The sequence below is a fragment of the Salvia splendens genome, chromosome 1 (assembly GCF_004379255.2).
Source record: "Salvia splendens isolate huo1 chromosome 1, SspV2, whole genome shotgun sequence".
Classification (NCBI taxonomy): Eukaryota; Viridiplantae; Streptophyta; class Magnoliopsida; order Lamiales; family Lamiaceae; genus Salvia; species Salvia splendens.
In genome coordinates this window covers 27,051,008-27,122,743 of record NC_056032.1, presented here as the reverse complement: position 1 = coordinate 27,122,743, position 71,736 = coordinate 27,051,008, and the positions used below count along the sequence as shown (strand labels likewise).

At 39.8% G+C, this 71,736-nt stretch overlaps 5 protein-coding genes and 1 long non-coding RNA gene across 12 annotated transcripts in view; 3 read left to right on the top strand and 3 right to left on the bottom strand.

Moving 5' to 3' along the window:
* LOC121762215 overlaps positions 1-2,146 on the bottom strand; it is a 5,102-nt gene extending 2,956 nt beyond the window's left edge. The window contains exon 1 of the mRNA XM_042158055.1: positions 2,085-2,146. Within this exon, the coding sequence (XP_042013989.1) occupies positions 2,085-2,146 (62 nt within the window). The remainder of the gene's footprint in view (positions 1-2,084) is intronic.
* A 24,078-nt stretch (positions 2,147-26,224) lies between these two features.
* On the bottom strand, positions 26,225-27,691 carry LOC121746021. 2 transcript variants are annotated; one of them, XM_042139963.1, is made up of 4 exons: positions 27,357-27,689; positions 27,067-27,126; positions 26,644-26,973; positions 26,225-26,531 (listed from the first exon to the last, which is right to left on the bottom strand). In XM_042139963.1, exons 3-4 carry the CDS (start codon positions 26,905-26,907, stop codon positions 26,313-26,315), a joined length of 483 nt encoding a protein of 160 aa, XP_041995897.1. In that variant the 5' UTR covers positions 26,908-26,973; positions 27,067-27,126; positions 27,357-27,689; the 3' UTR covers positions 26,225-26,312. The 2 variants fall into 2 exon arrangements, with proteins under 2 accessions (XP_041995897.1, XP_041995893.1); XM_042139959.1 differs by having other exon boundaries at positions 26,644-27,126; positions 27,357-27,691.
* A 145-nt stretch (positions 27,692-27,836) lies between these two features.
* LOC121745998 (putative zinc transporter At3g08650) lies at positions 27,837-33,309 on the top strand. 4 transcript variants are annotated; one of them, XM_042139945.1, is made up of 6 exons: positions 27,837-28,058; positions 28,739-29,386; positions 30,521-30,805; positions 31,416-31,544; positions 32,030-32,127; positions 32,277-33,309. In XM_042139945.1, exons 2-6 carry the CDS (start codon positions 28,940-28,942, stop codon positions 33,088-33,090), a joined length of 1,773 nt encoding a protein of 590 aa, XP_041995879.1. In that variant the 5' UTR covers positions 27,837-28,058; positions 28,739-28,939; the 3' UTR covers positions 33,091-33,309. The 4 variants fall into 4 exon arrangements, with proteins under 4 accessions (XP_041995879.1, XP_041995876.1, XP_041995884.1 ...); XM_042139942.1 differs by having other exon boundaries at positions 28,730-29,386; XM_042139950.1 differs by having other exon boundaries at positions 27,837-28,131; positions 28,730-29,386.
* A 557-nt stretch (positions 33,310-33,866) lies between these two features.
* LOC121797673 lies at positions 33,867-35,222 on the top strand. The gene is made up of 3 exons (XM_042196322.1): positions 33,867-33,982; positions 34,060-34,497; positions 34,572-35,222. The coding sequence occupies exons 1-3, from the start codon at positions 33,898-33,900 to the stop codon at positions 35,096-35,098; spliced, it is 1,050 nt and encodes a 349-aa protein (XP_042052256.1). The 5' UTR covers positions 33,867-33,897; the 3' UTR covers positions 35,099-35,222.
* A 1,448-nt stretch (positions 35,223-36,670) lies between these two features.
* On the top strand, positions 36,671-43,948 carry LOC121745993. The gene is made up of 3 exons (XR_006038901.1): positions 36,671-36,912; positions 37,313-37,395; positions 43,297-43,948. It is a non-coding gene; the product is annotated as an uncharacterized LOC121745993 (long non-coding RNA).
* A 21,161-nt stretch (positions 43,949-65,109) lies between these two features.
* Positions 65,110-71,736, bottom strand: part of LOC121804034 — a 7,137-nt gene continuing 510 nt past the window's right edge. Inside the window, exons 1-3 of one of the 3 annotated variants that reach the window (XM_042203592.1) lie at positions 70,379-71,736; positions 67,459-67,520; positions 65,110-65,287 (exon numbers count right to left, since the gene is read on the bottom strand). The exon at positions 70,379-71,736 is cut by the window's right edge and continues 510 nt beyond it. In XM_042203592.1, coding sequence (XP_042059526.1) covers positions 67,501-67,520; positions 70,379-71,513 — 1,155 coding nt within the window. In that variant the 5' untranslated portion in view covers positions 71,514-71,736 and the 3' untranslated portion in view covers positions 65,110-65,287; positions 67,459-67,500. Of the gene's footprint in view, positions 65,288-66,926; positions 66,965-67,458; positions 67,521-70,378 lie in introns of those variants that run through there. The other 2 variants (XM_042203587.1, XM_042203594.1) reach the window with 2 other exon arrangements.

Sequence of the window (71,736 nt, the reverse complement as noted above, 5' to 3'; positions counted from 1 at the left end):
GTTTTGTAAATAAGAGTGAAGTAAAATCATACTAAGAGTGATGTGTTTTGTAAATAAGAGTGAAGTAAAATCATGCTAAGAGTGATGTGTTTTGTATACTAGAGTGAAGTAAAATCATGCTAAGGGTGATGTGTTTTGTATACAAGAGTGAAGTAAAATCATGCTAATAGTGATGTGTTTTGTAAACAAGAGTGAAGTAAAATCATGCTAAGAGTGTTGTGTTTTGTAAACAAGAGTGAAGTAAAATCATGCTAAGAGTGATGTGTTTTGTAAACAAGAGTAAAGTAAAATAATGCTAAGAGTGATGTGTTTTGTAAATAAGAGTGAAGTAAGATCATAATAAGAGTGATGTGTTTTGTAAACAAGAGTGAAGTAAAATCATAATAAGAGTGATGTGTTTTGTGAACAAGAGTGAAGTAAAATCATAATAAGAGTGATGTGTTTTGTGAACAAGAGTGAAGTAAAATCATAATAAGAGTGATGTGGTTTGTAAACACGAGTGAAGTAAAATCATAATAAGAGTGATGTGGTTTGTAAACAAGAGTAAAGTAAAATCATAATAAGAGTGATGTGGTTTGTAAACAAGAGTGAAGTAAAATCATGTTAATAGTGATGTGTTTTGTTAACAAGAGTGAAGTAAAATCATAATAAGAGTGATGTGTTTTGTAAAAAGAGTGAAGTAAAATCATAATAAGAGTGATGTGGTTTGTAAACCAGAGTCAAGTAAAATCATAATAAGAGTGATGTGCTTTACAAACAAGAGTGAAGTAAAATCATAATAAGAGTGATGTGCTTTGTAAACAAGAGTGAAGTAAAATTATGCTAATAGTTATGTATTTTGTTAACAATAGTGAAGTAAAATCAAAATTAATACTTTAAGAAATTCCACTAAAATCCAAAGTCCGTTAAAAATGTCTGCTATTTTTCAATACTTTTGTAGTATAAATCTTGTCTTTAAAGTCATTGTTACTTTCAAGAGTTGAACTTTATTAAAAATAATGGTATATTTATTGGCTATTTAAATCATTTGACACTATATATTTCATATTCCACCTCCACAATCTTAGCCAAAATCACATATATTTTCTTCTTAAAAAAATGAATCTGCAGATTCCATCACATTCATCATCACAATGTGTACATAACGTAATTTGAAGCTGCAATCTTCCTTCCAAACTGCATTTCTCCCCAATTTCATATCAACAAATAGGACTCTCCTTCTTCCTTTCTGCTTGCGATCGAGAAATACTAATTGTTAGCTAGAGAGAGAAAGAAATAGAGAGAAGAGAAGTAATTAATTGCCAGCTTAAGCGTCTGATCTTCACCATGTCTGTGGCGGCGGCGGCGAGCGGGAGCGGAGGGATGGACGACGACGATGACAAGAAGAGGAAGCGAGCTCTGCCCGTAGATGCTCCAGATCCATTAAGTGAGAGCAGCGATGATACTGATGATGAATCTGCTCCAATTAACAGCGTTTAAGCTCGGCGGCGGAGGCTGGGAAGAGGAGGAAGAGAGGGTAGAGGAAAAAGAGCGTAAATAGAAGCCCCATTTTTGAAATTGGAGTTGGAAATTTAAAGGAGCCGGATGAAGTTGAATTTAGTTTCCAAATATACCCTTATTAATTACTTTTTGTTTAAAACATGTAAAAATAGCTAAGCTATCGGATTAATTTGGAGTATTAAGATGTGTGGCTGAGATTTGTTCTCTAGTTATACACTTAAAATTAGTTATATCTTAATCACTAACCTATATATATATATATATAAATATATAATTAAATTCTTATTAATAATTTTTTCGACATACGCACTTGATAAATAATTATCAAAGCGAACAAAATTATGCCTCAAATATTGAGTAACAATAATTATCAACCAATGTGCCATATGTATTTTGCACTAAACACAAGTTAGTGGTAGAAAGTGGAGTGCCGTACAAATATAGTGAATTTTGTAATAGGAAGATTAGATTTTGTGATGGTGGATTTTATTTATTTACCTTATTTTTATTTTTAAAAAATCGAAAAGTATCATTTTCATAATTATATCACCAAAGTAAAATTCTCTTGAAACAAGTTAGTTTGCCTTAGGAGTCGTTCACTTGAGGAGAATTGACCAGATAAGGCACCAATTCTTGCAATTACCATTGTTCAGTTAACATGATATATTTGTTCAAGGCCCTATAATTACCCTAGGTCTCGCACTGTTCACCATAAATGCACCAGAATGAAAAACCGAAAAAAGAGTGGTATACATTTCTGCGTTGATATACGGACCAAGATATGGAGGTTTGAAAGACTACTTTACCCCTTCTAGAAACATTTTCTCCCATTATTTCCCCAAAAAATTCATTTGAACCCTAGCACGACCTCTCAACATCTACATCGACGGAGCAACGATTAGAGCCAAATTCGCCTTCGCTGGCTGGATTTCGCTTCCCTCTTTTTGCCGAAATCGTTTGGTATGCCAGCCATCTCTACTGGAGTTCGGTATTTCATCTTACTTCGATCTGATTTGTAATTACCCATCTGAATGCATTGTTAGTGTTTGAGCTCATCAAGATCAGATTAAGCTCATGAAAGTACTAATTTGAAAATAGCCGTTGGAAGCTGAAACCGGAACTAGCCGTTGGGGACAGTTATAACTGATTTTTGGAAGAAGCTTGTTGGCGGTTCTTCGAGCTCAATTGATTGAGCTCGACGATACAAATAGAGCTGCGATGACTTCACAACAACACATCATCAGAAATCAAGAGCGATTAGAAGAGAATTCGAGAGAGAGAGTGATATATCTCAGCTGTGCGTTGTTCGCTCTCGAAGCAAGAAGTTTTCGGGCGAGTTGAGAGTTTTTCATCTTGTAATTCTTGAGAGCATTGAGTGTTCTTGTAATTGTAAGTTCTTGAGTGATCAATAAAGAAGCACACCAGATTCTGCCCGTGGATGTAGGCTTACGCCGAACCACGTAATTGCTTGCGTTCTTCTTCTTTGCTTGTTGCTATTTGTTTGTTCTTTTCGATCAACACAACTGTGGAATTGTTTTTCACAACGTGGCGCCGTCTGTGGGAACTACTTCTGGAAATTGATCGAGAAAGCGTGAGGTTTGGGAAAATTCTTTTCTTGGTGCTTCGCGATTCAAGAAAGAGTTCAATCAGTTTGAATGATGGCTGCAGCAAGGTTCGATGTGGAGAAGTTCACATGCCGAAATGATTTTGGCCTATGGAGGCTAAAGATGAAAGCAATCTTGATGCAACAGGGTTTGTGGGAAATCCTAAATGGTGGAGGTAGTACTGAGGAGAAGAAGCCTGAACCTGATGAGAAAGAAAAGGCGAAGGCTCAAGACAGAGAGTACAAGGCATATAGCACCTTGATACTCAACCTCAATGACAGAGTCCTCAGAGAAGTTTCGAAGGAAGAGACAGCGGCTGGAGTTTGGTCCAAGTTGGAGTCATTGTACATGGCCAAGTCCTTGGCAAATCGGCTGCATCTGAAACAGAAACTTCTCACATTCAAGATTGGTGATGGAAAGGGTGTGTTGGAACAACTTGAAGAATTTGGGAAGTGCATCGATGATCTTGAGAACATTGATGAAGAAATTAAAGATGAAGATAAGGCGCTGATGTTGCTAAATTCTCTGCCTCCCAGCTATGAACACTTCAAGGATGCTATACTTCTTGGTAGGGAGTCAAGATTGGATATGAAGAGGTATATTCTGCTTTGAGACTCAAGGAGATCCAGAAAACCAATCTTAAATCCACTGAAATGGTGTCTGAGAGTCTGAATGTCACTGATCATAAGAAGAATGTAAAGAAGAGATCACAAAAGAAGCCATGGAAGAACAAGACAGGTGAATGGAAGGAGAGCAGGTCATGCCACTACTGCAAGAAACCGGGGCACATAAAGAAAAATTGTTGGTCCTGGAAGAAGAAGCAGACCGAGGAAGAGAATGGCAAGAATAATGTTGATATTGCAGAAGAGTTGGCAGTCCCAGAGGCTTTGTGTGTGGCTGAGAATGTGGAGGAGCTTCCATGGATCATGGATTCAGGGTGCAGCTTCCACATGTGCCCAACCAAAGGCCATTTTGATGAGATCAGAGAGGCTACTGGATCAGTTTTGTTAGGAAATGATCAGATATGTAGAATCAGAGGGATAGGGACCATAAGACTCAAGCTTCATGATGGATCTGTCAGACTACTTACTGGTGTGAGGTTCATTCCAGAGATCAAGAGGAATCTAATCTCTATTGGAGTCTTGGATGCTGTTGGATACAGCTGCATATTATCTGGTGGAGTGATGAATATTGTCAAGAATGGTGATGTTGTCATGATAGCTGAGAGAAGAAGAAGCCTATATTACCTAAAGGCTAGTGTGGTTGCTGGATCAATAAACTTGGTACAAGTGCTGAATCTGAGAACATGGCATCTCAGGCTTGGACACCTAGGAGAGGTGGGAGTCAAAGAATTGGCCAAGAGAGGGCTGATTAAACTGGAAAATCCCAATGAGCAGTTGGGGTTGTGTGAACAGTGTGTGCTCGGCAAGAGTAAGAAGCTCCCCTATGGAAGAGGAATCCACAGCTCAACTTCACCACTAGACTATGCCCACAGTGACTTGTGGGGGCCAGCTATACCAACTACATTGGGTGGGGGAAGGTATTTCCTATCCATTATTGATGATTTTTCTAGGAAGTTGTGGGTGTTTATCTTGAAAGAAAAATCTGAGACGTTCATGAAATTCAAGGAATGGTGTAGAGAAGTGGAAGTGGAGAAAGGGTGTTCTTTGAAATGTTTAAGAACAGATAACGGGCTGGAATTCTTGAGTGCTGAGTTTGATTCTTTTTGCAAGCAGAGAGGTGTGAAGAGGCATAGAACAGCTCCATGTAATCCCCAACAAAATGGGGTTGCTGAACGTATGAATAGGACCATCCTAGAGCGTGTTAGATGCATGCTTTTCAGCTCTGGAATGCCTAAAAGATTCTGGGGTGAGGCTGTGAGTATGGCAGCAGTTCTCATCAATAGAAGTCCTTCTTCAGCTATAGGTTTTGATACTCCTGATCAGAGATGGCATGGGAGAGTGATGGATTATTCGAATATGAGGATATTTGGCTGCATGTCATATGCACACATCAGGCAAAGTAAATTAGAGCCAAGAGCCTTGAGATGTGTGATGATTGGGTACCAAAAGGGAGTGAAGGGCTACAGGCTGTGGTGCATAGAGCCAGGCAATCAAAAGGTCATGATTTCTAGAGATGTGCAATTTGAAGAAAGTAGAATGCCATTTCTGGAGAAGGCTCAAGATAGGTCATCTCAGTCTGGAAAGGAGCCAGAATCTGAGAGATTCATGGAAGTAGAAATTTCAGAGCCTGAAGAGACTGAGGGATCAGTTCGGGTGGAGGTTTCTGGGGCCAGTAGAGCGACTGAATCAGATCAGCAGGTGGAAAATCTTGATGAACCAGAAGGAGCAGATGCCGGTGGTTTGGATACTGAGGGAGATCAGCAGGACTTAAGTGAGTATATGTTGGCTAGAGACAGAGTCAGAAGAGCCCCTAAGCCATCAACTAGATACAGTGAAGAAGAGTACTTGTTATATGCATTATGTGTTGCAGAAAACATAGAATATGCAGAGCCTGCAACCTTCAAGGAAGCCATGAGATCTAAGGAAAGCAAGCAATGGATGGAAGCTATGATAGAGGAGATACAATCTCTACTCAAGAACAAAACCTGGGTGCTTGTGAATGGATATACAAGAAAAAGGTGGAGGTTGGGAACAAGATTAGGTTCAAGGCTAGGCTTGTGGCTCGGGGCTTCACACAAGAGGAGGGAATAGACTATAATGAAGTGTTTTCTCCAGTGGTAGAGCATGCCTCAATCAGAATTTTGCTAGCTATAGTTGCTCAAAGAAATTGGTTTTTGGACCAACTTGATGTGAAGACTGCCTTTCTTCATGGAGATCTTGAGGAGACCATATACATGAATCAACCAGAGGGATTTGTGATGCATGGAAGTGAGGATAAGGTTTGTTTACTAAAAAGGAGCCTATACGGTTTGAAGCAAGCAAGTAGACAATGGCACATTAAGTTTGATGAGCATGTGCAGAATATGGGATTCATAAGTTCCAGGTATGACAGTTGTGTCTACTTCAAATCAAACTCTGAGGGACCAGCTGTGTATTTGCTATTGTATGTAGATGACATACTACTTGCTGGGCCAGATAGACAAGAGTTGGACAGAGTAAAGAGCTTATTGAAAGAAGGATTTGAGATCAAAGATCTGGGAAGTGCTAGCAGAATTTTGGGAATGGATATATGCAGAAATGATGATAAGAGGGTGTTATGGCTGTCACAAGGAGGGTATATTCAGAAAATATTACAAAAATATCAGATTGATAAAAGCAGAACAACATCAACTCCATTATCACAGCAGACAAAGCTATCCAAATCACAATGTCCCAGAAATCAGCAAGAAGAGAAAGAGATGAGCCAGATACCTTACTCCAACATAGTTGGCAGTGTGATGTATATGATGATATGCACAAGGCCTGATATCTCTCATGCGGTGAGTGTAGTCAGCAGGTACATGTCTTGTCCAAGAAGAGAGCATTGGTTGGCTTTGAAAGGGATTCTCAAGTATCTCAAGGGAAGTAGTGATCTGGGAATAATGTTCAAGTCAGAAAACGAAGGAAATAAGGATAGCATTGTTGGGTTTTGTGATTCAGATTATGCAGCTAATCTTGATAATAGACGCTCACAATCTGGATACATATTTACCTTGTTCGGCTCTGCGGTGAGCTGGAAATCCAATCTCCAATCCGTGGTGGCTCTGTCGACGACGGAAGCAGAGTATATAGCACTCGCTGAAGCGGTGAAGGAAAGCTTCTGGCTTAAGGGTATGGTTGGTGATTTTGGAGTAGAGCAAGAAAGTGTTGTGATTAAGTGTGACAGTAATAGCGCAATTTGTCTCTCGAAGCATCAAACTTATCACGAACGCAGCAAACATATCGACGTGAGGTTGCATTTTATTCGAGATGAAGTTGAAAAGGGGGCAGTCAGAATTGAAAAGGTGAGCACTGAGCACAATGCAGCTGATGCACTTACTAAAGCCTTACCAAGATCCAAGTTTCGACATTGCTTGGATTTGGTTGGGGTTGTTCGAAATTTGTGAGTACGGGAGAAAAGTGGAACTGGATGTGGTCGATCTTGAATCGCTCAAGGTGGAGGATTTGTTAGTGTTTGAGCTCATCAAGATCAGATTAAGCTCATGAAAGTACTAATTTGAAAATAGCCGTTGGAAGCTGAAACCGGAACTAGCCGTTGGGGACAGTTATAACTGATTTTTGGAAGAAGCTTGCTGGCGGTTCTTCGAGCTCAATTGATTGAGCTCGACGATACAAATAGAGCTGCGATGACTTCACAACAACACATCATCAGAAATCAAGAGCGATTAGAAGAGAATTCGAGAGAGAGAGAGTGATATATCTCAGCTGTGCGTTGTTCGCTCTCGAAGCAAGAAGTTTTCGGGCGAGTTGAGAGTTTTTCATCTTGTAATTCTTGAGAGAATTGAGTGTTCTTGTAATTGTAAGTTCTTGAGTGATCAATAAAGAAACACACCAGATTCTGCCCGTGGATGTAGGCTTACGCCGAACCACGTAATTGCTTGCGTTCTTCTTCTTTGCTTGTTGCTATTTGTTTGTTCTTTTCGATCAACACAACTGTGGAATTGTTTTTCACATGCATAATATGAATTTTGGGTGTCAATCGTCGTCACACTCCAACTGGTCTAGTTATGATATGTTTATGTATATTTGTCGCAGTAGCTTGCCCAATCTTCGCACATCTCCAGCAATACAACTGTCACCGCATCTCAAATCCGGAAGGTACCCACCTAAAATTTCAGATATTATTCATTTTGAATATACTTTTGGTATACTACTACGTGTTGTACGCTTCAGTTGTAATGTAAAATGTTATTGTGGGGAACAATACTCATCTTATGGAACGAAGGTTGAACGCACCTCTCCCCATTGATATGCTACCCTGGTTGGTTATTATTCATTACGAAAATTGGCATGAGTTGTCTTAACTGATAATGTATGATGCAGTAGTTATTGTGGTATAACAAATTACCGTAATGATGCGAACACCTACTAGTAATTACGCACAGCTGCGCATGCTTCTTGAAGATATACGTCTTATATATCAGATTGAGGCAACTGTCTTTGTACGCCGATATATGAGCGCCCGACGCGGTAGGAGAAAACGTATAATTCTTGAGCAAGCAAGACATTACATCATTCTGAATAAAATCCCTCGACTATTAGAACACCTAGATCGACTTGACCCCCTAACCGACGCAAATTGTATTGCTAACCTCAGAATGGACTATAATACATTTGGGAGGTTATGTCGTGTTCTAGGTGAACGGGGCGGACTTCGTTGTGGTAATCATATTGGGGTGGAAGAGCAAGTTGCCATTATGGTCGGAGTACTTGCACTTCACAATAAGAATCGGGTGGTCAGGTTCACCTTTATGAGGTCTGGGTCAACAATTTCACACTATGTTACCAAAGTACTTGGGGCAGTTCTAAGTATGTCTTCAGTTCTCCTCCCTAAACCAAAACCAGTTGGCCGCGTGCCGGCCAACTGTGATGACCCCCGTTGGAAGTGGTTCAAGGTATATTCATTGTTGTGCATTTCACATATAGAATGACAAAGCACAGTATTGCTAATTCAAATTGGTGTAACTTTGCTTCAGGGATGTCTTGGGGCTTTAGATGGTACACACGTCAATGTGTTGGTTAGTAATGCAGACAAACCACGATTCAGATCGCGAAAGGGCCAAATTTCAACTAACACGCTCGCTGTATGCGACCGTAACTTGCAGTTTGTTTACTTCTTGATTGGTGGAGGGGTCAGCTGGCGACTCCAGTGTACTCAGGGATGCAGTTGCTCGTCCTAGAGGGTTGAAGGTTCCACAAGGTTCGTCTGGTTTCATAATACTTCAATAAGTAGGTTGCACCTGTTATATATCAGTCGCGTACTTAAATCTAACACTATCTAATATGTTGTTTCAGGATGTTATTATTTGTGTGATAATAGTTACGCCAATAGTAATGGATTCCTAACCTCGTACAAGGGTGTGTGATATCACCTTCGAGAATGGGGTCATGGAAATGCAACGCCCGAGAACCCTAGAGAAATGTTCAACATGCGCCACACCAAAGCCCGAAATATAATTGAGTGCGCATTTGCAGTTTTAAAAATGCGGTGGGGTATCCTTAGGTATGCTTCATTTTACCCTATAAAAACCGAAATTCGTTTGATAATGGCTTGCTTTCTACTGCACAACTTCATCCGTCTTGAGATGCCAATTGATCCTTTCGAAGCTGAACTTGACGGTGATAGCATGGTGATGGCTGAGGAAGAACAAAACATAGGCCAAGAATATGTTGACTGTGTTGAACCATCTGCCGAGTGGACCCAGACGCTTGATGACATAACCATGCATATGTGGAACAACAGATAGAGCTTTTTATTTTTTCCCCCTCTAAACTATTGTGGAGCTTTGTTACCTATCTAAATACTATGCATATTGTGATGAATTACCTACGCGTTTATTTTGTCAACATAGTGTCTTGCTTTATTGCAGCTGTATGTATACCGGATTTCCGATGTCTGCTACTCCAGAATGTTCTTGCGGCAAGGGAAAAATGGAGTTGCGTTGTGCCGGGCCGACCGTTAAACATGATGGAAGGTACTACGACAAGTGTCCCGTGAATGGACAACACTCGGGTTCCTTCAAGTGGTCTGACGAATATCATGCAGACAAACCACGAAAAGGGTCGGATGTGGACCTTCACAAACCTAAGTGGGGAGCGTCGGGGATTCCAATGCTGATGCATGATGTTGTGGGCTGCAAAGGCGATGCTGGCCATTGTTGTGGAAGCAAGTCGTCAAATCCCATTGTTGCGCAGGTGTTAATCGGTTTCATGTGCATGGTGTTGGTACTCCTTGGTATTTTAATTAGCAAGGTCATTTAGCAAGCTGCAGGTTTATGAGTTAGGAAATATGTAAATTATAAGAACTCCATGCTTGAGGACCGCGTGTGCCTCTTTTTGTTGTCTCTTTTGGTGGTATGGTATGTACTTAAAACCAGAATATTTCTTCAAGTATGTATTTTGTAACATATTGGATTCATAGACTCTATTATTTGGAACTACCCGTGTATGGATTCATCTGCACTTGACAACCCGACATTGCTACTGAGATGATTAATCATTGCATACACAAAAGTTACTGAGATTACACACCAAGTCATACAAGTTACTACACACATACATACGAGTCTTTCACTACATACATTATGAACTCCAAAATAAATACTAGTACCCAAATTAGATGTAACAGACATTGGTGTTGGCATATCACAAAATCAGTCTGTGTTTACCACCTAGAAGTGTACCTTTTTCATCTTCCGGATCACACTAACACGGAAGTGGAGACTGTCTGCCTGAACAAGGTTAAATGTGCAACGGTCACCGGTTCCTATGTCGTTATCCCGAACAAAAGTCTTCCAACCACCATGGACGACATATCCCCTGTTCTTTTTTTGCTATAAGCACGTCCCATGTCCGGTAATGCACGGTGAGGCATGCATTTATCCTGTGTTCATCCATTGCTATGTGTGCATTCCAAAAATCGGTTGGTATATTCTGTGAACATGAACATGGACTATGTTAGCAAATGGAACAAACCAAAAACAATCATTTGATAACCATATACTATGTAACATGCATGGGATGTTGTTCTACCGCTGACCCAAAGAAAGCGATGGTAAACGATGGTTCTGTGTGACTACCTTTTGCCGTAAAAATAAGGCATGAAAATTTGAAGCAGATCAGTAACCTACCTTTTGTCATTCATTGTTGGATCGCCTGCCATGCCAATTTCCTCCACTCAGATGCGAATGTGGATAGTGAATGTTGGATCCCCTGCACCGTAGGTTGGTGCCGTTCGCCGCTGCTTTACGGAGTTCGCACGGTGGCCTCTGAGCCGTCGGTCAGTTTCTCGCATTTTAAGCTAAGTTCTCATTCTTTATAAAGTTTAGACCTTGAATTCTTTTCTAAGGCAGTAGCTTAATTGAGGAGTTTCAAAGATGAAGTCTTGGTGTGTAGCTTACAGTGTGATTATGTTATTCTATGCTACTGCATATGTTCTCTACATTCCATCTCTGTATTCTGTTGCGGTGTTGGATCTAAGGCTTGCTCCTAATGATGCAAAGAGTAATGGGGTGTTGAGGGGATTACCTCACTTGGTGAATCCTTGGTTTCTTGGCTGCCCTCCTTACTCCCTGCAACTGCCTCTCCTTTGATACTCCTTGGTAATACTCGAGCTACCATGCTCTATTCTGGCAGCATGTTACGAGTCATGTTTAACCAAGTAAAAGACTTCATTTTCTTACCAAATTTCATCTGAACATACTTTTATGTGTCTTCTGTCATGTGACCAAAATTCAGCTTCATCCGAGTTCAAATGAATTTATAGTGATTTTTGTAATGAGACTACCCCTGTTCTGCCAGGTTTGAATAAAACAGACATAAACCCTAAACAAATTAGAATTTGAAGTCCAAAGTTAATCCCCATAAAATAGACAGTCATAGCTTTTATTTTCATTTGGTTACGTTGAATTTCAACTTCGTTGTTGACCAGAATGATTTTTCAAAGTCGGTGCATTTTCTGTAAAATCTTGGGACATGATAAAAGTTGAAATGCTTATGCTTTAACCTTATTTTTTTTTGGACAAGTGTATGAAGATATGATTTCTAATGTGTAATCTTGAAGGAGAAATAGTTGTTTTTGACTAATCTAATGTCTTGTAGGATATATGCATAAAAATAGACAAGAATTATGAAATTAAGTTAGAAAATAATGGTTAACTGTATGAATTTGATACTTTATGTGTGAAAGTGAAATATATATTGAAGGGTAATCCTACCCCAGGAAATAACAAGGACAAGGACTAGGAGCAGGAATAAAGGGATTCGTGTGTCAAGGGCGCTTTGGATTTCGAGGTAGGGTATTCACAACCTATGAACTTATTGCTCTTAATAGAGATGATATTATACTCTGCATATGGTTTTTATTCAATGTAATTTTTATATATGGGAAAATGTTCGATAATGAGTGAAAGTTGTTAATGTACTATGGTTGAAATTGTTAGAAATAAGTGTTGATATATGTGTACTCTGAATAAACCAATTATGATATGGTGATAAAAGAAGTTGCTGATCTGTTATGTTATAGATTGTTGGAAATAACGTATACTTGTCTGTGCTTATGCCCCGAGCTTGAATGTGTTCTGTGAGAGCATCTCTAATGCACGGATGTCCCATTCGGACATCCACTGGGAATTCCTAAAAACACCTCCTGCCACGTCACTAGGACATCCCCTTGACACTACCCATCCCCTTCACACTGCCCATCCCCATCATATTTGGGGTGCGAATGAAATGAAGTTCAACGAGCCGTATATATAGAGTTTAAAAAAAAAATTAAATACCGGACGTCCGACCCACGCCACAACGGCGGACGTCCGCCAGCCTGTCGCCCGAATGTCCGAGGACATCCGACGTCCTTACGGGACGTCCGTATCCGACTTGCCACGCCACAATGACGGACGTCCCGGTCGCCCGTCTCGAATGTCCGACCGGACGTCCGCCATTGGAGATGCTCTGAGTACAATTGTCATGTCAGGACGGCAGTGCTGCATCATCTGAGATCGCTAGTGTTCTGGAAAATCGAAGCGGGGTCATTCTGTTATCTGAATATCTGTCTGCACCCTAAATGGGTGATCTGATCTTCTGTCTGCACCCTAAATGGGTGATCTGAATATCTGTCTGAAATACTTGTCTGCACCCTAAATGGGTGATCTGATCTTCTGTCTGCACCATAAATGGGTGATCTGAATATCTGTCTGCACCCTAAATGGGTGATTTGAATATTTGTTTGCATCCTAAATGGGTGATCCGATCTTCTGTCTGCACCCTAATGGGTGGTCTGTGCGGCGTCGTCTCGAGGACCATGGCCGCATCTGTATCTGATTCTATTTTTGATCTGGTCCGCGTACCGTAGTTTGTCACTAAGCACTTTAGTAAGTCCCAGGAAATCAAGGGAGGACGATATAAAGGTAAGACTTTTATTGTTGGTTATTTTCGATATGTATGGTTATGAGAATGTTGGTTCTGGAGAATATTCAATGGTTAATATTGTAAACACGTAGGTTGTATATTGTTTACTTAACTCTGAAAATTAGGCTCTAATGGTGAGTATACTACTGGGCTTGTTGAAGCTCACCCCTTTCTTTTCCCCCCTGCAGATTAGCTCTTTCGATGTACAGCTGCTCAAGTCGGGTCACTAGCCAACCTTTGTGTGTTCAGAAAATTCTTTCGGATATACTAGATGTGGCATGTATAGAGAGTGTAATAGGGTTTGGACGTTTCATTTACTTCGTTGTCCAGGTTGTATAAATATATATATATATATATATATATATATATATATATAGACTTTTGGAAACAGGTTTATGGTCTAATTTCAGACGTTATATAGTAGTTTTTCCGTTTGCCAAGTAAAGGAAAATGATATATCTTTGTATAAAAAAAAAGAATCAAGGATTTTCTGTTAAGTCGGGATTTGTACCAAAGGTGACATCACTTAATCGATTATTAAATTAATCGGGTAAGGGGTGTTACATGTTTTGGTATCAGAGCCTAAGTTTAGGCGGTCCTAGGCTTGAGACGTGTTTAAATGAGTCTAGAAACATGCCACATAGGATTTTGATTCGAGTCATTGCTAGTGACCTGATGTGTATATGTTTTCCTGATGTGTACTTGTTTGCCTGGCTTCAAGACTCGACAGCTTTTAGTTTCTGAGTGATACGAAAAACCCTTCTGTATATTATATACGATGCCAGTCGTTGTCGTGTTCTTGCTTTCTGTCTTCCTCAAGTTTGGCTTGCCCTCGCTTATTGAGTAGAACTTTCTCAACAACCCCACGAAAAAGTCCGCTTTGGTTGCCCACTGATCTGATCATCCATCATAACTGGGCTTTAAAGCTCCTTTAGCTGATACGGCGTAGTGATATGAATATGCCAAATGAGAGTTATCATTCGTGATTTCTTCCTTTGAGAATTGTTGTCAGTCCTCCTCTTGTTGACATTGTGTTGGCTAAATACCCTTTCACCCTCATCTGAAAATTTTTGGACAGTCTGTATATTCTCTGGGTTAATTTTCCGCTTGTCATCTTATTATATTGTCAGATTTTGACAATTCCACAATTCATAAAACTCTTTGATCCAAAATTATTCTATGACGAACATTTGTTTCATATGGTTTGACTTGTGGGATTCATGGACTACAATATTGTTAACCAGATTGATGAGATGTCCATGATTCTAAATTTCCTTTCTCACTTCATTAGCTCATTGAGAGTGTGGTGATAACTCTTTTTTTTTTGTTTTGAACATGCGATCATTGAGTTAATACATTCTTGAATTATTACTATTATTTCACATTTGTTGTTTCGGACCCTCCAACGTGCTTGCCTATTGCTGAGCCTATAAGATAATTGAAGAAAGAGATTTTCCCTGTTAGTACTGTTGCCTTGGAGAAATTATCTTCTTTGATTAATTCCTAATAATCGTATCCTTTTGGGTCACCTAAACATTGATTGTTTACCTATCTACCACCAGTGTCATTATTTCCTATACCGAGTTTGGAGCCACTTGTAGTTTTACGTGAAACCTGATTCTGACCCTTGAAACTTTGGAGGATTTTGGTTGAACCTTCTTTCCTTTGTGATTTATTGTCTCTAATGACAATAATCCTTTACTTGTGTGCTTTTTCCACTAAATTTTGTTGTTGAAGTTGTTCGAGCTTATGTCTGTTATACTGACAAAGCCTCTTTGATAGTTGTTTTTAAGAGATGACACATTAACCAAAATATCTTTGGTTGACCCCTACGATATAAATTATTGGCGTTCTTTCCTGCCGAAATTACACTGATTCCTTTGCCTAACCCTATTGTTTAAATTGTCTTCTATCTCGAGACCTTTCTGCAACTTGAGATTTGAGTTGATGTTTTACCTTTGTCTCCAATAACTCTGCTTCAATCATCATCTTTATGAGTTGTTTTCTTTGAATTATCTTCGAAACATATGGACCCAGCCAATGATATGATTCGTATGTTCCTACTGTTAACTTAAGACCAGATGTGGCTCAGAGAATATGCTAACCAATCTCTGTGTCAATCTTTGTCTCCTGTCATCTAATATTTCTCGTACATCTGCACTAGAAAGTCATGCCTTGATGGATTTCTTTGTATGTGAGTTTGGATCACCTTGTCCAGGATCTTCTGTTTTGGCTTACTAGGAGGTAATATGTGTCTCCATACCTATTTCTTCCGTAATGTGTAACCTTCTATAATTCGATACTGTTCTGTACCCTTGCCTATTGGAGTTGGTGATATTTTTGACCATCTGATGTTAGTTTCTGCTACCAGAACTTCTATCAAAGATAAATTGATTGTCTTGTCGATAAGTTTCTTATGATCCTTTCTGAATAATCCACTCGAGATATCGAGGTATTTTCTAAACTCTCTCTGGTGAATAGTGTCTCTATGTCTGCATTTGAACTGGATGTCTTATGGCTCTTATATTACAAACATTGCTTTTGGTGAAGTACGGTTTGCATTTCTCTGTCCTTGAACAATCCAATCTCATTGACAATCTTTGTAATTCCTCTCCCCAAATTTATATCACGTGCTATCTTCGAATCAATCATTTACTTTATATAAAGTTCTCATTTCTTTCTTGAGAGCGAGTTGTTCGATCGGAAATGGAACATACAAGATTTTTCTACATTTGTTATGTTATGAAAGTTCTTGAGGTTCATTCGAATCTGAGTTGTGATAAACCTATAATTTGTGCTTACTGAGGCTAATCCTTGAGCTTACGATGATCGGATCTGAAATTATCTTGCAAAACTAATTATTGGTGAAAGATTGCGACTTGTGACAAACTGGAGATTCAAAACTCTATGAATTCATGTTGGTTTGGTTACTATGATTTAAAATCTTTGAAGTATTGTGATAGTGATTGGCTTACAGAAACCTCACTACATGCTTATGTGATCATTTGGGATTCTGCTATCTGATGTTGATGAGATTTGAGGGAAAAAAAATAAAAAATTTCATATCAATTCCAATTGTTCTGTTGTCTTTAGTGTGGTGGGCTTGGCTAGGACTAACTTTTGCATGAATTGGATATAAAATTACCTTGAGAGAATATGATATGAAAACAATATTCTGTCTCTTCGATTCAGGTATCAATTTCGAGGACGCAATTTCCTAAGGGGGAGAGTTGTAACTACCCAAAAAATTTCATAACTTGAAATTACTTTTAATTCGATAGAAGTCGATAATTAAAATTAATTTAGAAGTCTTATTTAGACTTGGTGTGTTGGATTAGTAGGAAAATAAAAGTAATTTAAAGAAGAAAGGGAAATAAGAAAAGGAAAATGGAGAAAATATCTCCCCTCTAGAACCTACGTGAATTACCATTCCCACTCTACACCTCTCTCTCTCCCTATCTCTCCCTCCCTCTCGGCGGCAATTCAGCCACCTCCGCCTCTTCCTCATGGCCTCTCCGGCGAATCGCCGCTCCTCTGCGTCACCGGCATCACCTCCTCTCTCAATCTCTCACATCTTTTCCCCTTTTTCCCAAATCCGGAAATCCCCAAATTCAGAAACCCTTAATTGAGGAGATGCAGCGCCTCCACTGCCTCTCTCACTCTTTCTCCTTTCCGACGAATCGCCGATCGCTGGATAAGCGTCGGGCGTTTATCGGTTCTGCTTTGATGATGCAGTCTCCGTCGCTGGTTCGCCGACCAAGGGGGCGTCGCCTACTACAATTCACGGCTGCATCCACCGCGCCACGCAGCTGCTCAGGTCGATGTTTCCTCGCGTCACCGGAGGCCTGGCAGCTCCTCCCCTCGACGCTCCCCTGCACCGTCGACTGGTGCCGTTCGCCGCTGCTTTACGGAATTCGCACGGTGGCCTCTGAGCCGTCGGTCAGTTTCTCGCATTCTAAGCTAAGTTCTCATTCTTTATAAAGTTTAGACCTTGAATTCTTTTCTAAGGTAGTAGCTTAATTGAGGAGTTTCAAAGATGAAGTCTTGGTGTGTAGCTTACAGTGTGATTATGTTACTCTATGCTACTGCATATGTTCTCTACATTCAATCTCTGTATTCTATTGCGGTGTTGGATCTAAGGCTTGCTCCTAATGATGCAAAGAGTAATGGGGTGTTGAGGGGATTACCTCACTTGGTGAATCCTTGGTTTCTTGGCTGCCCTCTTTACTCCCTGCCACTGCCTCTCCTTTGATACTCCTTGGTAATACTCGAGCTACCATGCTCTATTCTGGCATCATGTTATGAGTCATGTTTAACCAAGTAAACGATCTCATTATCTTACCAAATTTCAACTGAACATACTTTTATGTGTCTTCTGTCATGTGACCAAAATTCAGCTTCATCCGAGTTCAAATGAATTTATAGTGATTTTTGTAATGAGACTGCCCCTGTTCTGCCAGGTTTGAATAAAACAGACATAAACCCTAAACAAATTAGAATTTGAAGTCCAAAGTTAATCCCCATAAAATAGACAGTCATAGCTTTTATTTTCATTTGGTTACGTTGAATTTCAACTTCGTTGTTGACCAGAATGATTTTTCAAAGTCGGTGCATTTTCTGTAAAATCTTGGGACATGATAAAAGTTGAAATGCTTATGCTTTAACCTTATTTTTTTTGGACAAGTGTATGAAGATATGATTTCTATTGTGTAATCTTGAAGGAGAAATAGTTGTTTTTGACTAATCTAATGTCTTGTAGGATATATGCATAAAAATAGACAAGAATTATGAAATTAAGTTAGAAAATAATGGTTAACTGTATGAATTTGATACTTTATGTGTGAAAGTGAAATATATATTGAAGGGTAATCCTACCCCAGGAAATAACAAGGACAAGGACTAGGAGCAGGAATAAAGGGATTCGTGTGTCAAGGGCGCTTTGGATTTCGAGGTAGGGTATTCACAACCTATGAACTTATTGCTCTTAATAGAGATGATATTATACTCTGCATATGGTTTTTATTCAATGTAATTTTTATATATGGGAAAATGTTCGATAATGAGTGAAAGTTGTTAATGTACTATGGTTGAAATTGTTAGAAATAAGTGTTGATATATGTGTACTCTGAATAAACCAATTATGATATGGTGATAAAAGAAGTTGCTGATCTGTTATGTTATAGATTGTTGGAAATAACGTATACTTGTCTGTGCTTATGCCCCGAGCTTGAATGTGTTCTGTGAGAGCATCTCCAATGCACGGATGTCTCATTCGGACATCCACTGGGAATTCCCAAAAACACCTCCTGCCACGTCACTAGGACATCCCCTTGACACTACCCATCCCCTTCACACTGCCCATCCCCATCATATTTGGGGTGCGAATGAAATGAAGTTCAACGAGCCGTATATATAGAGTTTAAAAAAAAAATTAAATACCGGACGTCCGACCCACGCCACAACGGCGGACGTCCGCCAGCCTGTCGCCCGCATGTCCGAGGACATCCGACGTCCTTACGGGACGTCCGTATCCGACTTGCCACGCCACAATGACGGACGTCCCGGTCGCCCGTCTCGAATGTCCGACCGGACGTCCACCATTGGAGATGCTCTGAGTACAATTGTCATGTCAGGACGGCAGTGCTGCATCATCTGAGATCGCTAGTGTTCTGGAAAATCGAAGCGGGGTCATTCTGTTATCTGAATATCTGTCTGCACCCTAAATGGGTGATCTGATCTTCTGTCTGCACCCTAAATGGGTGATCTGAATATCTGTCTGAAATACTTGTCTGCACCCTAAATGGGTGATCTGATCTTCTGTCTGCACCATAAATGGGTGATCTGAATATCTGTCTGCACCCTAAATGGGTGATTTGAATATTTGTTTGCATCCTAAATGGGTGATCCGATCTTCTGTCTGCACCCTAATGGGTGGTCTGTGCGGCGTCGTCTCGAGGACCATGGCCGCATCTGTATCTGATTCTATTTTTGATCTGGTCCGCGTACCGTAGTTTGTCACTAAGCACTTAAGTAAGTCCCAGGAAATCAAGGGAGGACGATATAAAGGTAAGACTTTTATTGTTGGTTATTTTCGATATGTATGGTTATGAGAATGTTGGTTCTGGAGAATATTCAATGGTTAATATTGTAAACACGTAGGTTGTATATTGTTTACTTAACTCTGAAAATTAGGCTCTAATGGTGAGTATACTACTGGGCTTGTTGAAGCTCACCCCTTTCTTTTCCCCCCTGCAGATTAGCTCTTTCGATGTACAGCTGCTCAAGTCGGGTCACTAGCCAACCTTTGTGTGTTCAGAAAATTCTTTCGGATATACTAGATGTGGCATGTATAGAGAGTGTAATAGGGTTTGGACGTTTCATTTACTTCGTTGTCCAGGTTGTATAAATATATATATATATATATATATATAGACTTTTGGAAACAGGTTTATGGTCTAATTTCAGACGTTATATAGTAGTTTTTCCGTTTGCCAAGTAAAGGAAAATGATATATCTTTGTATAAAAAAAAAGAATCAAGGATTTTCTGTTAAGTCGGGATTTGTACCAAAAGGTGACATCACTTAATCGATTATTAAATTAATCGGGTAAGGGGTGTTACATGTTTTGGTATCAGAGCCTAAGTTTAGGCGGTCCTAGGCTTGAGACGTGTTTAAATGAGTCTAGAAACATGCCACATAGGATTTTGATTCGAGTCATTGCTAGTGACCTGATGTGTATATGTTTTCCTGATGTGTACTTGTTTGCCTGGCTTCAAGACTCGACAGCTTTTAGTTTCTGAGTGATACGAAAAACCCTTCTGTATATTATATACGATGCCAGTCGTTGTCGTGTTCTTGCTTTCTGTCTTCCTCAAGTTTGGCTTGCCCTCGCTTATTGAGTAGAACTTTCTCAACAACCCCACGAAAAAGTCCGCTTTGGTTGCCCACTGATCTGATCATCCATCATAACTGGGCTTTAAAGCTCCTTTAGCTGATACGGCGTAGTGATATGAATATGCCAAATGAGAGTTATCATTCGTGATTTCTTCCTTTGAGAATTGTTGCCGGTCCTCCTCTTGTTGACATTGTGTTGGCTAAATAACCTTTCACCCTCATCTGAAAATTTTTGGACAGTCTGTATATTCTCTGGGTTAATTTTCCGCTTGTCATCTTATTATATTGTCAGATTTTGACCATTCCACAATTCATAAAACTCTTTGATCCAAAATTATTCTATGACGAACATTTGTTTCATATGGTTTGACTTGTGGGATTCATGGACTACAATATTGTTAACCAGATCGATGAGATGTCCATGATTCTAAATTTCCTTTCTCACTTCATTAGCTCATTGAGAGTGTGGTGATAACTCCTTTTTTTTTGTTTTGAACATGCGATCATTGAGTTAATACATTCTTGAATTATTACTATTATTTCACATTTGTTGTTTCGGACCCTCCAACGTGCTTGCCTATTGCTGAGCCCTATAAGATAATTGAAGAAAGAGATTTTCCCTGTTAGTACTGTTGCCTTGGAGAAATTATCTTCTTTGATTAATTCCTAATAATCGTATCCCTTTGGGTCACCTAAACATTGATTGTTTACCTATCTACCACCAGTGTCATTATTTCCTATACCGAGTTTGGAGCCACTTGTAGTTTTACGTGAAACTTGATTCTGACCCTTGAAACTTTGGAGGCTTTTGGTTGAACCTTCTTTCCTTTGTGATTTATTGTCTCTAATGACAATAATCCTTTACTTGTGTGCTTTTGCCACTAAATTTTGTTGTTGAAGTTGTTCGAGCTTATGTCTGTTATACTGACAAAGCCTCTTTGATAGTTGTTTTTAAGAGATGACACATTAACCATAATATCTTTGGTTGACCCCTACGATATTAATTATTGGCGTTCTTTCCTGCCGAAATTACACTGATTCCTTTGCCTAACCCTATTGTTTAAATTGTCTTCTATCTCGAGACCTTTCTGCAACTTGAGATTTGAGTTGATGTTTTACCTTTGTCTCCAATAACTCTGCTTCAATCATCATCTTTATGAGTTGTTTTCTTTGAATTATCTTCGAAACATATGGACCCAGCCAATTATATGATTCGTATGTTCCTACTGTTAACTTAAGACCAGATGTGGCTCAGAGAATATGCTAACCAATCTCTGTGTCAATCTTTGTCTCCTGTCATCTAATATTTCTCGTACATCTGCACTAGAAAGTCATGCCTTGATGGATTTCTTTGTATGTGAGTTTGGATCACCTTGTCCAGGATCTTCTGTTTTGGCTTACTAGGAGGTAATATGTGTCTCCATACCTATTTCTTCCGTAATGTGTAACCTTCTATAATTCGATACTGTTCTGTACCCTTGCCTATTGGAGTTGGTGATATTTTTGACCATCTGATGTTAGTTTCTGCTACCAGAACTTCTATCAAAGATAAATTGATTGTCTTGTCGATAAGTTTCTTATGATCCTTTCTGAATAATCCACTCGAGATATCGAGGTATTTTCTAAACTCTCTCTGGTGAATAGTGTCTCTATGTCTGCATTTGAACTGGATGTCTTATGGCTCTTATATTACAAACATTGCTTTTGGTGAAGTACGGTTTGCATTTCTCTGTCCTTGAACAATCCAATCTCATTGACAATCTTTGTAATTCCTCTCCCCAAATTTATATCACGTGCTATCTTCGAATCAATCATTTACTTTATATAAAGTTCTCATTTCTTTCTTGAGAGCGAGTTGTTCGATCGGAAATGGAACATACAAGATTTTTCTACATTTGTTATGTTATGAAAGTTCTTGAGGTTCATTCGAATCTGAGTTGTGATAAACCTATAATTTGTGCTTACTGAGGCTAATCCTTGAGCTTACGATGATCGGATCTGAAATTATCTTGCAAAACTAATTATTGGTGAAAGATTGCGACTTGTGACAAACTGGAGATTCAAAACTCTATGAATTCATGTTGGTTTGGTTACTATGATTTAAAATCTTTGAAGTATTGTGATAGTGATTGGCTTACAGAAACCTCACTACATGCTTATGTGATCATTTGGGATTCTGCTATCTGATGTTGATGAGATTTGAGGGAAAAAAAATAAAAAATTTCATATCAATTCCAATTGTTCTGTTGTCTTTAGTGTGGTGGGCTTGGCTAGGACTAACTTTTGCATGAATTGGATATAAAATTACCTTGAGAGAATATGATATGAAAACAATATTCTGTCTCTTCGATTCATCTTCGATTCAGGTATCAATTTCGAGGACGCAATTTCCTAAGGGGGAGAGTTGTAACGACCCAAAAAATTTCATAACTTGAAATTACTTTTAATTCGATAAAATCGATAATTAAAATTAATTTAGAAGTCTTATTTAGACTTGGTGTGTTGGATTAGTAGGAAAATAAAAGTAATTTAAAGAAGAAAGGGAAATAAGAAAAGGAAAATGGAGAAAATATCTCCCCTCTAGAACCTACGTGAATTACCATTCCCACTCCACACCTCTCTCTCTCCCTATCTCTCCCTCCCTCTCGGCGGCAATTCAGCCACCTCCGCCTCTTCCTCATGGCCTCTCCGGCGAATCGCCGCTCCTCTGCGTCACCGGCATCACCTCCTCTCTCAATCTCTCACATTTTTTCCCCTTTTTCCCAAATCCGGAAATCCCCAAATTCAGAAACCCTTAATTGAGGAGATGCAGCGCCTCCACTACCTCTCTCACTCTTTCTCCTTTCCGACGAATCGCCGATCGCCGGATAAGCGTCGGGCGTTTATCGGTTCTGCTTTGATGATGCAGTCTCCGTCGCTGGTTCGCCGACCAAGGGGGCGTCGCCTACTACAATTCACGGCTGCATCCACCGCGCCACGCAGCTGCTCAGGTCGATGTTTCCTCGCGTCACCGGAGGCCTGGCAGCTCCTCCCCACGACGCGCCCCTGCACCGTAGGTTGGTGCCGTTCGCCGCTGCTTTACGGAGTTCGCACGGTGGCCTCTGAGCCGTCGGTCAGTTTCTCGCATTTTAAGCTAAGTTCTCATTCTTTATAAAGTTTAGACCTTGAATTCTTTTCTAAGGCAGTAGCTTAATTGAGGAGTTTCAAAGATGAAGTCTTGGTGTGTAGCTTACAGTGTGATTATGTTATTCTATGCTACTGCATATGTTCTCTACATTCCATCTCTGTATTCTGTTGCGGTGTTGGATCTAAGGCTTGCTCCTAATGATGCAAAGAGTAATGGGGTGTTGAGGGGATTACCTCACTTGGTGAATCCTTGGTTTCTTGGCTGCCCTCCTTACTCCCTGCAACTGCCTCTCCTTTGATACTTCTTGGTAATACTCGAGCTACCATGCTCTATTCTGGCAGCATGTTACGAGTCCTGTTTAACCAAGTAAAAGACCTCATTTTCTTACCAAATTTCATCTGAACATACTTTTATGTGTCTTCTGTCATGTGACCAAAATTCAGCTTCATCCGAGTTCAAATGAATTTATAGTAATTTTTGTAATGAGACTGCCCCTGTTCTGCCAGGTTTGAATAAAACAGACATAAACCCTAAACAAATTAGAATTTGAAGTCCAAAGTTAATCCCCATAAAATAGACAGTCATAGCTTTTATTTTCATTTGGTTACGTTGAATTTCAACTTCGTTGTTGACCAGAATGATTTTTCAAAGTCGGTGCATTTTCTGTAAAATCTTGGGACATGATAAAAGTTGAAATGCTTATGCTTTAACCTTATTTTTTTTGGACAAGTGTATGAAGATATGATTTCTAATGTGTAATCTTGAAGGAGAAATAGTTGTTTTTGACTAATCTAATGTCTTGTAGGATATATGCATAAAAATAGACAAGAATTATGAAATTAAGTTATTAAGTTAGAAAATAATGGTTAACTGTATGAATTTGATACTTTATGTGTGAAAGTGAAATATATATTGAAGGGTAATCCTACCCCAGGAAATAACAAGGACAAGGACAAGGAGCAGGAATAAAGGGATTCGTGTGTCAAGGGCGCTTTGGATTTCGAGGTAGGGTATTCACAACCTATGAACTTATTGCTCTTAATAGAGATGATATTATACTCTGCATATGGTTTTTATTCAATGTAATTTTTATATATGGGAAAATGTTCGATAATGAGTGAAAGTTGTTAATGTACTATGGTTGAAATTGTTAGAAATAAGTGTTGATATATGTGTACTCTGAATAAACCAATTATGATATGGTGATAAAAGAAGTTGCTGATCTGTTATGTTATAGATTGTTGGAAATAAAGTATACTTGTCTGTGCTTATGCCCCGAGCTTGAATGTGTTCTGTGAGAGCATCTCCAATGCACGGATGTACCATTCGGACATCCACTGGGAATTCCCAAAAACATCCCACTGCCACGTCACTAAGACTTCCCATCCCACTGCCACGTCACTAGGACATCCCCTTCACACTACCCATCCCCTTCACACTGCCCATCCCCATCATATTTGGGGTGCGAATGAAATGAAGTTCAACGAGCCATATATATAGAGTTTAAAAAAAAAAATTAAATACCGGACGTCCGCCACAACGGCGGACGTCCGCCAGCCCGTCCCCCGCATGTCCGAGGACATCCGACGTCCTTACGGGACGTCCGTATCCGATTTGCCACGCCACAATGGCGGACGTCCCGGTCACCCGTCGCGAATGTCCGACCGGACGTCCGCTATTGGAGATGCTCTGAGTACAATTGTCATGTCAGGACGGCAGTGCTGCATCATCTGAGATCGCTAGCGTTCTGGAAAACCGAAGCGGGGTCATTCTGTTATCTGAATATCTGTCTGCACCCTAAATGGGTGATCTAATCTTCTGTCTGCACCCTAAATGGGTGATCTGAATATCTGTCTGAAATACCTGTCTACACCCTAAATGGGTGATCTGATCTTCTGTCTGCACCATAAATGGGTGATTTGAATATCTGTCTGCACCCTAAATGGGTGATTTGAATATCTGTTTGCATCCTAAATGGGTGATCCGATCTTCTGTCTGCACCCTAATGGGTGGTCTGTCCTGCGTCGTCTCGAGGACCATGGCTGCATCTGTATCTGATTCTATTTTTGATCTGGTCCGCGTACCGTAGTTTGTCACTAAGCACTTAATGGGGCTATATGTGTTCTGATATGTGAGAACAATGGTGATAGCTATGGGTTTTATGATATGTGATTGTATGAAACCTCTGTTATAACTCTGATATATCTGGTACGTGAGAGCATGTTTTGTCATATGAGTTTGGATTTGTGAAACTGTGGTGATCTGTATATGCGTTGGTGTGATTATATGATATAAAGTGCTACGCGATAGTGAATGCCAAGATATGACGTTATATGATCAAGGCGATGAGATGTGAAAACTATATGCTTAGGTGAAAAACGATATTATGTGATGTTAAATGATATATTCTGATGCTAATATTCCTCTGATGCAAAAAGGGTGAATCTGACATTGTTTGACATGATTTGACGTTGTATGAAGTTATGATGTTGCTTGACACTAGCTACTGATAATTGTTCACGTTTATTGGTATACTATGAGATTATATGATAATGCCTTAAGTAAGTCCCAGGAAATCAAGGGAGGACGATATAAAGGTAAGACTTTTATTGTTGGTTATTTTCGATATGTATGGTTATAAGAATGTTGGTTCTAGAGAATATTCAATGGTTAATATTGTAAACAAGTAGGTTGTATAATGTTTACTTAACTCTGAAAATTAGGCTCTAATGGTGAGTATACTACTGGGCTTGTTGAAGCTCACCCCTTTCTTTTCCCCCCTGCAGATTAGCTCTTTCGATGTACAGCTGCTCAAGTCGGGTCACTAGCCAACCTTTTTGTGTTCAGAAAATTCTTTCGGATATACTAGATGTGGCATGTATAGAGAGTGTAATAGGGTTTGGACGTTTCATTTACTTCGTTGTCCAGGTTGTATAAATATATATATATATATATATATATATAGACTTTTGGAAACATGTTTATGGTCTAATTTCAGATGTTATATAGCAGTTTTTCCGTTTGCCAAGTAAAGGAAAATGATATATCTTTGTATATAAAAAAAAAGAATCAAGGATTTTCTGTTAAGTCGGGATTTTTACCAAAAGGTGACATCACTTATTCGATTATTAAATTAATCAGGTAAGGGGTGTTACAGGAATGGTAGTCGTTGTCATGGGCATGAAGCCCCCCAGCCATTTGGGCACGAACCTCATCAGCGGCGTCGTCAAGGTCTTCAGCAGTTCTGCCAGTCGCACGATCTTTCCCGAATATGCTTTTCCAAACCTCCCAGAGTGGCCAGGACTTATAAGGCATAAACTTGGTGTTCTTATCCACCTGTAAATGTGAGTTACAAGTGCAGATCCTACACGGTTAACGACTGCAATCGCATCAAATGAGATAACCTTTATCATAATTTTTTGATAGAATGTACGCGTAGCTGGACGACCTGTGCCCATTGATCGTCGTCTATGTCAATCTTGTGATCGCCATGGGCATTGTATCCAACCCCAGTTCGTGCCATAATGTTTCGAAGGCTGTTGTAGTTTTTTTTCCATGCGCTCATTCTGGATGTAATATGTGGAGTCGCCTTGACACCAGCATTGGAAAACTCCTTGCGGATGCTGGCTTCTATCTTCTGAAGATAACCCAAACGAAATCCATTATCGGATTTCCAACCCCGGGCCACAAGATCCAGCAACGTAGCAGCCATTACAAACCATAGACGACGAGACCGATCTCCCTTACGAAACTTCCGAGGTGTAGAGTCATTGCTTGCCTGAGGCAGAACAAGGAAACACACACAAATATACGCTTCAAAGGGACTTAAATTAACAGATTAGCAATACAGGGTAACTGAAGATTAAACCACCTTGAACGGAGCCACCACCCTGACTATAACCAACTGGACGTTGCGAACCAGACATACTACCTATCACAATGTAAAGCCAAAGATTATATAGCAGATTGTGAGGCAACGACAGTTTATTTCACTAAATTAGGTCAGCGGCTGTAGAGATTGTGTCACACAAGAAATCATTCTGCTAAAATTTTTGTGGGAAATTGACAAATGACAAATTACACAGAAGATAGAAGAGCACAATTTCAAAAGCATCACAATGCCGATTACAAATGGAGGGATAACAAAGGGTCGAACTCTACCTTCGTCGACGACAATCTCCCAAAGATATTCCAAATTACCAGTTATCCCGTCACAATGAAGAAGTACAGTCACGGTGACACGGATGACCCAATTTAATGGAGTGCGGATGAACTCCCTACAAAATTTGGGAGGGAAATGTCCTTTGGAAATTTTCATTTACCGCTCCGCTCTTTAGGGCGAAAAGGTATTACTTAGAATTCAGAAATTCATAGAGGGTTTTTGGTCATCACAGTGAAAAAAGGATCACTAATTTTATACAATAAACAAAATCAGCTGAAACAATAACCGAACGCATGTATTGAAGCCCAGTTTGGTGGGCCATACACTCCCAAATATGACCGCATACATTTCTGCCCATTTACAAAATAGTATCTCCCCACCTTCTGCCTTGAATGAATCAAGTCAACTTTTTTACAACAAAATCATCAATTATGGAGAAGTAAAACCCCCAAATCTATCATTTAATTAAGTTTAAGAATAAGCGTAGAAACAATGAACGGTCCACGGTTTTGGCTTTCACAAACGATAATCAGTTTCTGAATTACGAATACAAAAATGATGGTGATGGTGATGGTGATGGTGATGGTGATGGTGGATAGTGCTTGAATTTTGTTTTTATTTTCAAGTGCATTTGCCATCTATTGCCATCATCGTCACCATCAACATCCATTCATCGCTTCTACGGATCCAAATTGCAAAAGGTTGGTTTTCCTCAAAATCCTTGGAGATTTTTTGTGTGTCTTCTGATGTCTGGTGGGGTTTTAGCATTTCATGGTAATTATTTGTATTTTGTTTGTTTTGAGCTTTTGGGTGTTCATTTCGTGATGATGGAGTCAAGAATTCGTTTGTTTCTGGAACTAATCAAGTTAATAATTTTGTGGCGGTGCTTTTTTGTTGCCTGGATTGGATTTTTTGTGTTCACTTTTCTGAATTTGTGTGGGGCTTTGGGGTTTTATGATTCTTGATCAAGCTGAGACTGGGAAGATTTTTTTCATCAAAGTTGGTTGCATTTGATTACTAGTTGATTCTAGAAAGTTGTAGCTAGGTTAAATTGTTGATTTATCCTACCAAAATTGTGATTTAAAAGGGAACCAAAATGCCAACAAGCTATAAAGTCAAACCAAGAAAATCGATAAACCCTGTTATAAAGGAGCTAGTTTTTTTTGCTCCAGAGATCTCCTCTGTAAACAGATATTGACTTCCATCTCTTTGGCTTCCGATTGTGCAATTATTGTTCTTCAAGATGACCCCTCTGTGAATTCAGTATAATAGAATATTAAGAGGGTATATGTGTTCAAGGATTTTATTGTATGCTATACATCTATCTTGCTTGTGAATAATGATTGTTCCTTGCTGAATCCTTTACTTTTAGCTGCATCAGGGACAGTATAACCTAATTCAACATTCGTGTGTGCAAGAGCAGTAATTGGAAATTACTAAGCTATAACTGTGAAGTGCCGTCAGCCTGGAGTATAATTTTAGTTCTGCTCACTTGGCGTGGCTGAGGACACACCAACATAATACCATCTGTTATTATGTGCATATGATATTCTAGAGATTTTACAGTTTGAAGCGCAAAAGGATGGGCTTAAAAGTGAACCTGCTTCTTTTGGTATGTCTCTTTGTTGTAATATTTGGTCATAGTATAGGAGCCGAAGAAGATGGACACACTTTACAAAGAGTAATAACTGCTCCGCGGAGGAATGCAGAAGGTGGTGTGATAGATGGATTTGGTACTGAGCATATTAGTGATGAAATGGGTAAGTGGCAGGATGGAACTGTTAGAGTCTCAGTGTCAACAGTTGCAATTTGCACACTGGCAATGGCTGCAGCTACTGGTTTGGGGGCTCTCCCTTTCTTTTTTATGGAGCTTGATCCTCAATGGGCTGGAATATGCAATGGAATGGCAGCGGGAGTAATGCTTGCTGCAAGCTTTGACCTTATACAAGAAGGACAGGGCCATGGAAGTGGCAGTTGGGTTGTGTTGGGTATTTTGTCTGGTGGTGTTTTCATCTGGCTTTGCAAGAAGGTGAATCTCTTTGACTGTTATAAATTTATATGTCTGATCTGTCTGTGGAGTTGTTGTGAAATGCCTCTTATGAGTTACGATGTTATCTCATTGGTGCTTGTTCTGTTTGTATATCTCCTTATGATTTTTGATTGGTGACTATTCTGCTCCTTTGCATGCAGTTTTAAATTTCGATTACAATTTGTCATGTTAACTCTCCGGGGCCCTCTTTTGATACCATGGATATGGTATTATCTAGTTGGCAGCAGATTCTTATGTCTCCCTTGATCATTTTTTTGGTTTTGTAATGGTTGGTTCCTATGTTTTAAAGCTTTGAGTTGGCAGGTTGGGTGTTTGGCAGCAATTTAACATTTGAGTTTCTCCCCAATCTTCTTTTCCTTTTGTTTTTTTAATTTTTTTCTTAGCCTATTTGACAAGTATTCCCTACACATGCTTCATCTTTAAAAACAAACTGCCTTTCCCGCTAATCCTCTGATATTATGTTGCAAATTTCTTTGTATTGTTGGGATTGGTGACAATGTTAATGTTATCCAATGCTCACACATGCTTGAATGGTCTCATGTTGTTTATTGAAATGCTATAGGACATGGTCTTTACTTTCACAACATGAATGATATATTCAGAATGAAAGATGATAAATTGATCCCATCACAAGTGGCCTTAGCCCCTTTTCCATTATTTACTATGGTTTGTGCTGTGGGCCTATGGCATCCATGTGTATGGATTTTGTTTTATTCTATCACTGGCTTAGTGCAAATGTGGTCTGCAGCTGCTTTATATCCTTTCCTATGAATTCAGACCCTATCTTCTTGCACGAACATTATATCTCACGACGAGGCCTTTTCTTAACTATGTAATAAAATATACGTATTATTTTCCCTGCCCTCTGTTCATTTAATTAAAGAACAGTTGGTTCTTGCCTGTTTCCGTTACTATGAAATCACACAGAGTGCCAAACAGTTGTAGTGCAAAAGTTTTTAATTGGTAGTCTATATTCTATAATCAATTTAATAAACCATTCTAGAAGAAGTTTACTAACAACATTTCCTGGCATTATTTGTACTTTGGAGCTGCTGCTCTTCCTTTATTTGACTGGTAATATATTCTATTGTCTACGTGTGTGTTTTAACTCAGTTTCTTGAGCAATATGGTGAAATGAGCATGCTGGACATAAAGGGAGCAGATGCTACTAAAGTCATTCTTGTTGTTGGAATAATGACTCTTCATTCTTTTGGGGAGGGATCTGGTGTTGGAGTTTCCTTTGCCGGCTCTAAGGGTTTATCACAAGGGATATTGGTGACATTGGCTATTGCTGTACATAATATACCTGAGGGCCTGGCTGTTAGTATGGTCCTTGCGTCAAGAGGAGTTTCTCCGCAGAATGCCATGATATGGAGTGTGATTACGTCACTACCACAGGTAATTAGGTCTGATTGTGGATAACTATTTTTTTTAACTATGTATATTTACATACCTCTAGATACAAAATGAAATTGAGTCTATAGCCATAAGCTATTCCATTTGGAACATGGGACAATTAATCAATACTACCTCCATCCTACAAAAATAGCACTTTCTATTTTAGGAATCTTTTTTCTCTTTAATTAGGTGGGACCCATTCTCCACTAACAATACTTCAATCACTTTTTCTTTATATCCCTCTCATTTTACCAATTGTGCATTAAAACACATGCCGTTTCAAAAGGTTTTATTTTTAAAGGACGGAGGTATTATAATTTGGAACCAGTGATTGTTGATTCTTTGGGACTGGATCTTTTTGGGACAACATAATGGTAATTGATAATATCTCTGGTGAATTTTCAAACTATCACTTGCGACTACTTGGCTTCTCCAGATACCATTTGTGGATATTGGAAACCTGTGGTACTTATTTTGCTCTGTGTATAAATGTGTGTAGAGGTTCTTTCTTCTTTTGTGGGGTTGGGGGAAGGGGTGTGGTGTAAGAGATTGTTACAATCTTATCTTTTTTAATTTGGAAATTAGTACCTTATCTAGTTTGTTAATGCAGCCTCTTGTAGCGGTTCCTTCATTTATATGTGCTGATGCTTTCAACAAGTTCTTGCCATTTGCTACTGGATTCGCTGCCGGTTGTATGATTTGGATGGTTATGGCTGAGGTCCTTCCGGATGGTTTCAAGGTAAAAATAGAGAAACATATTTTGAATCTGTATAAATTAATGAAGGAAGAATTCTCTTTCAGCCAGTATTTCTGGCATATACTATTATTCATTCTCCTTTTCATTTACTATGAATTATGTGTGGCGTCGAAAGCTAGACTTTGTGCTTATGAATACAAAATCATAGTAATTTACATGTCTTCCAGATTAAGCCTTTTAATAGAATTTGATTGTCTATAGATAGAATTTCTTTTGGTTCTATGATTGTGATACTTACCCAAAAAATATTGATAGACTAATGAAAATAAAACTTCCCTTATTGATGTCTGTTGATTCTCCTTTCTTTATGGGCTGAAAGAATATTCCTCACACTTGTCAATTTCTATCTAATGACAGTGCTACTTGTACATGTTATATGAAAGAACCGGGACTGATAACAATGTCAGAACTTATCAACTTTGGTTTTTTATTTATTACTATTTTTTTTATTTTCCCCTTATTTGCAGGAGTCTTCCCCATCTCAAGTGGCATCTGCAGCTACGCTTTCTGTGGCATTTATGGAGGCACTCGGGGCTCTATTTGAGCATTTCAGCCACAACTACAGGTGAGACCACTGTCTGCTAGCTAAACATGTTCTGTAATTTGTGTGATGACATGGTGCTGTTTTCTTTCATTTACTTCTTCTCTTCCGGGGGGTTAATGGGGAAATGACAAAATAATGTACTAAATTTAGCATGGTTTTATTTTTTTCAGCCAAGAGGATGCTTCCGGCTTCTTTGTTTCTCTATTATTTGGCCTTGGTCCTTTGCTTGGTGGTGTAGCCCTTGTTGCATTTTGTCTTGCATTCCGGCTTCGGCATGCATTTCTTACTGGTATGGCCTCTGGCATAGCCTTTGTCCTCGGGGCCTGGCGACCCCTCCAACTACTCTCGTCTTCTAAGATGGGGATTCTTCCACTCATGTTTCTTCTTGGGGTCGGAGCAGCATTCATCCACGTACCTACATCCATTCTGACGAATTCTAGACTGCACAGGAAGACTTCAGGAAACACATTATCTTCTGTCACTGGTGTCACTGTAAGTGCGCTCACACTTCAGTCGGTCCTGTCATGTGCAGCAGTCGCTCTCCATGCTCTCGCTGAGGGGCTTGCGTTAGGAGTAGCTGCACCCAAAGCTTACGGGCTCGGGAGGCACATGGTCCTTCCCGTCTCCCTCCACGGGTTCCCTCGTGGCGCAGCTGTGGCTAGCTCCATCTTTGGAGCAACCGATAGTTGGCATGCCTCCCTCTTATCTGCTGCCCTAATCGGGTTTGTGGGTCCATTATCCGCCAATGGAGCGATACTTGCCGGGATTGATTACAGCGGGTTGGACCATGTGCTGGTGTTTGCATGTGGAGGGCTTTTCCCGTGCTTTGGGAACACGGTGAGAAGAGTGGTTAAGTTGGATAAACGGAAGAGCCTTTTTGGGGTTGTCGTCGGGGTCATGTTTGCTAGTGTGTGTCTAACGTGCACGAAGCTCGTGTGTTTGCACACACCATATTGCAACTCTGCTCCTGAAGCTGTCAAGTGATGGCATGATTCATCTTTATACAACAAGATAGAAGAAACATAATTGTAGAAATGATTTCTGAGCAGTGTACTCCACATTCGTTACTGCTGGAATGCTACTTTTTTGTATCTTTAGTGTTTGTTATTTACATATTTTCTTGGAATTGATTGAAGTTGACGCTCATTACTCTGATTTAAATACAAAAGATTTTACAGGCTTTTGTAATTACAAAAGATTAAATATATCTTTCCTATTACTCTGTGACATATGATCTTCATAACTTCCAACTTCGATCTATTAATTGAATGACACCTGTGAATTACGCTTCAGAGCTGTTTTTGTCGTGTATATATGTAACAAATATTAACTACAATTAAATTAGTATATTCTAGAAAGGAAAAAGATTTTGCAATGCGACTTCTATCGCAGAATAAAATCAACAATTAAACTTCATACTTACTAACATTAATTTAACGATCACAAGGATTGCATGCCGGTTGCTTGTGTCAAGAATGCCGAATTTTGATTTGAAGTTATTTTATTGTTGTATTCAATACTTGTATTAATTATCCTCTGACTGAACAGTTTGTGAATAGTAGTGGTTAAGTTTGATTGAAAGATGGACATATTGTGGCTATTGAATAAATCAAAGTATTTGAAAATTAAAGGATAAGATGTCATGTCCTAATATAAAGAAAAAGAAAGTATTTTAGGTCAAACAGACAAAGGGAGTTACCCACCTACACTTCTTCCTGTATGTCTTTGTCATTGTGGTGTATAAATATGGATGCTCTAATGTTCATCATTACCAAAACAAGACACTTAGAAATGGCTATGAAGATGTGTTTTCTCCTCTTTGTGTGCTCTGTCATTGGTGTTTATTCCATTGCACCATCTGCTTCTCCTTTAGATGGTATGACGACTTCTTTTCTTATATAACTCTGCATCTCTTTTTCCTTAGTATTTAACACTAACATTTTCTTAATCAAGGCCTCCTACCCAATGGGAATTTCAAAGAGCATCCAAAGGCGCAAGACAAGAATAAAACAGAGCTGCCCAAATGGGAAATCAATGGAACGGTGGAGTACATCTCGGGCTCGCAAGGCGTTCGCCTGGGCAACGGGGCGTCCGTATCCCAGACGGTCCTCGTGAAGAACGGGTCCATGTATGCATTGACGCTTGGTGCGTCGAGAACGTGCGCACAAGACGAGGTGCTGAGGGTGTCGGTGGCGGGGCAAACGGGCGACCTCCCGTTGCAGACGCTCTACAGCAGCAACGGGGGCGACACCTATGCGTGGGGATTCAGGGCTTACTCGGACTCTGTGAACCTGTCTCTTGAAAACCCCGGCACGCAAGAAGATCCAGCCTGTGGCCCTCTTTTGGATGCTGTTGCCATCAAGGAGCTTTTCCCTCCAAGGCCCACTTTCGGTAAAACAATAAAAAAAATAAAACATCTAATCACTTATGTTTTTTTAACTGTTAAGTATTTATGTTGTTTGCAGTGAACCTGGTGAAGAACAATGGTTTTGAGGAGGGCCCTCATGTGTTGATGAACTCTTCCCATGGCGTCCTCCTCTCGCCAAAACAGCTAGACTCTACCTCCCCGCTTCCCGGCTGGATCATTGAGTCGACAAAAGCTGTAAAATTCATAGACTCGGAGCATTTCAGTGTCCCATATGGAAGAGGTGGAGTAGAACTAGTTGCCGGGAGAGAGAGTGTGATTTCCCAAATCATCAGAACGCTCCCGAGCAAAACCTACACACTCTCGTTCGTCGCTGGAGATTGCAGGAATGGGTGCCAGGGATCCATGATGGTTGAAGCATACGCTGCTCAAGAGGCCATGAAAGCTGCTTTCAAATCTCAAGGGAAAGGGAATTTCTCCACTTACAGTTTCCAGTTCACTGCAGAAAAGAATAGGACCAAGCTTACTTTCTTCAGCTCCTACTATCATACCAAGATCAACGATGCGGGAACACTCTGCGGCCCTCTTCTCGATCAAGTCCGAGTTTTCCCTGCTTCTGTCGTTTAATCAATCAGTTGGTTGCAAACTCACTCAATGCATTACTAGATTTATATACTACCGGCCTCATAGAAGAGACCCTATTGTGTAGTTACTAACTACTTAATGAATTGAATAGCAAGATCCTCGAATACACTACAATAACATGAAATATAAATACAAATCAGCAAGTAAATCAAATGGATGAGCATTAGAGATACTTATAACTAAGGTCTCATCCTCTCTTACTGTTTTCATCCTACGGATTAAAACAGACGATAAACTTGTAGATTTATTAAAGAAAGTCAAAGAAGCAATAAGATAAACTCCAAATCAAACAAAATTCAGTCAAGAAATTACCACCTACCTCCAGGATAGGCATGACCTTTTAGAACTCTCTTCAATCATGAGACAAAGGCAAAATCAGCACATAAGAACTCATTATACCTCCTTCAACAACGAAACACTTGTGGAAAATAGGGGGACAAGCAAGAATAAAGGCTCTTTAGGGCAAGGCAAGAAGGATGATGGGTGTATCACATAGAAAGGAACTGTCAAAAGTTCCTACGTGAGAAAAAAGAAAAAAAAAACATAGTGGAGCAATGATAACGATGAGCGGACGAGACAAACTTTACCAACCAAACAAGCAGTTGGATCGTCGACAGTGAGGCAACGATCCATGTCGCTTGAGGAAGGAATTTCTCATCTTACACACCCAATGATCATTGTGTAGTAAGAATGAGAAATGATGGTTACTCGAAAGTTGTTGGCATTGGTGACATTTCACTGGAAACTAATCTTAGCTACAAGCTAGTGCTCAAGAATGTTAGGCACGTCCCAGATTTCCGTCTAAACTTATTCTCGGTCGATAAGCTTGATGAAGATGGATTTGATATTCATCTTGGTAGTGGTGGCCAAAGGAGAGAAAAGCAGTTCGTTTTATGTGATGCAGGCGAAGATTAGCGAAGGTCTCGTCAATGCCGTTGATGGATCCACATATAATTTATGGCACATAAGACTGCCAAATAGGTGCAAAGGAGATGCATATAATACGCCAAACAAGAGTCTATCCCGGATATGCAAGAGTTTCATTTAATCATAGAAGCATGACCTCTTAGAATTAGTTTACTCAGATGTTTGTGGCTCCATTAGCACTAAATCATTTGGTAGTGCATCTATTTTGAAACCTTTATTGGTGATCATTCTATAAAAGTGTGGGTCTTTATCTTGCGGTCGAAAGACCAAGTATTTTATGCTTTCACAGAGTTTCATGTTTTTACAAAAAAGAGAAACAGGGAAGAAATTAAAAATGTGTTATGATCGACAATTGAGAGAAATGTTGTGATGCATTTGAAAGTATTGCCAGGACCATGTGTTAAAGAAGGAAAAAATCAATTAGGAGAGTAAATTAGTAATTCCCTAAATTAAGGGAGTACCATACAGGGAGCATTAACGTTCTATTGCCCCATAAGTCTTAAACATAGCACTAATTTAAACCATTGGATCTACTAATCTAATGGTTGCAGTACATTAGTTTATTTTTTTCGTACATTATGGGCAATCTCGGTATGGATACATTAGGCTTGTCATTTTTAAAACTGCATTTACTAAAAATCAGGGATTTGATTTCAACGAAACTTCATTTCCTCTCCCACTCTCTCTCTCACCATTACTTCCACAATCTCTTCTCCTCTTCTCTCACCGTTTTCTCCAAAAACCCTAACCGGCGCCCCACTCACCATAATTCTGCTCTTCTCTCTTCTCGATGACTTTCTGGCGGTGAAGAAAACGAAGAATCAGTCGATTTGCTTCCACCACCAATTTTCTCTCACCTCGACGACGAGGTATGGACCAAAAAGAAGAATCAGTCGTTTTGCTACAATTTTAATTCGATTCTTGATCTGAAGAACCTGTATCTCACTTTTTCCGTACATTATTTCATACCAATTGTTATGTTTAATGTAATCTAATTTTGTTGAGGGTTTTTCGATGATTCATAAGGGGATTCTGCGAATATTTGTAGTGATTTGGTTTTTGGGGGATGTTAATTAGTGTTTCTCTAAAATTCCCTTTTTTGATTTTGTAAATTTTTGGAGTTTTTGTTTATTAATGAGGATGGGTTCGAATATAAGATGAAACTTGAGTTTTTTTTCTGGTTTCGGAGATTGTTGTTTTTGTACATTTTTTGGGAAGCTTCTAATGCTCTGTTTTCCCCCATTTTGTCTCTAAACTACAATGATACAGTGGCTGATCAGAGAAGAAGAATTTCCAGTACAAAATGTTGAACAAACGAGGCAGGTCGAAGAGTTAGCCTACTCAAACGACAAGTAATATTTGGGTTTTTGGTTAAATTACATTTTTCGTCACATGGTGTACATCAGTGTAGAGTAAATCGTACATTATATATGCATAGCTGCACATGATTTAAGAGCACCCTTCTATGATACATCAATTACATTGACTAGTACATGTAAAATTTGTATGCTTGTATGATAAACCTCCTGCTACATCTGATGTGGATCCATGTAATTCATGATCCATTTCCCAAGGAATTACCCATTTGTATGCTTGATCTAGATATTTTTGTGAGATTGATTTTCAATTTCTCAATAAAAACAAGGGGATAAAAAGAGATCTAACCACAAAAATTGAATCTAAACCAGAAAGGATGGTAGATTAGAAATGGAAAGCGAAAGCATGTGTATAATGATGAGATAAAAGAGCTATAACCATAGGACTTTAACCAAAAGAATGGAGACAAACCTAGGCAACTTTCAATAGCTCTATCACCCCTTGGCTCCACTACTCAATGGATACACTCCACTGATGCATACCTCTACTGGAATCAATCTATGAAATTGAAACAAGCAACCTTCAACGAAGGAATTGGATACGATCCTCAAAGAGGAAAAACTCACAAAGGAGATATCTTAATTCATTAATCAACCAAAGAAGAAAATGACATAAAGTCCGATTTATAGTTGAAGGCCAAATTCCAAGAAAAAGGCCCACAAAATCTAGCCTCTACGTAGATCACCCGCCCTGGAGGAATTTGGTGGCCGAAAGCCACCCGCCCGGGTGGCAATCACTGATTCCGCCATGCCTTCAGGTAGCCACCCGCCCGGGTGGAATTTGGTGACCGAAAGCCACCCGCCCGGGTGGAACTTGTTGATTCCACCATGCCTTCGGGTAGCACCCGCCCGGGTGGAATTTGGTGGCCAAAAGCCACACGGCCGGGTGGAACTTTTTCTACACTGCGTGACTTTTGTAAAACGGCCATAACTCCCTCCTTCGGACTCTGATTGGGGCGTGTAAGATACTCACGCAAAGCTCTCTCTCGAAGAAGACAATGGTTGCAGTTTTAAAGCTTTCGGACGTCATATCGAGATGCAGAATACATTAAAGCCAGCTGCAGGTACGAACTTTGATGCACGACTTCCATGGTCGTATCATCCTCCTCTTCTTGGAATGGATTTGTCCTCAAATCTGGGCCTTCTCTATTCCTCGCATCCTCGGGAGGTCCTCTAGCTTTGTTGGATCCTTGGCATGTCTTCTCTTTCATCCTTGGGCCCCAATCAATCCATGGCTCACGCCGAAGTGAAAACCCTTGACGTCTAGTACTCGTGGTCATATCATCCTCCCCTTCTTGAAAAGGATTTGCCCTCAAATTCGGATTCTGCACACTTTTAAAATGGAACGATAGCAAATCAAATATCATAGTATGATGAAATGGATTAAGACCACTAAAGGCTCTAAGAGACAATACTGCACCAAAGACCTTGTATGGAACTCCAAATCCATGTTCCATTAAGCTCAAGGCCAAGTCAACATAAGTGTGAAAACACAAAAAATTGAATTCTTTCTTGCCCAAATCCCACCCATAAGGAATCAAGACGAATTTATCAAGATATCATTCATACCAATACTCAAATAACCACACAAAATAGATACTAGGCGTGAGTGCACATAAGACTAGGCATTCATTCACAATGTAGTCCCAAACAAAACCATTAGATATAAAGTTCTTAACAAAAAGTCCATAAAACATCCCAACTCCATTGAAAGGCTTGATTGACATGCAATAAAAGCAATTAACATGCCAGGTCACATAGTCCCCGTGCACTTTGTTTCCATTTGGCCTGATCATCCCCACACTAGCTATGCCCAAACTCTTAAACATCTTCACAAAATATTTGACACTCACAACAAGACTAGGCATATACAAGAAAGATCCTCATAGTGTTCATAGTGTGTATATTCAAAAGTAACCAAACAAGATCTATTCACAAGATTCATATTCTCAAGATTAAGCAACAAAAGATCATAAGGAACCATTGATACATCATTCTTGCTCCAATGAGAGCTCCTCCACAAATTGACTAGTCCATATTCAACACATAGAGTAGGCCCATCACAACTCACATCAAGTTTGCAAGAAGGTGTATCAACCAACAAACCAAGTTCATTAAAATGGATTTCATTCCATTGCCCCAACAATTTCAAGAGATTATCAAAAATAAGGGAGCAATGTGTCCATAAACCACTATGCACAACATGGAGACAAAGCACAACACCATGCATGTGACACTTGTAAAAAGCAATATCTAGTATCGTGAGAAACTTTTCAAAATAATCCCAACATAATTGCTCCAACAATTTTAGAACACAACCACAACTATGGGAACAATGTATCCATGTGCCATTAAACACAACACAATCTACAAGAGACATGTGAGTGGAAAAATCCTTTACAAAACGGCCATAGAAAATCTCAATCCCATTGAAGGGTCTTACCATTTTAAAATAAAAACATAGCAAACACCAAGTTCTAAAGCAATCAACATTTTCACTTCTCTTGGCTCTACTATTCTCTTTGATATATTCATGAGAAGAAGTCACCCCAACATTCAAGGTAGATTCCACAAGAGAAATGTCACGTCCATCAATGCTTGTATTTAACCAAAAAGGATCAACATATGGCGCAAAGGTAGATTTAACATTCAAAGATTCAAGCTCATGAGTCCACTTTTTACACAAGTCATCAATAACAAATCTATCAACACAAAGGGACTTCTCTAATGTAATCACACTCAATGAATCATCACAAGTAGATAAGGATAGTGCACTTGAACCTTGGGAAAGGAGTTCATCCACTTGCCCTCGTTCCTCTTGTTCCTTCTCCGGGTGAGTAGTTTCCAAGTCATGTGCAATTTGATGCTTCACTTCCATGTCTTCAATTAAATTTCCTACAAATTCGTCAACACAAAAAGACATAGAACAAGTGTTAGTGGGTAAGGGCTTATTTTCCTCACCAAGGGCAAGAGGCAAAGGATCATTTAGGGCCACCCAAGAGTGGTCTTAAAATCTAACAAGCACCCTTGACTCATTGTGCTTGTGGTTTTTCTCTCATTTGATAATTTTCTTTTCTCTCACCCCACCACTCTCTCTTAACTTTTGCACCTCACACTCTTGTCTTTTATCGCGCTCTCTTGACTTTTTATACTCACTTTCACTCTCAAACCTTTTCTCTCTCTCTCGCGTTCTTTTTCTCTACTAATTTGGCTTAAGCTCATCGAAGATGAGACATTTCCATACACATCAATAGGCTCTATGTGAGAAGTGAAAAGGAGAGGATGTAGCCAAACTTGATGGGGTACCCATTTGGTTTATGTCAACACAACCATGTCGATAGGTAGGCCTCAACCGAGCTCTATATGGGACTCCTTCAATTGGCCTCTGAAACCCCTTATGGCTAACATGATCTCTCACCCTCCTAGAATGCCAATCTCTATGAGACATGAGAGATCGTTTCCCTCTACTTCCCCTCTTAAGTCCATCTTCATGGTACCTTGATTCATAGTCACCTCTATCATCACCATTCATTCCACACTCCTTGCCAATATACTCCCTATAGCCTCCATTGCCCCTCGACACTATATGTTATATACCGGAAGCTTTAAGATGTAGGTGGTCACTTTTAGGAGTGATGGATCTTGATGCACGGACCTCCTTTAAGGCACCAACTAAGGTATTTTGATTGGATTTCCTTCGGGTCTCGTACTCTTTCCTTCGGGCATCCCACTAGGCTTTCCATTCTCTCATCTCTTGTTTGAGGTCATGTTTGAGATCGGTCATCATTTGGGACATCATGATCACTAGATCCCCTTCGGGTTCGGAACTACTTGAGCCCGTGCCTTTCTCTACCTCCTTCTCGTGGATGTCCTCCATCTTGTTGGATCGAGTAATAGGAGGCATCCAAGTTACCTACAAAACACAATGACAAAGACTAGGGACTAGCCTTAGATATTAGTGAAATGAGAAGGAGAGATTTAAGAAGCTAACTCACCCCAATGTAGTATCCCCCCCTCCAAGTCACTCATCAATGTCACTCGGTAGGTTTAGAATATAGTGGGGTAGTATCACACACTCTAGATCCAATTCCCACTTGTCGGCGCTGGACAACTCAATCAAGGTATACACCTCAAGCAAATATAGACACCAAGTAGTAAACATCAAAATAATAATGACTAAGCATATGAAAGAAAGGAAACTATGCCTAAGGTAAACACACACACCAAAGAGAAAGAAAAAACACACACATACACACCAAAGAAAAACAAGAAATGGGATATAGCTTTTGTTGAAATTTGGTTGATGTTTATGAATATTTTTAGTATTGATCCCCACGCCTAATATGGATGAATTTGGGTGGATAGATTCACAATCAATTCTGGATCTAGGGAAAAATATTCATATATAGTCAGATCTAACAATTGGATATGTTTTGTATGGTTTTCCCCAACTATGCCAAAACAGGGCAATGATGTTAATCCCCACAGTTAACTAGGCAAACGAAGGTAGTTTTCGTTGAAATTTTGCAGGAAGCTAGTTCACATAACATAGATAATACACACTAAATGATGTGGATCCATGTAATTCATGATCCATTTCCCAAGTAATTACCCATTTGTGATGCTTGATCTAGATATTTTGTGAGATTGATTTTCAATTTCTCAATAAAAACAAGTGGATAAAAAGAGATCCAACAACAAAAATTGAATCTAAACAAGAAAGGATAGTAGATTAGAAATGGAAAGCATGTGTATATTGATGAGATAAAAGAGCTACAACCATAAGACCTTAACCAAAAGAATGGAGACAACCCTAGGCAACTTTCAATAGCTCTATCACCCCTTGGCTCCACTAATCAATTGATACACTCCATTTATGCTTACCTCTACTTGAATCAATCTGTGGAATTGAAACAAGCAAACTTCTACGAAGGAATTGGATACAATCCTCAAAGAGGAAAAACTCACAAAGGAGATATCTTAATTCATAATACAACCAAAGAAAAAAATGAGATAAAATCCTATTTATAGTTGAAGGCCAAATTCCAAGAAAAGGGCCCCAAAATCTAGCCTCTGCGTGGGCCACCCGCCCGGGTGGAAATCACTGATTCCGCTATGCCTTCGGGTAGCCACCCGCCCGGGTGGAACTTGCTGATTCCACCATGCCTTTGGGTAGCCACCCGCCCGGGTGGAATTTGGTGGCCAAAAGCCACCCGGCCGGGTGGAACTTTTTCTGCACTGCACGACTTCTGTAAAATGGCCAAAACTCCCTGCTCCAGACTCTGACTGGGGAGTGTAAGATACTCACGCGAAGCTCTCTCTCAAAGAAGACAATGGTGGTCATGTTAAAGCTTTCAGACGTCCACTCGATAGGCAGAATACTGATTAAAGCCAACTGCAGGTACGAACTTTGATGCACGTATTCCATGGTAGTATCAACATCATCTTCTTAGAACTTTACATCACGCTTTGATACATTATTCAATCATATGTGTACATTAATCTTCACAGATTTAGTAAAATAAACGATGTTGGCATAGTGGTGTTTTTACAGTTGGGTTGTATACATCATTTCATCACATTATGTACATTATCTACATTATACATTAATGTTAGTAGTACATGATATTTTCTTCTACTATAAAGAACCTGATATGCTACATCATGTAGGTGGAACTTTTCATCATGGTCTAATACATTATTTAATGTCTGAAGTACATTGTCAAAACTGATTTTAACATTATTCAGCACATTGTGTACATTAGTATATTGCAAGTGATACATTATAAATAAATACTTGTACATGAGTTAAAACCATTCTTCTCTGGTACATCATTTCAATTGAGTTGCGCATGAACCTTATGCTACAAAATGTAGGTTGAACTTTGCTGAGGCACTCGAAAAGTATAAGCTTCCTAAACTAGCCGAACAAGTGTGCAAATGTGCAACCAATCGCATGATATTGTAGTGGAGAAACACAGTCAACCACACCGAGACATGTGTGTATTTGATGCGGCATATGGAGACATATTTTGGCGCATCACAGGAGGAATGGGATTGCGGTCTCACATGTAAGGAGTTGAAGAGCTCGGCTATGTTGAGGATTAAGTACCAGCGCACATTGCTGACTTGTACTCACAACACGAGGGCTGCAGTTAACCAGAACCATGCAACGAGGCATTGGAAAGAAAGGCCGGCTAAATTCAACTTCAAAAAGTGGTTTGAAGATTATGGTTTGTGAGTAGGGAATCTGTATGAAACAATTAGCAGTATTTAGTTTCGTCAAGGATTACATTAGTCTATTTGTATATTTTATTTTTGTGGGAAGGAGCTGGATAATGTTTTGTGACACAATGTGGTTGGTAGTACGTTGGTTTTTATGTTGTTTTAATTGAAAGTATGATGTACGTGAACCAGTAGTAATGTACAATAATGTTGTTAGAAATGTACAGTGAACATAAAATAATGTACTATTACACTTTAAAGAAGCAATGACAAAAATATTATACAATAAATAACTTCTACATAATTACTGCTTATTTATAGTAATGTAGATGTAAAGTAGCATAATAATGTATGATGTACCAATAATAGTTTGTATGACAACATAATGTAGTGTTTCTTAGCCATAATGTAGCAGTGTTTTAGTTCCGTAACGGCCTGAAGGTAACACCATTTCCCTAGGGTTTACTAGTCCATGGGGCTAGGGTGTACTATCGTTCCAATATGACACAATAATGTAACACACATTCAATTGTTATAAGTGATGTACAATATTCGAATTATAATGTACAATATTTACAAATTTGGATGCAAAAGCTAAACAAAATAGAACCGCTATTGTACTTGAATTATACAAAACATAACTTCTGCAAAATTACGCCTTGTTTGCGCGTGTCAAAACCAATGGCGCGGGCATACAAATCGTAAAATGTAGTGGAAAAATCTATTGATTTGAAACATTGACCAACGACGGGCTTCAGTTCTTCAGAGCATTGTGGTACAACAGAAACTGTGCAATAAATTAGAGATCAGTTGGCCTTCACAAAAATATGTAGCAAACAACACATTAAACAAGAAAACAAACAATATACATTATACATAGTACTATACATTATCATTCGAATATACATTACGTGAATGTGTGTGTATACTACACCCTAGCCTCATGGACTACTAAACCATAAGGAAATGGTGTTCAGTTCCGGGCTTTAGGGATAAAAAATGATGCTACATAACTGCTATGAAAGCTACATTATTTGTTCATATATAAAATTTCGTACATTACTTATAGTTCGTGAATGAGTGGATACTACACCCTAGCCCCGAATGCTACAAAACCCTAGGGCTTCAGGACTTGACGGAACTAGAACAATGCTACATCATGACTAATAAATGTTACATGATGACTTTGATATGCTACATTACAGTATAATATACATTATTATTAATATATAGTACATTAGTAAGACTCTGCCATTGTATGGATACTACACCCTAGCCCCATGCACTACTACACCCTAGGGAACTAGTGTTAAGTTCCTAACTTTAGGGATCAAAAAGGATGCTACATAACTGCAATGAAATGCTACGTTATTTGGTCATATACATTATCATTAAAATTTCGTGCATTACTTACAGTACGTGAATGTGTGGATACTACACCCTAGCCCCATGGACTACTAAACCCTAGGAAAATGGTGTTAAGTTTCGGGCCTTAGGGATAAAAAAACGATGCTACATTATTGCTATGAAATGCTACATTATTTGGTCATATACATTATCACTAAAATTTTGTACATTACTTACAGTTCGAGAATGAGTGGATACTACACCCTAGCCCCACGGACTACAAAACCCTGGAAAATGGTTTTAATAACCGGCCTTTACGGAAGTAAAACGATGCAACATTAATAGATAACTGACATATACATTAACTTGGACATATCGTACATCAATGCCTGCAGATTTGAGATTTCACATGTAAAACAACACTCAACGCTTACAAACTGACGCAAAAAAATGATGACAATAGTACGATTACAAACTGATAAAACTCATAAGGCAATTAGGAGTTCATCACGATTTGTAACACCCGTACTTTTTATAGTACTTGGAACAACACCAAGTTACTACGGGACAAATAATAAATTTTGTCTAAACAAAAATAAATAGAAGAACTTGGACCGACCCAAATTAATTTTAATCAAAGTCTAAATGTCCTTAACAATTTTTTTTAAAAGAGTGTTGAGCTATCAAATTCTCTTATATTTTCCCAACTTGAGCCCAACTCTACAAAATTATGTGGAGTCACACAGATTAAATTGATGTTCATTTATCTCATCTCCTGCCCATTCCACAATCGGCAACGCCGCAGTTCATACCATTTTTTTTTCTCTCCCAAAATTTCTTCATACCAATTGCAAAAACAAGGGAAGAGAAACAGAGGAGCACGACCAATCTCAAATCCAACATTCGGTAATTTGTTTCCATTCAAAACTCATACAAAAATCTCCACCATTTCTTTCGAATTTTCAAGCATATTACAAATTCTTTTGATAGAAATCATCAGGATCTCTTTGTCCTCCCACAGTGATCACAACATTTCAATTCCGACAGAAGGTATAGACCTTCCTTTCAATCACAAGTTATGAGTTTTATCATCTTGTCATATCACAACATAGTATCACACCCCAATCCCCCCACAAGAAATTCAACAATCAACATAAATCGAACACCATCAAGTGAACAATCTCGAACTGAACCCCGCTGTGACTAAATTGAAAATACGAAAAGGATATAACTTTGTTTTAGAACTTATCTTGCGGGTTGAATCGGGGTGGGTTGGAGTTGTTCCGGGCTGGTTCGGAGTGGTTTCAGGGGGAGGAGGTCAGCCGGCAGTGGCTGGGAACAGCAGCGTCGCCGCCGACCCTGCGACGGCCAACCGGCGACGGTGGCAGCAGTCGCGGCGAACAGCAGGGACGGCGACTCCGGCGAGCAGCAGCGGCGGTCGGCGACAGCACGGAGGCAGCAGCGACAGCGTGGCGACGGCTGGAGCTCTTCACTCCGACGGCGTGCGCCGTCGTGAGGAAGGAGGACGCGACAGAGAGGCGACGAAAGTTGAGAGAGAGCTCCCAGAATTTGGTGACTGAATTTGCGGCGAGAGAAAGAGAAATGGAGGAAGAAAAGAGGATGAAGGAAAGGGGGAGGAGGAGAGAGAGAGAGACGTAGAGTATGGTGGGAGAGGAAGAATTTGGGCCACTTTTGTTTTGTTGAATTGGGCCTTGTTTTAATTGGGCTAAGTAAATTGATAGATGTTTTTAGTTGAGCTCATCTTTTAATTGGAGATATAAGGTGGGGAAATAATTAAGCTTTGGAGCTTTTAAATAAATCTTTGGGCCGATAATTAATCATGACGAAATTATTTAATTAAATCCTGGAATATTTCGAAAGGCGAATAATTTTATCCCAAGTCCGAAATATTTAATTCGAGGAAAAGTAATTGGTGAAAGAGAGTTACGAATCTTGGGATTAAATCCTATATCATGGAGGAAAATATGAGGAGTCAACGACGGAGTTATAAGCGTAAGCGGCCGACCCGCGTCGCACGCGACACCTTGAACGGCCGCCGAATAATCGAAAATGCACGAAAACCGAGAAAATGAGATAAAAGACTTTAATTAGAGTGCATGCATTCTAAATGTTGTCGTTATTGAGATTGATGTGAACTGTATGTATTTTCCGAAAAGGTGGTTCGCACGGCCGCTAAAGTCGGAACGAGAAGCTACTTAAGGAAAACTCTAAGCTTTTGAGGTGGGCTCTATTACTTAAACTCTTTTAATTGCAATGGTATGTTTATGGAGAGATAAGGGTGGTTTGAATGTTATGTCATGCCGTAGTTTATGTTTTGAATTGCCTATCTGATTGTATACTAGGATAATATCCTACTAGACTTTGATGGTTAACGAATTCGGGTCTGACTAGGGAGTGAGTCCCTACTCAGACTAGTGCACTGATGGGGATCGTGAGCCGTCATTTGTGGTCGGCCGGTCCAGTGATCGAGTTTGTGGCCACATTCTCATTTCACATGATGATTCAGATATGGTACATGATGGGGGATGATGATGATAATGGGCTGATCAGCTATGTTTTACGATGGAAATGATTTTAGTGTTTCTCTGTTTTTTTAAAGTAAAATTCACTCAACGATGGCGTGATATTACTTAATTGTTAAAAATGTATTTTGGGCATGAGTTCACTGAGTGCATCAACTACTCAGCCCCTGCATATGTTTTCCCTATGTGCAGGTTGAGCGTAGACGGGAGATGGAGGATGTTGAGCATTTGGACAAAGACAGTATTCAATAAATGTTCCGGTTGCTATTGTGTCTTCATACATAGTAGTAGCTAACTCTCAAATGCTTCCGCTACGTCAAGTTTTAGAACTCTGATGTTTTCTTTATTCCGTTGGATTATTTTTATTCAAACTATGTTGCTTCGTGATCTGAGACTATGATTTAATAATGAAGTTTCGTCTTTTGATCTACATATCGTACCCCCTTGATTATTTTCCCCTTCTTCCCCCCTTCTTAATTCCCCCATTAGTCGCGATCCACCGTGCTTTCTATCCCTAGGAAGTGCGGTTGTGACACGATTACATACTGATAACAATACAATGTAATTACCTTCTTCCATCGTCGACACTAATCAACTCCTCGCTGATGCGTTGATTATAGGACAAATCGAAAAATGCTCCAGTCTGGTCCAATTGATTGCGTGAATGTTTTTAGCAAGGATTGTGATTATTCAAAGGCACAAAATCAGAAAAAAAATATATCCAGAAATACACGTCCAAGGTGGGAGAGAATCATGGGATTAAATAACCGTAATAATATTTAGTTCCTAATTTTAGCCCTTTGCTTATTTCTAAAATAGTGTATACATACGTAGTTTAACTATTACTGAATTATGGAAATTTATTTAATACCATTGCTTAATAAATTTCATGTCCATAATATCAAAATAATACTCCCTCCGTTCCATTAGAAATGAAACGTCTTCCGTTTTGGGTTGTCCCAATAAAAATGAAACGTTTCCTAAAATGGAAACAACAGTATCTCTACTTTTTCTTCTCTTTTACTTTACTCTCTCTTCGTTAACTCACAAAACAACACTTTATAGAATCTTGTGCTGGAAATCAAATGTTGCATATTTATTGAGACAGAGGAGAGGGAGTAGTATACGAAATATAAAATGACACACATACTTTGGTCAAGGATGTTACACCTGACTAACCCGAAGGGGTTAGCCCAAAACACACTGAGTTGACCCGATTGACATCTCTAATGGAGATGCATGCTCTCACATGCCATGTTGCCACTTTGGGGAGAAGATAGATATAATCAACCTTTTCGTGATGATATCCAAGACTCCAGAGAGTTCGCCTGTTCGCCTGGGTCAGGAAAAACGCCGTATGACAAAATTTCGGATCGAGCGTTAGCATTGGTTAAACTCTAGAGAGTAAACTCGGGCCGAGCAAATTGTCACCTCAAAGAGCTCGAACCGAGCGCGTAAATTATTAAGTTCGAAGCAAATCAAACACATTTTCTTTGCGGGTTCCTTGTTTGCCACTTTGCTAGGATATTGTAACACCCGAGTTTTCGTGCACGGATTTTGGAGTATAAAAAAAAATAGGATGAAGAGACGATTGGAAATTAAGGTGCAAGGAAATTTAAGTTTTGAATTACAATTTGTTGAAAAAATTGAAAAATACTTGAGGAGTATTTTTGCAAGAATGATGGAAATACAAGTGGAACATGTCTCGATTCCCACACAATGAGAACAAAATAACAACTAATCCTACTCTAAGCTTTGAGAGGAGCCAACATCAAGCTAGAGGCTTAATTAAGACTTGGTCAAGAGCAATTCCCAACCTAATGCTTAAACAATTTCTTAACTTAGCAATGAGACAAAGTGAGTGATGTAGTAAATCCCTTCTCTTCTCTTCCTTTATCTTTCTCGATTTCCACCTCCACCAAAACTCCAAAAGGGGCAGCCCCTAGGCCTGCAAATCAACACAAAAGGGGTTAGAAAAAGAGACTTATAAGAAAGGAAGGGGAGGGGGCCGGCTCGATTGAACATGGAGAGTAAACAGACTGAGTTGTACAGCCAAGAGGCTGCCTCATCAGGCAATAAGTCACATTCCCCTCTTACACCAAAGTAGAGGTTAGGACAAAGGAGCATAGTAGAATGAACCCAATGTTCATACTCAAAATGAGCATGAATAGGATCCCTTTTTCCGTCACCAAGGCTGGGAGAAAACCGCCAAGGAGGGCAGCCCCAAACATTCATCAACTTAGTAAGAGTAGCAGAATCACAAAGCTCGAAAGGGAGCTAAGGAACAACCCAAAATTAGCATCACCACCTCCCAAAAATCAGGCGCAAGATGCCAATATGTGAGAGCTATATAAACAAGCCTCTTTACCACTCCCTTCTCCTCGATAATTCGACGCTAACACGAGAAGTGCAGCGAAGGGGAGGGAAGAGGAGCGAGGGCAGCGAGAGATCGGTCCACAACCGAGAAAGGTCACCAAGCAAGGTAACCCAAAAATACACTCTTGCATCATGTAGACCAAGTAGATAGCCAAGAACATAGAAGTTCAATAGGATATCCACAACAATAGCTTAATTGAGCAATGCACAAGAGGCCTCACAACAGTAGCAAATTGAGGTGATGTCCGTCCACCTCCTCTTAGGCAAACCACAAATAGGAACTTAAGGCTAAGAAGATCTTCACACAATAACAGCAAACTGGATTCCCCTCCCAAGAATCACGAATATAGAACATCCTTTTACCAACACCTTTGATGACGCAATAGCTCAAAGCAAGAATGAAAAATGTCATCAAGTGAAGGGGGAAGGGGGAAAGGACTTAGCTTTAGATAGCAAGCTGCCGGCGGTGGACGAGCAACGACGGAGCTCCGGGAACCTTCCACAAGACAGCAGCTACTGGCGCGAGGCGACGGAGGCCGAAGGAGGGGTTGCGCTCACCTCATCCAGCAAACGAATAGCTGGGAGCGAGGGCGAGAGCCCGGTACGCCGGTGCGGGCCCTCCGTCGCAAAGGAGAAAGGCGACGGCGCTAGATCATGAGGATCGACAATGGCTGCGGAGCTTCCATTTGAGGAGGCGAGAAAGAGATCAAATTGGGGGGGAGCTTTCGACAGGAAGCGAAGCGCTACGTCGCGCGAGGAGAGGAAGCGCCGCCGGAGTAGGCGGCGGAGGATGGCGACAGTTGTGCCGGTGGCGACATTTTGGAGAAGATCCCGCAGAACCGAGACAATGAAGCAAAATTTAGAGAGAGAGGCACGTTAAAGGGAGTATCTCTGCAAGTTATAAGCGAACGGGGTGGGCTTTCGAACTAAAGTATTTTTGTGGGCTTTCAGCTTACTATAAAGTTTTTATGAGAAGTATTTTCGTGTGTTTCTATTTAAGATGTGATGATATGTGACGCCCCTAATTTCCGAACCCTAAGACGATTGCATTTATTTTCTTTTATTGTCACGAATTAAATGACGAATTGTTATGTGTTTGCCTTGGTGACCTAATTTTGATTTGACCGAGTCAAATTTGTTGATTTTATGACGTGGCTTTAATTAATTAATGCAGAATGATATATATTGCGGTAAATTATATTTTAAGGGGAGTGAGATTTAAATAGGATCATAAATAATTACCTTGCCCTTTTATTGAGAAAAATTCGACCACTACTAATTATTGGAGAGGGATTCTGTTTTTCTTGGATTTAATTATTTGTCTTATGATAATTATCTAACTTAAATCCAAAGCCTAATTATCCTATTTCTTCATGAGGAAAAATCGATCCCTATGATTTTTCTAAGGGGGATTTCGAAATCTCTCAATTTTTGGGAAGTGGGAATTATTCATTGTTTATTTTGATCCTTAATTTATTTATTTCCATGATTTAATTGGAACATCCTAGCAAATCTTACCTTACCTTAATTTATTAAAGATTTGGAAATTATTCCTTGGGGGAGAAATAAATCACACGCCTACTACCATATAATCTGGGAGGATTTTTATTAATTTTTCTGCTCGGTATTATTTTATTCTGCTCCGTGAAAATACCAAATTAAATCAAAGGCTAATTAAATAGCCAAGATTTTCGAAAATTCCTCCTTATTTCTTCCCTCAAATTCACGCCAATCATCTCCCTCAAATCCCCTCAAATCATTATTTAATTTATTCTTCCAAATCTTCAAATTAATTGTGGGATATTTTATTTTCAACTCTATAAATAGAGACTAAACTAAAACCTAAACCCTAGCCACCCAATCCCACACGCCTACACTCTCTCTAACACGCCCATTCTCTCTTCCCCACTCCTCCCACACTTGTTCTTCTACTCTACTCAAGATCCTTTCGATTCGCCAAGAATTTGTTTAAGAATCAAGAGTTATATTCGTTTCTACCTATTGTTTCATTCAAGAAAGGTACAATCAAACCTCTATTCTTCATTCTTCTCCATCTAAACATTCTTCTGACTCCCTCATACATATAGTGAGTGTAGGGATTTCAAATATAAGGATTTAATCAGTGGGAATTTGTATTTGTATGTGTGTATGCGTTTTGAATGAAATTGTATGAAGATTTAATGGATCATTGGTGAATGATGTATGATTATATGAAAACATGAGTGTGAGGACTCTTTTAAGCATGTTTGTGTGTTAAAACCATGAAAAGGTTGTGTTTGAACGAATGGGGATAAAACCCTAATTCGAATTTTTAAGCATTGAAAACTGTGGATTCGGATAGTAGATTCCGACACATTTTTGACCAACCAAATGAACTCCTTTTTATTCGATTCTTTTTCTGAGTAAACTTCATGATGTATTCTGTGTTGTGTGTGAATTTTAAGTCATTTGGACAAAAGATGTATTTTTGGTGAATTTTTGAAGTTGACTGCGCAATCCTGCCGGAAAATGTTTTCTCGACCAGTAGGTTACGTTTTCGATTTGACCGACCTAAAAAGGTTATTTTGACATGAATTTTTAACTGGAAGTTATTTGATGCGTCTATTGCATTGTGGTAAAAGTTTAGCCCCAACGGAAGTCGGGTGAGTTTTTAATAATTTTTATAAAATAGTTGCGCAGTCCTGCCAGATTTCTATCTTTACAAAAACAACTATGTTGTTATAAGTGATATACATGATTTATATATGTGATGACGTGATGTGTTATTCAAAGATGGGGAAAAGAGAAACGTTGGGGACATGCATGATTTTGAGTCGGTATTTGAGACTGATTGTGATACACATAAAATAAAGGTGATAACTCGCGCTCTCACCGTGACAGCAAGGGAAAGGAAATACTTGAAATCTAAGCAGTCGATGTGGACTTTCTTTTATATAAGGACGATGTCCTAAGTATTTTACCGATGAGAATGAAATTGTGTTTATCATGCCTTGTTTGGTTTTAACGTGCCTATTTGATGTGGCGTTTGCCACTATTATTTAAATTGAATTCGAGTCCTCGTATAGCCGCAAACTCTACTTGGATTAGTGTACACCAATGGTAGACCGTGTGTCAGCGTACGGGTTGGCCAGTCTAGTGACCTGGTTTGCGGCCGCATTCCTTGTCATGTATGTGCGGATATGGCTAACGTCTATAGGAAAATGACTGATCAGTCGACTTTTTACAATGGGAAATGATTTTGACTGCCTCGGGCCTTTCTAAAGCTAAACCCCAATGGTTACTTACGTATGTCATGATAGATAAATAATAATTTTTATGAAAATGTTTTCGGCATAAGTCCACTGAGTATCTTTATAGTACTCAGCCCTGCATGTGTTTTCCTTACGTGCAGGTTGAGCGGCGGCGAGAGGTTGGTGGTGTTGAGCAAGTAACTTGAAGAATTAAATGTTTATCTTTGAATTATGGGTGTCGTTGTGTCTTCACACATGACGTCACTCCTTCTCTTGGTCGTTTTCCGCTGCGATATTTCTTTTACTTATTAGTTGTTGGGCCGAACTTAAATTTGTCCGGTTATTGTTTTCTTGTGATTTTGTTGGATAATGTCAAACTCTTAATCGTTTCCTTTGAGTATTAATTGCCGGCCCAACTCATTATTTAAACCCGAGTCCCCTTCTTGTTTTATACTTAATTGTTCATTTAGTATGTCGGTCAAACCTCCTTGATGAAACCCTAGCCTATTTTCCTTGTTATATTTATGTCCGTTTAAGTCGCGATCGCTGCATTTATTATACCCTAGAAGGGCGGTCGTGACAGTTTGGTATCAGAGCCTCATTTCTTTCCGCTCTGGACCCAAGAGTCTTGTTGAGTCAAAATCTATTCATGTGTAGATTGACTAGTTGATAATCGTCGAAGGCTCAACACCACGACTCGTCCCCGCCCAACCACGAAGAATGAGGTAATAAGTATCTTGATTAATATTGATCGGAAACTGTGAAATGTTGTAAATTGCGATGGGAATATTACTCTTGTGAGAATGAAGATATTTCTATGGGAACCGAAGCTAATATGACGTCTTTGAAAATGTTGCTTGGAAGTGTGGGATGATGAAAATACATGGATATGAAATTGCTTAATACGACTATGCCAAAAATGATGAATATTGTTGTGCACACCCCGATAAGGAAAATCAGCGAATATGTGATTGGACTTCTATGAGTTTGGATAGATGAAATTCTAAATGATTGATATTACATGAATGGTGAAACGTGAAGTATGATTGTGAACTTGTATTGGTTGATGTTGAGATTTGCTATTACGTCCACGAAACTGCAAAATTTACTTGAAGAAAATACATGTCGCTTCCATGAACGACAAAATTTTATGCCTAGGCGGTTGAAATTTCATGACCATGAAACTGTGAGTGATACGCGTGTAGTTGCGAGTTGTGTTTGTGATACAGATGAGCATGATGATTTATGAAATGCGATTCCATGGATGATTGATTGACTGAGTGTTGCTATTAACATATATTAATGTATGATGTTTGTTATGCTATGGAACACCAAATGACTTATACGAATAAATGTGTTGATTGTGCAATATATGGATGACTTATATGTGGTGAAAATTCATGACCGATGAATTACGAGGTATTATATAGAACCACTATTAAAGTGAAATGTGGAACTTTTGAACTTTGTTGCGAACGTAGGAGTCATATGAAGCTTGAGTTAGGTAATGATCAAATATACGTTGAAGTACGAGACTTCAAGCTATGCTTGAAATTATAGAGTGCCTAAGAGGTAGGCCAAACTGAACTTGCTAGAACTTAGTTGTAAGTTGACAACTGCAATATCACTTTCCTGAGTGATAAAACCAATGAAAATATATATTTCGAACTTTGGTATATCCTCACAATGGAGAGATCATACCTAAGATCTAATAAAACTATGCAGTCTTGCATACCATGCCAAAGTGGCGATGCGACACAAGTACGACGACGTTTACGACACTTTAAGACCACGTGTGCAATGGCAATGCATTTTGAAAACTACGTGGCATGGCAAGAAGACTTCGAAGATGCGACCATCAAAAATAGTTATTAATTTCGACGATACGATGAATCTCAACTTGGAATCCACGATTTCATACAACGATGTTACCATGTTCAGGCTCACGAAAATGTGCGAGGGAGTGCAACCCTCGTTGCTAGAATGAACGTTTTACTTTCAACAGTACTTACTTGGATTCTAAGTTCCTTTCGGGACGTTTTGAATAAACGTGAGACCTTGCCTATTTAAACACCTTGGTTGACTCCCAATTTGCAAGTAATGTCCATTATTTTTTTCCCTATATTGAGTCATGACTCACTCGTCTCGAAAGTTTGTGTTTGCCTTTATAACGTTGGATAGCTTGATTGAGTAGTCTCCTTTGATTCATCATTCATAAGGACAATATTTTGACCTTATGAACTTCCGTCATTGAACTTCATTCCTAAGGTTGTTTGCAGTTATGACCTTCAGTATGATCACACCTCCAGACATGTTTTCTTCAAAGAATGAAATATTATTCTTGGAACTACTGGTTCACCTTTTTATTTTGTAACCATGTATGTGACAAGTTCTTTCTTGCAGAAGTGAAATTCTTTTTAGCTCGGTTTCACTACATATATTGTTTCATGCTCAATGATTTTTCTTTCTGCAACACCAAGTTAAGGCTATCCTGTTCTCTTCTTCCTTAACGGGTTGATCGTGTTAAATTTCTGAAAAGTTCCATTCACTTTGAGTTGTCTTTAACAAACCCGTGAACCCATTGATGTGATTTCACCTTTTCTAATAACATGATGTTGTTGAACCATCATTTGTACTACTTCATAACATTTGTCCATGTTTCTAAATCCTGCCGCGACTGATTATTTTAGGCCTTGACATGTTTGAACGATATCCTTCATTGCTGTCCGGAATTTTGCAAATTGTGATCTAGCAGTCGGCTATGGAATTTGAGAATTTTTGCAGTTTCATCCTGTTTCCATGACCTATCTCATGTTCTTCAAAGCTCTCATCAGAAGTAAATTCTCAAAGCTCTAAGGGGTTTTATTTGATACCTCTAAACCATTTAATTCTTAGAATGGACGGGTTGAGTCTAATGAAACTCAATCATTGCATTGTTGTTCTTGTTTCCTTGGTTAATTTTGGAGCCTTCCCGACTAAAGACATCCTTAACAGTGTTGCAACAATTTGAAATCTGTTCATATCCAAGTAAGATTGTTGGGTCAAATTTCGAATCCTTGATACTAAACGGTAGGGAAATGCAGTAGTTGACTCAGATTTACACAAGGAATAAGTTTCTATAGTCAGACATGCTCAAAAATGGCACACCAACCAGAAGCGTCGACGTAACTGATGAGATACATTTATGAGTGAACGATCGATCGAACGACAAGCGAATAATGAATATGAGAAGATGTATCTACGGTCACCATCATGCGAGGAAATTATAGAGGGAGTACAAGCCCCTTAATAGAGTTTATTGCACAAATTAAATATCATCAACAAGAGAGAACATATGAAAGGTGACGAGAAAGAGCCACAGGACGATGAGACTATCGAGAAAAGAAATATGTGATAATACCATGAATATTAGAAAACTGTGTGGGAGTTGGAAGACAAACCGAGGAGAGTTAATAGAAATTTTCATGGGAGAACCGGCCAAGGCCGAATCATGGATACGCGCACTAGAACGAATTTTTGCAATCCTAGGATGCAATGATCGAGAACGGTTATGTTGTGTGAACTACCAACTGATCGACGCTGCCGACTTCTGGTGGACACCAGGATGAAGACAATGCCCCGAGACCAAGCAGAAGGAATGACTTGGGAAGGCTTCAAGGCGGAAGTGTATAGCAAGTACTTGCCGAAGAGCTACCGGAAGGCGAAGGACTCTGAATTCTACAATCTGACCCAAGGACGTATCACCGTGCACTCAACAGCATGACACGATATGCACTTGATCAAGTCGATACAGACGAGAAGCTGTCTGATAAGTTCCGCAAGGGACTAAGACACGAGATAAAGATGTCATTGGCGAGCCGTGGGAGACTTCCCTACGCGGAAGCACTGGCTCTAGCACTGGATATTGAGGCAGCGATACCTAAGGAAAGAGCTAAGGAAATCACTACCTCGTCATCACACCACTCCTCAGAGAAATGGAAGTGGAATGATTCTAGGATTCCATACGACGGAAAACGGTACCAGTCAAGTCAGCATCGATCTCAACACGGAGAGGAGATGGAGGAAAGGAAAGTGGAAGACGTCGCTGTTGTGCGAGGATTTCCAGACGTTTTTCCTAAGTGTTACCTGGACCGCCGCCAGATCGACAAGGAGAGTTTACGATCGACCTCGAACCAGGAGCCGCACCTGTGCCTAAGGCACTGTATCGAATGGCGCCTAAAGAGTGGGAGGAACTCAAGATACAACTTCAAGAGCTCATGGACCTAGGATTCGTTAGGCCTAGTGTCTCACTGTGGGGCACACCGGTGCTTTTCGTCAAGAAAAAGGACGGGTCGATGAGAATGTGTATCGACTATAGAGAGTTGAACAAATTGACTCTCAAGAACGAGTATCCACTGCCGAGGATAGATGACCTGTTTGACCAACTTCGAGGGGCCGGTGTTCTCAAAGATGGACTTAAGGTCCGGATACCATCAGTTAAGAGTCTGAGGAGAAGATGTACCAAAGACGGCCTTTCATACGAGATATGGCCACTATGAGTTTGTTGTGATGCCGTTTGGGTTGACTAATGCACCTGCAGTATTCATGGACTTGATGAATCAAGTGTTCCACCCATACTTGGATAAATTTGTCTTGATCTTCATAGATGACGTACTCGTCCACTCGAAGAATGAGAAAGAGCACGAGGAACATCTACGAATCACCTTGGAGACGTTGAGGACCGAGAAGCTATACCCTAAATTCAGCAAGTGTGAGTTTTGGCTGAACGAAGTCAATTTTCTCGGTCACATTGTGTCGGCAGAAGGAATCCGAGTGGATCCCGCCAAGGTTGAGGCGGTACAACAATGGAAGGCACCTTCGACACAAAATGAGATTCGGAGTTTCCTGGGTTTGGCAGGATATTACCGAAGCTTTATAGAAGGATTCTCCAAGATAGCGAGGCCAATGACCCAATAACTCAAGAAATGGGTAAAAGTCAATTGGACCCCGGAGTGTGAGACAAGTTTTTAACTTTTGAGGGAGAAACTGACCACTGCACCAATCTTAGCTGTGCCAGAGCCTGGAATGAGCTACGTGGTCTACACGGACGCATCGAAGGTGGGACTTGGATGTGTGTTGATGCAGAACAACAAAGTGATCGCGTAAGCGACAGGACAATTGAGACCGTACAAGTTGAACTACCCAACCCACGACTTGGAGCTTGCAGCAGTAGTGCATGCCCTAAAGATTTGGAGACATCATCTCTACGGAGTTCGATGTGAGATCTTTACGGACCACAAAAGCCTGAAATATTTCTTTGAGCAAAAGGATTTAAACATGCGACAACGAAGGTGGCTCGAATTGGTGAATGACTACGATTGTGGCATCAATTACCACCCCGACAAGGCAAATGTAGTGGCAGATGTCTTGAGCCGGGAGGGTCATTCCCAACTGGCCACTTTTCTCACCAACAAAGAAAGTCTGGTCTGCGAGTTTAGTAAGATGCGTTTGGAGGTAGTGAGAGCACCTGAAACGGTGGAAGCGTGAATCTCCACTTTAGTTGTTGAACCTGATCTAAGGTCGAGAATTGTTGAAGCACAACGGATGGATGCGAAACTAGAGGAAATACGTGTAGAGGTGCGAACCGGCTAATCTAAAAATTTTAGTGAAGAAGGTGACAACGCTCTTACCTTCAAAGGAAGACTATGCATGTCGGACAACGAGGAGCTCAAAAACGAAGTGATGAGCGAAGCACATGAGACTCCTTACACTGCCCACCCAGGAAGTACGAAGATGTACCAAGACTTAAAGAAGTCCTTTTGGTGGAATGGTATGAAGAGGGATATAGCGGCCTTCGTGGAGCGCTGCTTAGCCTGCCAACAGGTGAAGGCTCTACATCAATGACCGTACGGGAAGTTGCAACCACTAGAAATTCCCGAGTGGAAATGGGAGCACATCGCCAGGTGACAGCATTGCCCAAGACGCAAAGAGGGAATACTGCCATATGGGTAATTATAGACCGACTCACCAAGTGTGCACATTTTATACCGATCCCCGTAACGCATGGATCAAGCAAGCTAGCTCGGATCTACATAAAGGAAATAGTGCGACTGCATGGAGTCCCAGTGACAATCACGTCCGACCGTGACCCGAAATTCACTTCAAGATTTTGGATGAGTCTGCAACGCGAGCTTGGAACTCGATTGAATTTTTAGCACAATGCTTCACCAGCAGACCAATGGACAATCCGAGAGGGCGATCCAAACTCTCGAGGACATGTTGAGAGCCATGGTGTTAGACCGAGGAGGAAGTTGGGAGTCCGCACTACCACTAATTGAGTTCGCCTGCAACAACAGTTTCCAGGCAACGATAAACATGGCGCCGTATGAAGCCTTGTATGGAAGAAAGTGTAGATCCCCGCTCTACTGGGACGAAGTTTGCGAGAGAAGAGTACTTCGACCCGATGCAGTTGAGGAGATGGTTGGAATCGTCCGACAAATTCGTGAAAGGATAAAAGAAGCTCAAGACAGATAAAAGTCATACGCGGATGCACGACGAACCGACTTACAATTTCAAGTTGGTGACAAGGTTTTTCTCAAAGTATCCCCGTCGAAAGGGTTAACGCGTTTTGGTGTCAAGGGAAAATTGAAACCGCGATTTATTGGGCCTTATGAAATCCTTGAAGGAGTGGGTCCTGTTGCATACCGTTTGGCGCTACCCCCAAGCCTTGGAAACGTGCACAACGTCTTTCATGTGTCGCAATTGCGGAAATACGTGTTTGACCCGAAGCACGTGATTCACTACAAAGAAGTAGCGTTGAACCCGGACTAGAGCTACGAAGAGAGACCCCAAACGATATTGGACCGAAAGGTCCAGAACGTGAGAAATAAACTAGTTGCTTACGTGAAAGTACATTGGAGAAATCACGGGCATGAAGAAGACACGTGGGAGCTCGAGGACAAGATGATGGAGTTATACCCAGCACTCTTCCCATGAGAGTACCAAAATTATGGGACGAAATTTCTTTTAAGGGTGGTAGGATGTGACGCCCCACATTTCGAACCCTAATTTTCGAACCCTAAGACGATTGCATTTATTTTCTTTTATTGTCACGAATTAAATGACGAATTGTTATGTGTTTGCCTTGGTGACCTAATTTTGATTTGACCGAGTCAAATTCATTGATTTTATGATGTGAATTTAATTAATTAATGCGGAATGATATATATTGCGGTAAATTATATTTTAAGGGGAGTGACATTTAATTAGGATCATAAATAATTACCTTGCCCTTTTATTGAGGAAAATTCGACCACTACTAATTATTGGAGAGGGATTCTGTTTTTCTTGGATTTAATTATTTGTCTTGTGATAATTATCCAAATTAAATCCAAAGCCTAATTATCCTATTTCTTCATGAGGAAAAATCGATCCCTATGATTTTTCTAAGGGTGATTTCGAAATCTCTCAATTTTTGGGAGGTGGGAATTATTCATTGTTTATTTTGATCCCTAATTTATTTATTTCCATGATTTAATTGGAATATCCTAGCAAATCTTACCTTACCTTAATTTATTAAAGATTTGGAAATTATTCCTTGGGGGAGAAATAAATCACACGCCTACTACCATATAATCTGGGAGGATTTTTATTAATTTTTCTGCCCCGTATTATTTTATTCTGCTCCGTGAAAATACCAAATTAAATCAAAGGCTAATTAAATAGCCAAGATTTTCGAAAATTCCTCCTTATTTCCTCCCTCAAATTCACGCCAATCATCTCCCTCAAATCTTTATTTCATTTATTCTCCCAAATCTTCAAATTAATTGTGGGATATTTTATTTTCAACTCTATAAATAGAGACTAAACTAAAACCTAAACCCTAGCCACCCAATCCCACACGCCTACACTCTCTCTCACACGCCTATTCTCTCTTCCCCACTCCTCCCACACTTGTTCTTCTACTCTACTCAAGATCCTTTCGATTCGCCAAGAGTTTGTTGAAGAATCAAGAGTTATATTCGTTTCTACCGATTGATTGGTTCAAGAAAGGTACAATCAAACCTCTATTCTTCATTCCTCTCCATCTAAACATTCTTTTTACTCCCTCATGCATATAGTGAGTGTAGGGATTTCAAATCTAAGGATTTAATCGGTGGGAATTTGTATTTGTATGTGTGTTTGCGTTTTGAATGAAATTGTATGAAGATTTAATGGATCATTGGTGAATGATGTATGATTATATGAAACATGAGTGTGAGGACTCTTTTAAGCATGTTTTTGTGTTAAAACCGTGAAAAGGTTGTGTTTGAACGAATGGGGATAAAACCCTAATTCGAATTTTTAAGCATTGAAAACTGTGGATTCGGACAGTAGATTCCGACACATTTTTGACTGACCAAATGAACTTCTTTTTATTCGATTCTTTTTTTCTGAGTAAACCTAATGATGTCTTCTGTGTTGTGTGTGATTTTCAAGTCATTTGGACTAAAGATGTAATATTGATGAATTTTTTAAGTTGACTGCGCAATCCTGCCGGAAAATGTTTTCTCGACCAGTAGGTTACGTTTTCGATTTGACCGACCTAACAAGGTTATTTTGACATGAATTTTTAACTGGAAGTTACTTGATGCGTCTACTGCATTGTGGTAAAAGTTTAGCCCCAACGGAAGTCGGGTGAGTTTTTAATAATTTTTATAAAATGGTTGCGCAGTGCTGCCAGATTTCTATCTTTACAAAAACAACTATGTTGTTATAAGTGATATACATGATTTATATATGTGATGACGCGATGTGTTATTCAAAGATGGGGAAAAAGGGAAACGTTGGGGACATGCATGATTTTGAGTCGGTATTTGAGACTGATTGTGATACACATAATGTAAAGGTGATTACTCGCACTCTCAGCGTGACAGCAAGGGAAAGGAAATATTTGAAATCTAAGCAGTCGAGGTGGGCTTTCTTTTATATAAGGACGATGTCATAAATATTTTACCGATGAGAATGAAATTGTGTTTATCATGCCTTGTTTAGTTTTAACGTGCCTATCTGATGTGGCTTTTGCCACTATTATTTAAATCGAATTCGAGTCCTCGTAGAGCCCCAAACTCTACTTGGATTAGTATACACCAATGGTAGACCGTGTGTCAGCGTACGGGTTGGCCGGTCTAGTGACCTGGTTTGCGGCCGCATTCCTTGTCATGTATGTGCGGATATGGCTAACGTCTATGGGAAAATGACTGATCAGTCGACTTTTTACAATGGGAAATGATTTTGAGTGCCTCGGGCCTTTCTAAAGCTAAACCCCGATGGTTACTTACGTATGACATGATAGATAAATAATAATTTTTATGAAAATGTTTTCGGCATAAGTCCACTGAGTATCTTTATAGTACTCAGCCCTGCATGTGTTTTCCTTACGTGCAGGTTGAGCGGCGGTGAGAGGTTGGTGGTGTTGAGCAAGTAACTTGAAGAATTAAATGTTTATCTTTGAATTATGGGTGTTGTTGTGTCTTCACACATGACGTCACTCCTTCTCTTAGTCGTTTTCCGCTGCGATATTTCTTTTACTTATTAGTTGTTGGGCCGAACTTAAATTTGTCCGGTTATTGTTTTCTTGTGATTCTGTTGGATAATGTCAAACTCTTACTCGTTTCCTTTGAGTATTAATTGCCGGCCCAACTCATTATTTAAACCCGAGTCCCCTTCTTGTTTTATACTTAATTGTTCATTTAGTATGTCGATCAAACCTCCTTGATGAAACCATAGCCTATTTTCCTTGTTATATTTAAGTCCGTTTAAGTCGCGATCGCCGCATTTATTATACCCTAGAAGGGCGGTCGTGACATGTTAAGTGCAAGCTCGCTATTTGATGTGCAGTGTTACGAAAAGTGTTAATTACATAAAGTGAAAGTGATGTGATTTTCATGATAATATGTGTGGCTTTACGAGTGCTTATGAAGTTTAGCTTTTGTTAAAGTTTTGAGTTCGGCTTTGACCGGTAGAAATGAGTTTGTTCCAAATATGTTTATGAGGAAAATAAAGTTGTGAAAGTTATGTCAAGCCAGGTTTTGTTTTGAACTTTGCCTACCTGATTGACTAGTAATGCGATGTCCCTACTAGACCAGGAGTTTCGTGAATTTATTTCACCAGGAGTTTTGTGAATTTATTTCACCAGGAGTTTCGTGAATTCATTTCACCAGGAGTTTCGCGAATTTATTTCACTAGGAGTTTCGTGAATTTATATCACCAGGAGTGTTGTGAATTAATTTCACCAGGAGTTTCGTGAATTTATTTCACCAGGAGTTTGGTGAATTTATTTCACTAGGAGTTTCGTGAATTTGTTTCACCAGGAGTTTTGTGAATTCATTTCACCTGGAGTTAGTCAGATACTACATATGTTCTAGGAAAGATGGATCGACAGATCGCTTTTGATAAGGGAATGGAAAAATGTTTTAGTGTTCTCGGACCTTTTCTTAAAACCCCGAGTTCACTGAAATAGTGGCTTGACAAAACTAGTTTTTCAGTAAAATATATTTCAGCACGTGTCTACTGAGTACACCAAGTACTCAGCCCTGCATATGTTTTAAAAATGTGCAGGTTGAGCAGTGATGACGGCGGGCGGTGTTGAGCATAGACGATGAAGATCCTTCGATAGAATAGTACTCGGATGCGACGTGTCTCCATACACGACGTTATCTGCTCTTGACTCTTCCGCTGCAATGTAAAAGTCGAGGTTGCGCTCTTTGTATCGTGCACTATGATATATATTATTTGAGTTATTTCGGTTCAAGTTTCAGTCGTGCCACAGTTTTCCCCTTTCTTCCCCGCTTCTTTCATCCTCCCCTAGTCGCGATCAACCGAGCTTTCTATCCTTAGAAAATGCGGTCGTGACAGAGTGGTATCAGAGCAATTATCTTTCTGTTCTGAACCCAAGAGTCTTCTTTCAGTCTTAGTCTAGAATCGTACCTCTAGACTAACAGGTTAAACATCGAAGGCTCAACACCCCGACTCGTCATGCTCAACTAGGAAAGCAGTTGAGATTACATTTTCAAAAAAAAGGGGAGATCGAAAAGTTTTATGTAGTAGAGAAAATATATTCCCTCGGTGGGACAGTTTTCAGTTTTAAAGGAAGGTGTTAAGTTTTCCCTTTGATGGACAATTTCAGTTTAAAAATGAGGAAAGTACTTTGTTGTGTTTTGCAAAAGAGCAAGTTTGAGGTGAGAAAATAGTTTTGTTTTCCAAAGTGAAAGTCAGGAAAGACTTTCCACAGTGATGTTTACTGTTAGTCTAGTGAACATGATATCTTTTAAGAGTTGAGTTTTCAAACAACGATATCTGTAGAGTAGAGAACTTAGACGCTTCTCTCAGAACATAGTGTGCTTTAGGATGCATGCCTTCTAGAACATGGTTCGACCTCGAACTTAATGGAATAATTCCCAAGATCACTATTGCTTTCCCGAGCGATAAAAAGAATGAGAATATCAGAAGGAGTAGAGTATGAGAAAGGACTCAAAAGGAGACGATCAGAAAACCAGACTAGAGTTATCAAGAGAAACTTGAAGCGATTCATGGCCGAGGGGCGCAATAGTTGAGGAATTGGTCGATTCCTTCAGTAAAGGTGTGTTAGGAAAACACCACGAATAAGAAAAGGAAACATGAGAATTGGAAGGAAGGTGAATGAGAAATTGAGAATGGTTTGAAGGAAGTAACCAAATTTCGGGAAAAATTTTATTAAGATGGGTAGAATGTAACACTCCGAGTTTTCGTGCACGGATTTTGGAGTATAAAAAAAATTTAGGATGAAGAGACGATTGGACATTAAGGTGCAAGGAAATTTAAGTTTTGAATTACAATTTGTTATAATTTGAAAAATACTTGAGGTGTATTTTTCCAAGAATGATGGAAATACAAGTGGAACATGTCTCGATTCTCACACAATGAGAACAAAATAACAACTAATCCTACTCTAAGCTTTAAAAGGAGCCAACATCAAGCTAGAGGCTTAATTAAGACTTGGTTAAGAGCTATTCCCAACCTAATGCTTAAAAAATTGCTAAACTTAGCAATGAGACAAAGTGAGTGATGTAGTAAATCCCTTCTCTTCTCTTCCTTTATCTTTCTCGATTTCCACCTCCACCAAAACTCCAAAAGGGGCAGCCACTAGGCCTGCAAATCAACACAAAATGGGGTTAGAAAAAGACTCTTATAAGAAAGGAAGGGGAGGGGGCCAGCTCGAATGAACATGGAGAGTAAACAGGCTGAGTTGTACAGCCAAGAGGCTGCCTCATCATGTAGTAAGACAGCCATTTTGTCACATTCCCCTCTTACACCAAAGTAGAGGTTAGGACAAAGGAGCATAGTAGAATGAACCCAATGTTCATACTCAAAATGAGCATGAATCAGATCCCTTTTTCCGTCACCAAGGCTTGGAGAAAACTGCCAAGGAGGGCAGCCCCAAACATTCATCAACTTAGTAAGAGTAGCAGTATCACAAAGCTCGAAAGGGAGCTAAGGAACAACTCAAAATTAGCATCACCACCTCCCAAAAATCAGGCGCAAGATGCCAATATATGAGAGCTATATAAACAAGCCCCTTTTGGAGTTCACAACCGAGAAAGGTCACCAAGCAAGGTAAGTGCAGTGAAGGGGAGGGAAGAGGAGCGAGGGCGGCGAGAGATCGGTCCACAACCGAGAAAGGTCACCAAGCAAGGTAACCCGAAAATACACTCTTGCATCATGTAGACCAAGTAGATAGCCAAGAACATAGAAGTTCAATAGGATATCCAAAACAATAGCTTAATTAAGCAATACACAAGAGGCTTCACAACAGTAGCAAATTGAGGAGATGGCCGTCCACCTCCTCTTAGGCAAACCACAAATAGGAACTTAAGGCTAAGAAGATCTTCACACAATAACAGCAAACTGGATTCCCCTCCCAAGAATCACGAATATAGAAGATCCTTTTACCAACACCTTTGATGACGCAATAGCTCAAAGCAAGAATGAAAAATGACATCAAGTGAAGGGGGTAGGGGAAAAGGATAGATGTTTCGTGCGTTATTCCGTTCGAGCATTTCGCCCTGGTATGAATAAACGTAGTAACTTGCAATCCCGTCAATCTTTCGATCTAGCACTAGTCGTGCTTCACAAGGTTATCCTTGTCTCGTCATCTCATCATCCCTTGGGATTTGCTCTTTTCTATGCCCCATTCGTTCCATCGATACATATATCGTCTTTAAACGAAAGTAATTTGCGCGTATGACTAACCTAGATCTAAGGCCTTTGAAGTCTACTTCTCAAACATATCCCATTCATCATCACATCCAACATGCCTCGTTTCAAAACATTTTACCTTCTTTCTTGTTGAGCGCGGCGAGACGGAATGTTGAGCCTTCAATGAATACTCTTTTAGTCTAGCGAAACGAGTCTAGACTAGATTAAATGAAAGACTCTCGGTCCAGAGCAGAAGGAAAAAGGCTCTGATACCATTCTGTCACGACCGCACTTCCTAAGGATAGAAAGCACGGTGGGTCGCGACTAATGGGGGAATTAAGAAGCGGGGAAGAAGGGGGAAAACAATCAAAGGAGTACAACATGTAGATCAACAGTCGAAACTTCATTATCAAGTCATAGTTTTAGATCACGAAGCAACATAGTTCAAAATAAAAAAAATAGTCCAACGGATTAAAGAAAAAAAACATAGGAGTTCGTAAAACTTAGAGTAGCAGAAGCAATTGAGAGTTAGCTACTACTATGTATGAAGACACAATAGCAACCGGAACATTTATTGAATATGGTCTCGATCCAATGCTCAACATCCTCCGCCTCCCGTCCACGCTTAACCTGCACATAGAGAAAACATATGCAGGGCTGAGTACTTGATGTATTCAGTGAACTCATGCCCGAAATACATTTATCGATAAAATTATGTCAAGCCATCATTGAGTGAAACTCGGGTTTTACTTTAAAAGGCCGAGAAACACTAAAAATCATTCCTTAAGTAAAATAGTGTCCGCGCGGACAATTGTCATCCTCCATCATGTACCATATCTGAACCATCATGTGAAACGAGAATGTGGCCACAAACTCGATCACTGGACCGGCTGACCTAGAGGACGGCTCACGAACCCCATCAGTGCACTAGCCTAAGTAGGGCTTAGCCCCTAGTTAGACCCGAATTCGTTAACCATCAAACTCTAGTAGAACTTTATTCTAGTAGACAAATCAGATAGCCAATTCAAAAACATAAAATACGGCATGACATAATATTTAAAACCACCCTTATTTCACCATAAATATATCATTTCAAATAAAAGAGATTAAGTAATAAAGCCCACCTCAAAAGCTTAGAATTTCCTTAAAAACTTCTCGTTCCGTCTTTAGCGGCCGTGCGAACCACCTTTTTGAAAAATACATAAAGTTCACATCAAACTCGGTAACGAAGACATTTTAGAATGCATGCACTCTAATTAAAATCTTTTAATTCGTTTCCTCGGTTTTTCGTGCATTTTTTATTATTCGGCGGCCGCCTAAGGCGTCGCGTGCGACGTCGGTCGGCCGCTTACGCTTGTTCTTTCCCCTGTTGGCTCCTCGTATTTTTCCACGACGTCGAGAATGAATTTTTTTAAAAGTTATTTAAACGCAACTATTTCTCTTCGAAAATAATATATTATTTCGTACCTTAAATTATTCCGAGAATTAAATAAATAATTCCCCACGATTATATTATCGGCCTAAGGATTTAATTAGAAGGCCCAAGACTTATTCCCCCACCTTATATTTCCAATTTAATTTAAAAACCCCAACTAAAATAAAAAGAGCCCAACTTTAGGTAAATCCTCTCTTAATTATAAGACCCAATCTTTAAAAAAACAAAGGCCAATCTAACAAAAAAAACACAAAAGCCCAATGTTCACTCTCCTACCCCACGTCTCTCTCTCCCCCTCTATCTTCTTCTTCTCCTTCTCTCCTCTTCTTACAAATTTCGTCGCTTACTCTGCCGCTGCACAACGCAGTGGTGGTCAGCCTTCGAACCTCACTCCGGAGCTTGCCACCGGCGTCACTGTAGGAGCGGGATGACTCTGCCATCGCGGTCCGGGCCCGAGGTCGTCGCTGCTGTCCAGTGTTGCTCGCTGGGTCGCCGGGTTACTGCTGTAGTCGCCGCGCCGCAGCCGGAGTCGCTGCTGGTCGCCGACGGCTGCCGCTGGAGTCGTCGTGGAGCGCTGGAGTCGCCGCTGCCGCTGGAGCCGTTGGGAACCGCCGCTGTCCCCGCTGCCGGCAGTTTTCCCCTCCCCGAAACCACTCCGAACAACCCCGATTCAACCAGCAGGATACGTTTTTATCACAAAGTTAAGTTCTTTCGCGTATTCGATTAAGTACAGCGTTGTTCGATTAGTTCTTTGTTGTTAAATTGCTTGAATTGGTTGTGAGAGTGGATGTATGAACAACATGTAAGAATTAACTACTACAAATTCATGCTTTGGGATTGGAAATGGATTATACCTCAAAATGGTTGGACTTGGTGGTGAATGGGTAAGAATGGTGGCAATTCCTCTTCTTTCTCTCTCTCGACTCTCTCTACCTTCGGTTCTCCCTCTCTTTTTTTTGTGAAGTGTAATGTGAGGAAAGGATTGAAGGGCTAAAGTAATAACTTGTGTGACTCTTGGGTGGGAGAATTGAAGGTGGAAGAGGGAAGGTGAAGGAGTTGGGAATTGGAGGGTCTCCATTCAACACCAAAACCGCCGGTCATGAGGGAGAGGAAGAAAGGTTCTTGGGCTTGCTCCCATTTGTTTGGAAAGGAATTTGGGCTCCTAAATTAATTAAATGGTCTTGACCTCAACATATTTTATTTAAATTAGTTTGGGTTCATTTAGTTGAAAGCCCAAGTTGATAATATTATTAATTGGTTAGATTCTTAAATAGTTAGGGCCCAAGCCATTTTTTTATATACTCATTGGACTCTAATTTAATTTGAGAAGCCCAAATATAAATATACGTACTTTATATTCTCGCATTTCTTTCGATAATTAAAATTCACAGAAACTTTATTAAATTTCGTTATCTTGTTCTTCACAATAATTTAGAGAACGCCTAACGTCACAACTTATATTTGGTGTTGTTCCAAATATAATTTCTTCGACTGCTCCTCGATTTACGCACATCATCTTCCATAAAAAATATTCACCTCCCACATCTCATTCATTATGCTAAATATAGCAATATCGTCATCATTATTTCAACGAGACTTTCAACATGTCTCCCAAAGTTCCACAATTAAATCAAAAGGACGTCCCAAATCACATCATCACATAAATACCATACTACATTCCAAAACACATTAACGAGAAACATAGCATGCATAAATATTTTATATTAATTATTTCATGACATGCTTTAATTTAGTACTTAAAAGTACGGGTGTTACAGGGAGAGAATTTGTGTTTGCTCTTATCCAAAGTGGATGCAAAACAAAGACATCCAAAGACTTTTAGATGGGTATAGGAGGGAGGCTTTTTTAAGAGGGCTTGAAAATGGGTTATGTGATCTGGTAAAACAAATGAGGGAGTTCTGTTAATGAGAAAGGAGGCTGTCAGGATGCACTCTCCCCAGAAAGAAATGGATAGATGTGACTGAAATAAGAGGCTGCGAGCTACATTGAGTAGATGCTGATGTTTCCTCTCAACTCTAGCATTTTGTTGTGGAGTTTCCACACAAGAATGTTGAGCTATGGTCCCATAGGTTGAAAGAAGAGAATGAAGGTTAAATTCAGGTGCATTGTCACTTCTCAAGACCTTAATTTTCTTGGAAAATTGAGTGTGGACAGTAGAGAAAAACTGAGTAAGGACAGATTGTACCTCAGATTTGTGTATGAGAAGGAAGATCCAAACAAATAGTGAGAAATCATCAACAATGGTTAAGAAATATTTGAAACCATCGTGTCTAGGGGTAGAAAAAGGTCCCCATACATCATAATGAATCATATCAAAGATTTCAGATGAAGTGTATTTGGAAAAAGAGGGAACATGTAGAACTGGAAAAAAGAGTGATGAGAGGGGTAAGTTTTACTACCTAGATGAGTGACAGGAGCTGTGTTGCCATTAGGAAGGTTTACTGATGCATTTGCTATTGGTGAGGTAGAGTTGAATAGAGATTGATCATAGCATACATGGTGAGTAGCTCATGTATATAGGATCCATGTAGATGAGCTAGAACATGATGATGAAATAGAATTAATGGATGGGGTGAAGAAAACTGTACCAGAGAAATTGTTTGAGGCATGAGTTGATGGTTGAGCAGGGAGATCATTGACTGGAGTAGTGGCTGGAGGAGAGGAATTTTGGAGTTTATGGCTCTGCAAGAGGCTGATGAGCTGTTGATATTGATCAAAACTTGGTAGATTAGCAGTGTCTTCAACAAAGTTAACAGACCGTTGCTGATGAGAGTTGTGATTTCCAGCAAAACCAGAAGACTGTGAAGGTTTTGCAAAGCCAGATGCTTGTGGATACTTTCCATATCCTCTACCAAATCCAGGTGGAAAACCATGAAGGATGAAACACTTTTCAACCGGATGGTTAGTTCTTCCATAATGAGAGCATAGAAATTTGTTATAGCCTCTACCAAAAGAGGATGCTGCATTAGCAAAGGGCAATTCACTTGTGACTGGAGCTCGAGCAGGGGCAGAAGATGTGTTATTTCCATCAATTGATCTCTGTCTCTCTTCCTGAATCACCAATGAGAAGACCTTAGATAGAGAAGGTAGAGGAATCATTGAGAGAATATGAGATCTAAGTTGAGAAAAAGATGCATTCAAGCCGATGAGAAATTGCATAGTGCACTCATTCTCTTGATGTTGATTCCATTTGGAAGCACTGTCACAAGTGCATCTAGCACATGTGCACCAGGAAGTAGGCTGAGTGTTTTTGTATTCATCCCAAAGTATACAGAGATTGGTGAAGTATGTGTTAACATCAGAAGATCCTTGAGAGAGATCCATGAGTTGCTGTCGAAGTTGATAAATCCGAGCAGAATCAGCAGTGGAGAAACGCTCTTTCAGATCAAACCAGATCGCATAAGCATCATCGAGGTAGATGATGCTCGAGCATATTTGTGAAGAGACAGAGTTGAGGAGCCATGAAATCACCATGCTATTGCAACGAATCCATGGCTGATAAAGGAGATCATCACGAGCTGGCCGGAGAATGGATCCATCAACAAATACAAGCTTATTTTTGGCAAGGAGAGCAGTGCTGAATGATCTGCTCCAAGCTGCATAATTGGATCCTGTAAGTTGTTGTGGAACAAGTGTGATTCCTGGATTATCGCTCGGATGAAGAAAGTATGGACTAGATGTGTCCTCTTTAGGTAGCTGAGCAACTCGATTGCGATTATTCATTGTAATAGTGAGGAGATGAGGGAGATCAGAAGGTGAGATCTGGATATGACGAAGCTTGGAGAAGGAAATTTGAGTAGATCAGAGAAAGAGATCGAAGTATTTGAAGATGATCTAGAGCAGATCAAGGAGGCGGAAGCATTTTGTCACTGATACCATAATAAACTCATGAAGATTAACTTCATGAACATAAGAGAGATATAGAAGATGAAGAGAAATGATATTT

Bases quoted from the DNA above. Each gene is read 5' to 3' on its own strand.
- LOC121746021 (XM_042139959.1), bottom strand. From the start codon at position 26,907: ATGGCTGCTACGTTGCTGGATCTTGTGGCCCGGGGTTGGAAATCCGAT. The intron at 26,532-26,643 runs GTCGTCCAGCTA...TCACATTTACAG, and splicing joins ACGACGATCAATGGGCACAG to GTGGATAAGAACACCAAGTT.
- LOC121745998 (XM_042139945.1), top strand. From the start codon at position 28,940: ATGGGCTTAAAAGTGAACCTGCTTCTTTTGGTATGTCTCTTTGTTGTA. The intron at 30,806-31,415 runs GTAATTAGGTCT...TTGTTAATGCAG, and splicing joins TGATTACGTCACTACCACAG to CCTCTTGTAGCGGTTCCTTC. The intron at 31,545-32,029 runs GTAAAAATAGAG...CCTTATTTGCAG, and splicing joins TCCTTCCGGATGGTTTCAAG to GAGTCTTCCCCATCTCAAGT.
- LOC121797673 (XM_042196322.1), top strand. From the start codon at position 33,898: ATGGCTATGAAGATGTGTTTTCTCCTCTTTGTGTGCTCTGTCATTGGT. The intron at 33,983-34,059 runs GTATGACGACTT...TTCTTAATCAAG, and splicing joins ATCTGCTTCTCCTTTAGATG to GCCTCCTACCCAATGGGAAT. The intron at 34,498-34,571 runs GTAAAACAATAA...TGTTGTTTGCAG, and splicing joins CCCTCCAAGGCCCACTTTCG to TGAACCTGGTGAAGAACAAT.